This window comes from Candoia aspera, chromosome 2 (genome assembly GCF_035149785.1).
Source record: "Candoia aspera isolate rCanAsp1 chromosome 2, rCanAsp1.hap2, whole genome shotgun sequence".
Classification (NCBI taxonomy): Eukaryota; Metazoa; Chordata; class Lepidosauria; order Squamata; family Boidae; genus Candoia; species Candoia aspera.
The window spans coordinates 7,069,903-7,127,922 of NC_086154.1; the positions used below are offsets into that span (position 1 = coordinate 7,069,903).

General features: G+C 47.3%; 1 protein-coding gene across 1 annotated transcript; it reads left to right on the forward strand.

Annotated features, from left to right (window-relative positions):
* Positions 1-15,413: 15,413 nt before the first annotated feature.
* LOC134489779 (vomeronasal type-2 receptor 26-like) lies at positions 15,414-47,996 on the forward strand. The gene is made up of 6 exons (XM_063292643.1): positions 15,414-15,698; positions 17,823-18,020; positions 18,438-18,641; positions 20,397-20,624; positions 45,722-45,848; positions 47,101-47,996. Exons 1-6 carry the CDS (start codon positions 15,414-15,416, stop codon positions 47,994-47,996), a joined length of 1,938 nt encoding a protein of 645 aa, XP_063148713.1.
* The last annotated feature ends 10,024 nt before the right edge of the window (positions 47,997-58,020 follow it).

A 58,020-nucleotide genomic window follows, 5' to 3' on the forward strand; every position in this document is an offset into this window, starting at 1 on the left:
CATGTTTGTACCAGATAAAGAGCAATGCCCAGTCCTCATTAATCCAGAATCTTTCAAAATCCTACCCCAGTTTAAGCTCCAAGGTTATTCCTTAGATATTACTAGGAAATAGATTATACAAATTATAATGATATGAATATTTAAAAAGTCAAGTTGAGAAATGCCTGTCATTCATAGCAAATGCTGTGGTATAGAGTCTTCCCCAAAGTCTGTCCCTTTCCTCTGGTGTCACCCACCTTCCTGGGTGGAGATGGTTCCTTCTGGACAAGGAAGACAGTCGTAGCAGCAGATGGGCCTCCCCTCCTGAGCCACCTTCCTGAATCCGGGAGGACAGCTTTCCACACACCGGGAAGGAGGGAGGGTCTAAGGAGAGAGAGGAAAATATCCAGCAAACGAATCATGAATTTATGTCCAGGAACAGTTCAAAAGGGGAAGGGTTTTGGGATCACTTGTCTTGAGCACTGATGGGAGCAGGAGGGGGACCCTATACAGGGGGAAAAATGCATGCATAGTTTAGAGGCTTTGAACTTTCCTTTGAAGAAACTCAGAGCAGACCCGCCTTGATTTTGGGGTTTGTCTGTGAGGGTTTCCCACGGCCTTTCAGTTTGGCACGATTTTCTGTCTAGTAGAGTAGGACAATAAACACTAGAGACTCAAGCTGCCATCTCAGCGTGGTTCTTCATTCTAAGATAGGACATCACTAGTTCAAGGCCCATCTTTGCTAAATAATAATAATAAAAAAAACTGGAGCTCATCAAATGATATGGCTGAACGTTACTTCCCTCTTAGCTCCTAATTTTCTATAGCCCACAATATTTAGTTTAGGATCTAAATTTTCATACTAAATTACACAAGAGAAGGTTGGATGGATTTTTTGCTTTAGTGAAATGAATCACTTTGCCCCATGGCTTAAATCTACATCCCTTGATAGTGGACTAATATATACTTTATTTCCTTTTGAGATATTGAGACTTTGCTTGTGGGAAGCCAGCAGGGAAGGTCGTAAATCAGGATCATGTGAGTGCGATGGAGAGAAACTCGAGGACCAGTCATAATTAGCACACAATCAACACTGTTGCAAATTTGAATGTCACTGAACTAGTGGTTGTTAAATGAGGATCACCTGTAATGGTATGCGGGAATGACCTTGGAAGATGGGAGGAAGAGCTACAGATGGGAAAACCAGCATGTAAAAGATGTCTCAGCCTGCAGAAAAGGGAATGGCCTGGGAAACATTTTAGAAGGGGCCCTCCCTAGTTTTCCAGACAGTAAAAGGAAAGGAGGGGAAAAATACTTTCAGTCTTGCAAGACTCAGTTAATGTGACCTTACAATAAAGATAGAGCTAGTACTCCTGTGTGTGCTTTCTGCCTGGACAACCTCGCAGGGCTAACCATCTCACAGCAACAGGAAAAACAATTAAAACCAATATCTGGGCAGGGGGGAGGGAAGAACCACACTGTTTAATTGAATAATTAAGGATATGCTCCATTTTAGATACCTGGAGATCTAACCAAAGAAAATCTTCCCTCTCTTAGTGAACCTTGGTGACCTACTCACTCCATGGCCAAGGACTGCAACCCTGTTGGCAAAAGGTTCAGGAAGAGTGAAATAAAGACTTTTCCCCACCTGGTTCAGCTTCACCATTTCTGCAGTAGCATTCTGGTGGATCATAAATTTGAAATCCAGGGATCGTTCTCTTTTTAGACTCCCAAATTTCACTCTACTAATAGACTTATCGGTAGAATACACCCAGTGTACAATGTCCAGGTCCGCTACCAGCTCTCCATGCTCATCCAAATACACCCCTTTGGCGGAATTATTGTAAAACTGAGGATTTTGAAAGAAGGAATGAAGCTGGAATGGAAGAGAATATAGGGATGCTTAGACAGGACTCGCAAAGTTCTATGGCTAAACTGCTTCAGATGTCCTCAGAGTGAACTGAAGATTTTTCCCTGAATACCCATACTGAGGGTTTCAGGAGAATTTCCAAGTTCTTCTGCAGAGAATCTATAAACACTTGAATTGTGACATCTATTGACTTACAATTTTATTATCCATAACAACAACAACTAACACCCTGAAATGGGGCAGAGAGTAGCTTAGACAGGCTTTCAGGATCCTGTTCTTATACCCCTTTTCAACAAAGGAGCAGTCCTGGAACCCCTGCAGGGTCCAGGTCTTGCCTCTCCTCCCTCGAGGGGCTGACACCAAGCGCTCCACGTTTCTCTCTCCCAACTCATGCTGAAAGGAAGTTCAAGCAGGGATATTTTGACAGTGAAGAGATGAAAATATTTTATTTGAATAGCAAGTTGAAAGGAGAGTAAGTCATCAAAGTAGGAAAAGCAGTGAAGGGAATGCAAAACAGAGAGAGAGGGAAAGATGGAATAAAATGTATATTTTTGTGCTAAGAATAAATTAATGTGTTGGAATAGCTGTTCAGCTCTTAGAACTGAAAAATTTATGCCCAACGGCTGGAGAGATACCTGCCAGGCCTTCAAGTGTGGGGTTCCAGTGTTCTTGCCACCTTTGTTCCTTGTCCTCTTGGATCTGGATAAAGAGGCTGCATGTAAGGCTCGTGACACAGCCCAGATGGTGCTGTAAATGAAATAGTTGTCATGAGCCAGGATCTGATCCATCTCCTCCTGGGGAAGAGCCGCCCGTTCTTCCCTCTCTCTGCACCGTCTCCAGCTTTTCACACAAAAAGCGTCCTTGGTGTAAGAGCAGATAAAAGATTTCTGTGCAAAACTTTGCATGGCAGAATAAAAATACTGAGAGAAATCACATTTTGCTGTTTGGTCTGTTTTCATGAGAAAGGAAAAAATGTTATGGATGCTCATCAGAGGAAATAATGTTTTCAGATATAAGCATAAGTCCCACAGGACTGTTGTTATAAGGACTTTTCCTGTACCAGGTTCCTCAATGTATAAAAGTGCTTCATCTATAATCGTTATCCCTGTAAAAAATGAACTAGCCTCTGCAGCAATAAGATAGACATTCACTTGTCTCCAGTTTTGGTATGGTTCAGTATCTATCACCAGTGTCTCGATAATGGTGGAAAAAGTTTCTGATATAACTGGACAAATGCCATTCCTTATCAGCAGGGGAGTCAGCATCCTGATGAACCTCTGCCCCTGGTGAGTCTCTGGAGCTATCAGACCAACCAAGGTCCACCTGAAATGGAGCAGCAGCTTGACCATCCCTGAGTACTGGGCTCCTTCAGCAGGGAACATTGGGTAAAAGAAGGGAAACTCAGTTTTATCACTCAGAATCTGGGAAACAAAACCGTAATTGATCTGAAAAGAAAGAAAGGAAAATGGCACTTTACTTGATACCGCTACCATTGCAATTTTAAGACAAGAATTCTGGCTCTAAGGAAAGGATAGGGCCACTCCTTGCAATGAAGTCTTCTCTACTCACTCAGTGTTTCTCACATTGCTTCTCTCCCCATTTGCTTCTTGAGGAGGAAATATTCCTCCACCCAGTAAGGAGCAGGTCCCTGAATCTGGACTGAGGCCATGGTGGAGGGATTCCCTCCCAAGGGATAATCCGAATGATCATTCTAAAGGCCTATCATCTCCATGCTGCTTTTTATTTACAAGTGAAGAGCTTCAGTTGAAAGGTGCATGACTAAGAGCTGTCTTTGAGGCAAAGACACACCTGTGGGGTTTTGTGGGTGCCCAACATGGTTGAAATCTGGATGGAGATGCCAGTCTCAGCCCCTTCGAGAACGGCCACTGTGTTTCTCTGCCTTCCACAGCTGTAGTTGGGAACATGGGCCTCCCCATCTGAAAGCAGGTCCAGCAGAGCATCCGAAGTCATTTGTGCACTGAAATAGTTTTCATAGATATTGTAACCCAGGGTAATGTTGGGTAAGAGGTGGGTGTCCTGGTTGATGTCCTGGATGGCAAAAAGGAAGGAGAGCATTTTCCAGTATTCTGTCGTTGCTGTCCTGGATGTATAAAGATGTTAGAGCATTTTATTTATTTATGTATTTTACAATAATACTTCTTATTTATTGTAGCCCAAGAGTTCCTCTGAATGGATTACAGTATTCCTTAAAAATATTAACATGTCCACACACACATACATAGACATACATACAATTAGCAGCTGTGATTGTTAAAAAGCCAGTATGTTATCAATTTCTGGACCTGTTTTGATTTTGAAGTCCTTTCAGTGGAGACTTACCTTACATTGAAATCCATTTACGTTTTGGGTACCTGGCATGAATTCAAAATGGGGCTCATAGACTTTTAGAAATTCAGAGACTGAATACATTCTGCTCTGTGATTCCTGAATATTATCCGTGAATTTTGGTCCAGAAAAAAGAACATGGAGGTTATTTCATTTCCATTCCTGCATTTTTCTGTCCATCTTGACCACTTAATGGGACATGGGAGGAGTAGAAAGGGGCAACCACCCTCAATTCTTTGTCCACAATCTAGTCCTGCTCAGAGGATTTCAAGGAAATTGAGATGTGAATGAAAGATAGCAAAAGTAGGAGATCAAGAGGGCGATGACTCACAAGATAGGAGGATAGCTCTAAGGCAGTGCAGGAAGACTGACGTACCTGGATAATTGACTTGAGGGAATTGTGTGGAAACTTAATGGTTGAAAGCTAGCCCTGGTTGCAGAGATTATGCCACCAATGGAAAGCTCTCCTGGCCTGTAATGATTCTGTACGTCCACATCATCCCTTTTCAGAGCCAGGAGGCATTTGGCTTTGAGCCTCCCCCAGACTGCCTGGGGCCAGACAAGCAGCAGAAGCAGCAACATGACTCATGTTCTTGACTGAGCCTCCAGCCCTATGTCAGCTTTCAACAAAGATCACAAGGAAGAGGTCGAAGAAAGCAGAGCCCTCTTCTGAGACATCAACTTCAGGGACTTTGCTTAGCCAGACAATAAAGTCTTGCTGAGACCTCACATCTCAAGGAGAGGGGACTAAACGCAGCCCCTGACTGCCCTAAAAGACCCCCCAGGCCCTCTCTGTCTCCAGACCCATTTATGCACCCGTGTCTTTCCAATGCCATGACCTCACCCAACAAAGCCTTAGTGTGGTATTGAGGTCAAAACATGATATCAACATCTTGTTGTCAAATCTGTTGAAAGTGTACAGAAAAATCTCTGGAGATTTAGTACCAAGAGACCAAATAAATTACTATGTTTTGGATTATGACAAGAAGGAGAGACACCCCCTGTCTGAACTCTGAATGAGTCAACATGCAACTGCATGGACTTTGAGTGAGTGCAAGAGGAGAACTTGGCCCCTTCTGCCCAAGGCTGGAGTTCAGTAGAATTATCCAACAGAAGACCTTGTCAAGCTCTCCAGATGTGTGAAATCTTTGAACAGAGTAAGCAGAGTTTGCTGGCAGAATTTGCTGTGAGCAATGGATACTATGACTGGTTTGCTCTGAGACTGGAAAGAGTTTAATAACCATAAAATCACGTCGAGAACATATTGGTATCATCTATTGATCACAACTGGGTTTAATAACCAGGAAAGATTTAACCAAAGAGCAACTGTAATTCTCAAATAGAGAATTCACCCTATTGTTTTGTACAGTCCAAAGGGGAGTATTTTAGGGTGGCACTCTGATCCCTTGGAAGATTAAGATCCCAGGTTCAGCCTTTCAGCATTTCCTTGACCTTCTCTGAACTTAAAGAAGTCATAAACTCCAGTCCTGGAGTCAAATGAACCACTCTATCCAAATGATCTAATAGATTTGAACACTGGGCCCTATCCAACAACATGCAGTTCAGTAGAGAGAACTGTAAAGTTCTACACTCAGGTTGGAAAGCCAGATGCCCAAGCACAAGAGAGGTGGTACCTGGTTTGATGGTAATACTTGTAAAGAGGATCTGGACACCCTGGTAGCCCACAGATGAAGCAAGAGCCAGCAGGGTTCTGAAGAACCCATGCCATCTTGGGTTGCATCAACAGAAGTATAAAGTTGAGATCTGTCAGAGGTTTGGTCTCAGAAGTCATAAAACCCCCTTCTGACCCCTCTCCTCTGTCATGAGTTGTCAAGGAGGGAGGGGGAAAACGTGATTGAGAATGAGTGTCATAAGAGACATCACCGAGCCAGCAATTTGGCACCAGAATACTGTGGCTACAGTGTTATCCGCAAATGGACAGTGAAGAATGTTGTTGTTGTAAAACTAGCAGCAGTTGTAAATATTCAATTTCAAAGGAAGGCAGGAACTTGGGGCTGGTAAAAGGAGGGAACTGGAGAGATGTCAGTTACGTGAGTCTTTAGTTGTAGATGGCGAAGTTTCTGTATCTTTCAATAAACGAAATACTTCACTGAGACCTCACTGGTTCCAGAGAGATTTCTTACTATTGGGATATCTGAACCTACAACCCTCACAAGATGACAGAAAGAGATAGTATGGCTCCATGCTGCACTGGTCACACTGCGCCTGGACTACTGTGTCCAGGTTTGATCACCGCAATATGAGAAGGACACTGAGGAACTGGAAAGGTTCAGAGAAAAAATAACATGGAGGGTCTTGCTTGGAACCTAAATCTTATGAAGAATGGTTAAATGAAATGGGTGTGTTTAACCTAAGGAAGAGAAGGGTAAAGGAACACTTGATAGCAACCCTCTCAAACTTAAAGGGCAAGTCACAGGGAAGAGGTTATGGGATTGTTCTCCACCCAGAGGTAGGACAAAAATCAACACGGGAAAACTTACAAAGAGAGATCCAACCTTGAAATAAGGAGGAACGTCTATAATTTCTATAAGGAGCTAATAAGCAGTGGAACAGCCTGCCTCCTGGAGTCATAAGGACTCCATCACTGGAGATTTTCAAGCAAAGATTAGAGAGTGTCATGACCTCGTTGCAAGGCACAAAGAGCCTCACAACGTAGATCATGATCATCAAGGAATAGAGGAAGAAGATAATTAAAACAGGGATTAAAACAAGCACCCAAAGCACCCACACTCATGGACCCATATGCAGCTGAAAAGAAGGACATTGGATGAGCAGAGATAAGCCGCACCTGGTGCCCTGGAGGACACACCAGAATCGAGAGGACAAGAGAAGACACCAGGAAGACGCCCAGGCAGCAATCAAGGATCCCATCAAGAGGGATTGGGACAATAGAGGGTGGAGGAGCCTGGGGCCATACAAGAGGGTATAAAATGGGCACCTCCACACCACACCCCCCGTTCCCATTTTTCGCTCTGTCAGCTATCATTCCAATAAACCAGAAATCCTTAATACCCATTAAGTGAGTCTGTGTCTTATTGCAAAATGAGACTGACCCTGACATAAAAACGGGAACCCCCCAAAAATTTTTTACCTAGCACCTATCCAACAAGCGTGTGAGGGACCCAGCTAGGTATGGAAACTCACGGAGCGAGGCAGCGCAACCCCTCGGCACCTGGCGATGAAGCCCCGCTCCCCTCAGGCGGGATGTGGCTGAGGTCCGGGAAGTGTAATGCCCCGGTAAGTATGGGATCCAGCTCGGGGGAAGCGGAGGGGGAGGGAACCACCCCGGCGCCCCAGAGCCCGGGGGCCACTGGGGGCGAGATGAGGGGGCCCTCTCCAGGCTTGCAGGCGACCCCGGAGGAAGCGCACGACGAACCGCCACCCAGGGCACACGGAGCCGAGGAAGCGCCTGGCACCCCAGAGGGACCAAGGGAAGGTCTGTCCTCCACAATGGCCAATGGCAAGGGCAAGCAGAATGGCGAGCGCACCAGCGGGAGTCTGCAGACGGCGGCGAGACTCAACACGCTGGAGGAGGGGGTGCAGGCAATACGGCTGATGCTACAACAACTGACGGCAGCGCAGGGACCCCGCGGTGGCAACAGTGCAGAGGCACACCCGAATGAGAGACGGTGGGGCGAGCGCGGCGGCGGCGACGGGGGAGCCCGGCCCAAGGAGCCCACCCGACGACCGGAGGCGCACCTGGACGAGAGACGGAGCGGATACCCAGCGGACAGTGGTGACTACGGCGGAGCCCGACCCCAGGAGCCCACCCGATGGAGAACATCCTGCCCCCCCACCCGGGCAACAGGTCGACTAACTTGCGAGGAGACCCAGAGAGAGATACGGATACCGCAAGAGGACTGGAGACAATCCAACCCGCATCAGCCCCTGTGGAGCACACTGCACGGCCCAGCGGGGACCGGAAACCAAACCAGAATGGCTGCCAAGGACTTTGGCATAAAGTTTGATGGGGACCCCTCCAAACTCTCATTTTTCCTGACGAACACGAGGTATTACCTCAAGGAATGGGGTCCCTGCTTCAGAACTGAAAGGGGCAAAGTGAATGCCCTAGCCATAAAGCTAAAAGGTCGGGCCGCCGATTGGTACATCCAGCTGTGCCAATCAGGCGCCCGGGAGCTGCAGGACAGCACAGAATTCCTGCAGGCGCTGGAGCTGCACTTCAGGGACCCCCTGGAGCAAGAAAGAGCTAAAAGGGCACTGAAAACACTCAGACAAAGCCAGTGCTCCATGGCAGAGTATGCCATGGAGTTCCAAGCCCTAGCCGGAAAAGTGGACACCTCGTCTCAATCAACTCTGATTGAGAAATTCAAACAAGGACTTAACTTAAACGTTCTCCGGTGGGCACTCTGCCGCAACAATCCCAACTCCCTGACCGAATGGATCCGGCTGGCGGGGAAAGCAGAGGACGCCCACGATACGTTCCTCCACGCCAAGAAGGAAGTGCAGCAGACGGAGGCAGCGAGACCCCCACACACAGCTGCAAGGCAGGGGAAGCCGAGACCCCAACCATGGAAGGAGGAACGGGACCGGCGCTTCGCCAAAGGGCAGTGCTTCACATGCGGCAAGGAAGACCATAAGGCAGCAGCATGCCCCAAAGCGACACCCAGAGAGAGCACGAGGAGGGCACCAACTGCACCAACCCCAGTGCCAAGAAAGCGACCAGCAGCGAAGGGGGAGTACCGAGCCAGAGACTTCCCCTACAGCTCAGAGGAGGAGGGAAGCAATCCCGACGAGCCGACGGGAAACGACAACCACCTGGCCTAAGGGGCGCTGAAGGACAGGTGGAGAACAGTGACAGGTGCAACGACAAAGGGGTGAGTGAGGAATGCCCCACCTTCTATGTCTGTGCCACCCTCACCCATGGGGATAAGACTGAAAAGGTCTGGGCACTAATTGACTCTGGCTGCTCCAAAAGCCTAATGCACCCAGACCTGGCAGCCGCGCTTAACCTCCGCTGCTATCCACTTCAGCACCATTTGGTGTTCACGCAGCTCGACAGATCTGCAGCGGGAGGGGGCCCAGTCACCCAATACACCGGAGAAACCGCGCTAAGGCTCAGCAGCCATGAGGAAAAATTGGCTTTCATCGTGGCACCGGTGGGGCAACCCCTACTCATACTAGGGATCCCATGGCTCGTGCAGCAAAACCCAGTCATCAACTGGAAAACCAGAGAGATTAAGTTTGCTGACGGGTGTTATCAAGCACCTTTAGGGAACAGGGTCCCCTGAGCGGCCATGGGGGGGGCGACGACGACTGCAGAGCACAGAGAGACGGCACTACCAGAGGGACTGCCAACCAAATATGCGGACTTCGCCGACGTCTTCGGCGAGAAAGAGGCGGACAAACTCCCCCCCCCACAGGAAAACGGACTGTACCATTGAACTGGTCCCAGGGGTACCCCTACCCAAACCCAAAATATATGCCATGACCCAGCGGGAGCTGGCAGCATTAAGGGACTTTGTGGACAAAAACTTGGCAAGAGGTTTTATCAAGCCTGCAAACTCTCCAGTGGGAGCGCCAGTCCTCTTTCACGAGAAAAAGTATGGGTCATTGCGGCTCTGTACAGATTACCGCGGATTAAACGCAGCAAGCATTTCAAATAAATACCCCTTACCCTTAATAAAGGACATCTTGTCCCACCTGGTAAAGGGTAAGGTATTCTCTAAACTGGACATAAGGGAAGCCTATTACCGTATAAGGATACGGGAGGGGGATGAGTGGGAAACTGCTTTCAACTGCCCATTGGGGGCGTTTCAATATAAGGTGCTCCCATTCGGACTGGCAGGAGCACCAGGGGTATTCATGCAGTTAATTAACGAGGTCCTGCGTGACCACCTTTTTAAAGGGGTTTTGGTTTACCTCGACAATGTATTAATCTACACGGAAATGGAACGTGAGCACGAACGCTTGGTAAAAGAAGTGCTCAGGAAACTCCGCAAGGCAGAGCTGTTTGCCAAGCTCTCCAAGTGTGAGTTTCACAAGAAACAAATTGACTATCTAGGGTATAGGATTTCAGCTAAAGGAATAGAAATGGACCCAAGCAAGGTCCAAGCCATACTGGCGTGGGAGCGCCCACGCACAAGGAGACAACTCCAAAGCCTCCTCGGATTCACCAATTTTTACAGGGGGTTCACCCCAAAGCTGGCAGAGATTATTTTTCCACTAACTAAGCTACTTAAGACTAAGGGCTTGGGGGACACGCGCAAATCAAGAAACCCGGGGGCGCTACTAAACTGGACAGCTGATTGTCAAACGGCATTTGAGAGACTAAAAAACCTCTTTACAGATGAGCAGTGCTACAACACCCCGACCCCACCAAGCCTTTTGTGGTGCAGGCAGATGCCTTCTACTTTTCCATCAGAGCCATCCTGCTTCAAAAGGACTCCGACAACCACCTAAAACCCTGCGCCTACCTTTCCCGCAAATTCTCCGAAACAGAGCGGAGATGGCATGTATGGGAAAAGGAGGCGTTCGCAGTAAAGACAGCTCTGGAAACGTGGAGGCACCTGCTGGAAGGGGCCACCTGCCCCTTCGAGGTCTGGACGGACCACAAGAACCTGGAGGCACTCAGCACGCCAAAACGGCTCAGCCCGAAGCAGGTGCGTTGGGCTCAGTTCTTCAGCCGGTTCAATTTCACCCTGAAATTCATACCGGGCAAGAAGAACTTCCTGGCGGATGCCCTCTCCCGACGGCCACAGGACGACACACAAGCCTCCGACATCGTGGGGACAGTATGGACTGAGAAATAGCTGGGCTGCCCAGCGGTCACACGCAGCCAGACAAGGAACCAGTGCATGGCAGCACGAACGACAGGGAACGATCGGAGCCGGCATTCAATTTCACTGAACTGGCAACAAAGATTCACACAAGCACTACAAACAGATACATGGTTGCAAAACAACCGACACCATGTATCTGCCAAGAACAGCATTGCCTGGAAAGAGAAAGCCCTGTACGTGCCAGAATCACTGCGGGGGGAAATCTTACACAGATCACACGATGACAAGACTGCGGGACATTTTGAGTTCGTAAAAACCCTTCACCTAACGAGGAGGCAATTTTGGTGGCCAAACCTGAGAAAAGACGTGAAAGACTACGTGGCCAACTGCCCCACATGTGCCACCCCCAAACCGAAAGGGGGGAAACCCCAAGGGCTGTTACAGCCAGTAGCCAGCCCCTCCCGCCCATGGGAAGAAATTTCCATGGATTTTATTGTGGACCTCCCACCCAGCCAAAGGAAAACAGTGATATGGGTGGTAAAAGACTATTTCTCAAAGCAGGCACACTTCATCCCGTGTGCAACCATCCCCTCCACACAACAATTGGCACGCTTGTTCCTAACACATATATACAGGATCCACGGCGCCCCCTGCAGGTTGGTGACCGACAGAGGCACACAGTTCATGTCAAAGTTTTGGTGGGAATTTTTAAAACTAATCGGGACTAAGCAAGCACTGTCCACTGCGTGGCATCCACACACAGACGGATCTACAGAGATCCTAAACTCAACACTTGAACAGTTCCTGAGGGCATTCATAAACTACCAACAGGACAACTGGGTAGACCTACTACCTTTTGCAGAGGTAGCCTATAATAACGCGGTACACCAGAGCACTGGCCACACCCCATTTAAGGTGGTCTACGGAAGGGACTTTGTACCGATACCAGAACTGCCGCAGCCAGAGACCCCGCCCTGCTCACCAGATGACTGGGCAGCACAGCTGGCAACAACCTGGCCAATCATCCAAACGGCCCTAGCAGACGCACAAACCACGTACAAAAAATATGCGGACAACCACAGGGCAGAGGCACCGAACTACAAAGTGGGAGATAGGGTCTACCTCTCCACTAAGTTCATAAAAACCTCACAACCCTTGAAGAAACTGGCACCGAAATTCATCGGACCCTTCAAAATCACACAGGTAATCAACCCAGTTACTTTCAAACTGGAACTGCCCCACAACTTGAGACGGGTCCACCCAGTATTCCACTGTGCACTACTGAAACCAACAAGCACATCCAAATGGCATACGGAAGAACCTCCGCCCCCACCCGTAATGATAGACAACCAACAACATTTTGAAGTACAAGAGATACTGGACTCAAGAAAGCAAAGAGGTAAGCTGCAATACCTCGTTAAATGGAAACATTTCCCACACCCAGAGTGGGTCCAGGCACAACATGTCATGGCAAGACAAATAGCTAGACAGTTCCACGAGGCATACCCAGAGAAACCAGCACCATAAAGACATCTTTGGGGGGCAGCATGTCATGACCTCGTTGCAAGGCACAAAGAGCCTCACAATGTAGATCATGATCATCAAGGAATAGAGGAAGAAGATAATTAAAACAGGGATTAAAACAAGCACCCAAAGCATCCACACCCATGGACCCATATGCAGCTGAAAAGAAGGACATCGGATGAGCAGAGATAAGCCGCACCTGGTGCCCTGGAGGACACACCAGAATCGAGAGGACAAGAGAAGACACCGGGAAAACGCCCATGCAGCAATCAAGGGTCCCATCAAGAGGGATTGGGACAATAGAGGGTGGAGGAGCCCGGGGCCATACGAGAGGGTATAAAATGGGCACCTCCACACCACACACCCCGTTCCTGTTTTTCGCTCTGTCAGCTATCATTCCAATAAACCAGAAATCCTTAATACCCATTAAGTGAGTCTGTGTCTTATTGCAAAATGAGACTGACCCTGACAGAGAGTCATTTGTCCGATATGGTTGAAAATAGGTTAGACTCAAAGGCCTGCAAGGTCCCATCCTATCCTAGGGGTCTATAATTCAGTCCAACTTGCCCCTGGACAGTTGGATGAGACCTCACTTGGAACTCCAGAACTCTGAATAGGTTGGTCTTTTTGTTTTCAGCCTCCCAACAGTGGATAGCGGCAAAATGTTCTTCACATTACATCTCCTTTGCCTGAACAAGACTGGTTTTAATTTTGTCTTGGCAAACACTGACTCCCTGGATCCTAGTTTGGGGGAACCTGTTTCATGGACAAAGGTCCTGACCTTTCCCTCTTGGTCATCCATGCATCAGGCTTGCATCAGTGAGCTCTTGCAAACATGTTTTTCTCCAGCTCTACCTGTGATCATGGAGTGACAGAGAGAGTTTAAGATGTCACCAAGGAGAAGCTTCTCCTGGTAATTATCCAAGCCGTAGTAATCGTTCTTTCTCCTGCTCCTCACCAACCCTCCAGAGCTTTCTCAGAAGAAGAGCTTGGCATCCACCAGCTGAAATCAGACTCAAGAGCAATGCACGAGACAATTTGCATCAGCCTGGAAAGCAAGGGAATAAATGCCTCCCATCCCACTTGAGAGCTGGAACAAGTTTCTCAGAGTTGACTTCCTCACAATCCTTTAGATATGAGGAAACCATGGCTGGCTCCATCTGGGCTGAGAGGGCCCCTGAACCGCCTTGGTCTTGCAAGGGGCTCTGGTTGCCTCCAACTCTCCTTCTGACTGATTGAGAAAGAATGGTCCTGCTGTGTCTGTTTCTGATGTTAATTCTGCCCCACACGGCCTGTGGGGTGCAGAGGGTCAAATGCCCTTTGGCTCTGGAGCGGGATGGAGTAACCCCATTGAATCACTATAGACCAGGAGATTATCTCATTGGGGGCATCCTTTCTCTAAGGAGATCTCAGTTCCGGCTGGTCAGTTTCGATGTCCCTCCCTCAAGGAGGTATCTTGTGTAAGTGTCCTCTGGTTCCTACTGGCTTCAAATAGCTCTGGTCCTGCCTTATCATCAGGAATTGTCCCCACGATCCTGTGCCTGCCTTAGGTAGCAGAGTCCCCTGCTAACTTTAGGGAAATACATTGGGGACACAGTACTACTGAGCCACGAACACAGCATGGAGAAAGATTAAATGAACCCTGAGGGACAGTGAGATCTTTCTGCTCTTAATCTGGTTAGCATCCTCAGTCCTGGAACCCATCAGTGTTGCCAGTGTTAGACTGAAAAAAAAAAAGAAAACAGGCTTTGCAGAACGGTTGAAAGAGCAATGGTTAGTGTAGAAGTGAGAAGGACCTGCTCTGGCTCCAATGGTCATCTAAGGGAAGGAGCTGATTTTTGCTGTGTTGCTCCAAAAGGCAGAACTGGATCCAACAGGGAGAAATATAAAGAAGCAGATTTATATCTGTTCTGCAAAACATTCGGAGTTCCTCCATCATGGTAAGAGCTCAGATAAACCTAGCCGATGCTTAAGATATCATTGCCCACCATTTCCTCCCACGGGTGAATCTGACTTGGGCTAATGCCAGCTGACATGTATAGTGACCATCAGTGGCTTTCCACTAAGAGAGAGCATCGGGGCACTGGAACAGACCCTCAGGAGGAGGAGGAGGGGGTGGTGATGGTGGGCCTCCCCCTCAGTGGTTCTAGGAAGACTGGCCTGATGGTTTTATTGCAAGAATTAGGGGTAAAGTACAGAGTCTGGAAACTGGGGTGGGAACCTTCAGCTTTCTTTTATTACTGAGTTCATTAAGGCAGTCTCTTACTGAATATTGTGAATCTTGTCTTCTCAGGCCTTTGGCAGCCTGAATTGAGATGCCATTTAGGAAAGAAGCTTCGGACAACCTCCTTCTTATTGCTTGGTTGTTGATGACTAACATCCCTCCTGTTATTTTCTCAGCCTCCCCATAAGCTCTCAGATGGATTATTCTGCCACCCTGAGCTTCTGGGGTAAACGTGGAGTAGTGGTTAAGGTGTTAGACTGGCAAGAGGGATGGAAGACCCAGTTTTTTGTCCCCCTTCCTCCATGGACTTGATGACTTGGGCCAGTTCTTCCTAGTCCAAAGTACCTTGCCGGATTTGTTGTGGTGGGGATAAATTGGAGGAGGGAGCTATAAGTAAGCTACCTTGAGACAAATCTATCAAATGAATTAAAAAAGATGTCACATAGGTTCTTCTAATTTTGGATCATATCATCCTAGAAATTTATTCCAGAGCTTTCCTTGCATGGACTGAGTCACAGCAAAATAAAATAAAGTGCTAGAAGGTTTTGTTTATTAGCATCAAACCCAAATCTTTGCCTCAGTGTAGGAATCCATATGAAATTCTTCCAGGCAGATGTTTTCCAAGGTATGAAACAAGCAAGAATGTAATGTGTTATTTTCAATGTACTGGAGGACCATGAGGTGGACATTATTTTGCAGGACACAAGCCATGCTCCATGGGAACTTCCTATCCCTCTTGTTTGCCCTGAGAGATGTCAACCAGGATCCCCAAATCTTGCCCAACATCACCCTGGGCTATAACCTTCATGAGAATTATTTTGATACAAGAATAACCACGGATGCTTTGTTCAGCCTTCTCTCAGCTGGACCCGCAAACATCCCAAATTACAAATGTGAAAGAAGTCAGAGTCATCTTCTGGCTGTCCTTGAAGGAACTGACTCTGATATCTCCATCCAGGCTTCCACTGTGCTGAGCATCTACAAAATCCCACAGGTACTGGAGGGGGGCATTTGCAAACCAGTTCCAAAGAACATCAGTGAGAGATCTCACTACCATCTATTGAGGGGGGATCTGGATCTATACAAAGGTTGGGGATTCAAAGGTTCTTGGCCCCCATGTCAGACTGCCAATCTGGTGGCTGAGCATGCTGTCTTTGAAAGAAAATCCTTACGTTCGAAAGCAAATTGTGGGTAGTTTAGACTTCAATTATATGTTTGGAAAACAAAAAGGAACACTGAAGGGGGGTGAAGATAAACTTCTTTGGCTGCATATTTAAATGGAATCTGCTGAAATTCTGCACTGCTTTTTCTAAGCCCTATTGAATTAGTTTTGTTCATTTGTGGTCAAAGCCTCCCTAAACAAAGAACTAAACACAGTATAGCCATGGTAGAATGAACAGCGATTCATCAAAAAAAGACATGCTGAAATAAAATAATGTAAAAGAGATCCAAAGTCAGCTTCAAACCCATTGCTTCCTGAAAATGATTACAACAAAACTGCCTTGAGGTACTTTCATGGAGACACTAGCAGAGTCAACTCCTCAGAGGAAATCCGCTACCTCCTCTTCAGCCCTCCCTCTATACCGAGTGAACAGGGGACTTATTGCCGGAGGGTGTCAGCTCTCATAAAAAGGACAGCGCAGCAATACACACACGTACAGCTCATAGAACCAGGGAAGTGTAGAGTGGAGGGAACAGAAGGACCGTCTATTTCAATCCTCTGCAATGGGCAGAAAAAGCAACTTAACCATTCATGAGCGGTAACTGTCCAGCCTCTTATTCAAAACCTCAGAGGTGGAGAAATCACAACCTCTATAGGTAACATCTAAACTACAGTAGCTATATCTAATACCTGTTATTTCTGTCTTAGTTTGTGTGCCATGATTAGCAGTTCTTGATCATCTTGCTTTGCTTTCTGTACTAGGACACGGCTATCATGTTTCGCCTCTGTCCGTCTTTCTCCAGACTGAACATCCCAAGTTCCTTCAGCTGGTCCTCATTGGGCATCTTCTTGTGCCCCTGAGTCACCAAGGGTTGAAGGCCTCTTCTGAATCCCTCCCAGCCTGTCAATGTCCAACCTGAAGTGTCATGCCCAGAGTCTTACACACTACTCCAGGTGTTTCAATGGCTTCATTGAGGCACGGCTATACATGCTCCAAGAGTGGGGCACCACCATATCATCCATCCAGCACCCTAGAGATAGGACCTTAAACCATATTAGGATAAAGACTAATAGTCTTTACTAATACTGATTTACTAACAGTCGCACTGAGAGGGTTGGGAAAGAAGGATGAGATTGTGAACATTTATTCACTTCAGAGACAAACAAGATTCTATAGCTTGCACATCTTTTTTACAAAGTGCTCCAACAGTTGAAATCTTGAAAACTTTGTTATCAAGCGAAAGCACTTAATTGTTATGAAGTATAAGCCAGTTGTCTTTTGCAAATAGGTGAAGAGTCATAGAATCACATGGTTGGAAGAGGCTTCCACATGATACCCTTTCAAATATTGTCAGACTGTATCATGTCTCCCCTTAGCTTTCTCTTCTTAAGGCTGAACATATCCAGTTCTTCTAACCATTTTCATAGGATCTAGCCTCCAAGCCACCCACCATCTTCCGCATTCTTCTCTGGACTTTTTGTAGTTCCTCAGCATCCTTCTTGTATTATGGTGACCAGACCTGGACACTGTATTCCAGATGTGATCTGACTGGTGCAGCCATCACATCCTAGGATCACAACACTAAACCTCTGCAGATGCAGCCCCACCTTCCATTGGTTCTTTTGGCAGCTGCGACACACTGTCGGTTCATGCTTAATCTGTGATCTATTTGGTCACACCCAGAAGTATGAATGAGATATGGAAGAAGCTTTTTGATTTTGCATGTGTGCCAGTTGGAAGGGGATGCCGAGTGTCATCAGGATGAGAAGGGAAGGAGCATTCTAAACAAAGGGAAGAAGCATTCCCTACAAAAGGAAAAAAATGTTTCCCTTCAAAGATCTTCCTAGCAATGGAAGAAGCTTTCCTCCTTCGTAAAGGTCATGGTCTTTCTACCTTACAGGTTAATGTAACCCAAAGGCCAAATAATTCAAATAATCTTTCCCTTTCTTTGCCAGGTGACTTACGCTTTTGTTTCTCGAGTTTTGAGTGATAAAAACCAGTTCCCGTACTTCTACCGGACAGTTCCTGAAGAAGGAACCCAATATTTGGGGATTGTCAAATTGCTCCAGCATTTCAGGTGGACGTTAACTGGACTGGTTGCCGGTGACACGGACAATGGAGAGCAGTTTATAAAGTCCTTCTCGGCTCTACTTGTCAGGTCTGGGGTTTGCGTTATTTTCTCAGAAAGGTTCTCAAGACTGACTAAGAAGGTTGTGGTCCAGAACCATCCCATCCTGTTTCACAAGTGGAGGCAAGTCAATGTATTGATTCATTACACTGAGACTTATGACTTCTTTGATGGACTGATGATGATCCAACAGCTGAGTGCTGGCTTGATAGAACCCGTAGTAGGTAAAGTGTGGATCACAACAGCTTTTTGGGATCTGAGCTTGGACTTGACTCTTGCTGGTTCTCTGTCTTTACAACACATCCATGGTATTTTTTCGTTCTTCATCCAGGCAAAGCAAAGGACAAAATACAATGATTTTTTATCCTTCTATTACTCTTTCAATGAGTTTGCAAATTATGCATTCCACTGCTCATCTACAAAGCACCCTCTGTCTGTGAAGTCTTATGAAAAGTGCACAGAGAAAGAACTGGAGACCCTCCCTCGAGTAGATATTGAAAAGATCCACTCCTTAGATAGCAGCCGCATTTACAATGCCGTCTGGACTGTGGCCCGGGCCTTCGATGCAGCCCATTCCTCCCTCTCCAAGAAGGTGGTCAAGGAGTGTGGAGACAGGCAGAAAGTGCAAAGGATGCAGCCATGGCAGGTATTCCCCTTCTGAGGCGCAGAGGCCTCTGTTGAACATAGAATAGAATACATGGATGACTTTACAACTGTGGTCTCAAGAACTTAATCAACTGTAGTCTTCAGGTCCAGCCCAGTCACTTCCTTCCCAGCCCTCCTCAGACTGGACTGAAAGAAAGAAGAAAGCCTTTAAAGAGAGGAGAATGGAAGGTATTACCTTTAGGGAGAAAAAAGTATTCAGGACATGCAGACAAGAGGGGGATTCATGGCCTGGGAATGCTACATCTGAGAAAAGCCTGGGTGTGGTCATTGAAAACAAGCCCAAACACGAGTCAGCAGTATATGAGTGTTGCCAGAAGAGCTACCGCATTTCTCGGATTCTGTGCTTCTGACTCCCCTGAACGGTTTTAAGGAAACTGTAAAGAGAGATTTTCAAGTGTAAGAGAAACTTAAAAACAAGCAAGGTGTGAGGTGGAAAGTTCTCTTGCGTACGAGATTGTGGGGAGGCATCTGTCCCTTCTTATACTTCACCCACCCAGATGTGCCAGTCCATTCAGTTCAGACTGGTTGGTGGGCATCCCTTGAATGAGTCTTTGTAGAGTCTTGCCAGGTCCAGTCCCTGGAATGTAGCAGTTCAGGGAATAACACCAGAAGGATCTGATGGTTAATTGGATATATAATTTATTTTCCTGATGCAAAACCTCATTTACTTCCTCCAGTTTGCATATATGCATAAGTCTCTATGGAGTTGGTGGCACAAGTATGAAATAAATCCATACCTGTTTTGCTTACCATCCAGCAGAATTGAATTAGTAGCTTGCATTTAATTTGACCAGATTCAGTGTTACTTCTGGGCTGGAAGAGCTGCAAGACCACAAGGGCGGGAAGTGGGAAATGGTTATGTCTCCACCTTCTGCTTGTGAGCCCCTCAGAGGGATTAGATTGGCCAGTGGGAGAAACAAAATGCCGGATTTTGATCCAGCAGAACTGTTCTGTAGGTTCTCCTTAGAAGGAGACTTAACAGTCCGATAACTCCCTTCTTCACACAGCACATAATAAATCAAGCTGTGGAATGGATTCCCCCAAGATGTGGTGATGGCCACTATCTTGGACGCTTTCAAATGGGTTGGGTAAATTCATTGGAAAGACATCTATCAAGGGCTATCGATGGCAGGAGAGGCACGTCTCCATCTTCTGTCTGCATGCTTGCTTGTTGATTTTTGTGTCTGTCCAATTCACACCTCCGCTGGCCAGTTTTAACTGAAAGTCTGGCCACGTTGAGGCAGAACAGATTCCCTTCATGTCATGCAACTCAAACCAGAGATTTCATCACAGCTTAATTATAGAATGCAGTTCTAAAGGGGGAGAAATGATAACAGTTTCTTTGTAACTGCTCTAAAGAAGATTTGTAGCTGCTTCTTCAACTTTTCTGTTTCTTTTCTCTCTCTCTTCCTCTGTTTCTAGCACTTTTTCTTTCTGATCTTTTTCTATTTTTATTTTTTTCATGTGTTCTTGTTTATCTTTTTATTATGTAAAACCTTTGAATAAAATTATATAAAACAGAGAGAAATTTCATCACAGCTTCACTGAGTAGAAAAGCAGACCCCCAGGAGCAAAAGTAGATTTTTCACTTGTGAAAAAACAAACAAACAAACGGAGCTCCTTGATTTTGGCAGGAGCCCTGAGCCACCCGAGATTCCAAAGTGACATTTGCAGACACAAAATGTCAAGTTGGCTTAGCTGTTCCTTCCAACTTTCTGTTTCTCTGCCTTTCCAGCTTCACCCTTTCCTGCAAAACTTGCAATTTTACAACGTTTCCACAGGTGGAGTGCATTTGGACAAGAACGGAGAGTTGGTGGCTGATTTTGACCTTGTGAACTGGGTGAGGTTTCCCAATAGGTCTATCATCTGGGTGAAATTTGGGAGCCTACAAAGACAGGAATCCCCAGGACTCAAGTTCACCATCAGTGAGGATGACATTGTGTGGCCAAACTGGCTTAACCAGGTGAGGAGAAGTTGTTTCAGGTCATTTCCATGCATTGATCATACCTGAAGGGCACAGAATTGTAATCAACATTCTGTGGAGCAGTTTTAGCTCTGCTCGTTTGCTGTGGAGGACCTTAAAGACTTGCATTGCTCTTGAAAGAACCAGTGCTGAGCAACGATCAGACCAGAGACAATGGGTGAATTACAGGGAGTAGATGTCCCCTTATCTCAGGACTGGGGGAAAAACAGGCAACAGACTGTTGAGCAGAAAAGGTGGGAGAAAAGCCTTAAGACTTAAATTCTAGGGCTGAAAGAGATAAGATAGATGATGATAAATGGATGGATGGATGGATGATAGATAGCAGACAGAGATGAGAGAAAGAGAGAGATTTGCAATAAACCACTTGTTTATTTAATCAATGGATAAGCCACCCTCAATCATCATAGCAACTGTTGGTGACGTGTAATAATGTAATGAATACAAATATAAACAGGAGCAAATAGAGAAGAATAACACCAATAAAAATATCAAAAACCAACATCTGGGAAACTACACACCAGTTGCCCAACCTGGACACATGGGTCAATCACAGTCACGTCAATACTCAAAGGGGGATCACAAATCCCCCTGCCCCAGGACCTTCTGAAAAAGCGGGGTCTTCAGGGCTTTCCTCAAGGGCCGTATGTTGAGGCTGTGGGGATGTGGGGATCCACTTCATCTCATGCCTGAGGCTGTATGTTGACTGCAAACCACAAACGCAAATTATATATAGTCTATAAAGTTTATAAGGGGTTTCCAGTCAGCCATAGATGTAGATGTTGTCTTTTCTTTCATCAAGGAAGTAACTATCTCTGCCAATTCCATCATCTTCACCATTCCTCTGTTGTGGGTAGAGTTGAGCCTTTCCACTTCTAAGCATATAATAATCTCGCTGCAGTTGTTGTGTATAAAAACAAAGTTCCATGTCTTTTTTCTAGCTGTCCGTCCATTAGTCCCAAAAGAAAAGCCCCTGGTTTCAGTTGTATATTAGTCTTTCAGATCTTCTGAATTAGTGTATTCTGTATCCATTGTTGTTGGGGGGTTTTTGGCTCTTTTACACCTCCACCAAAGATGAGAAAAAGTTCCCCCTTGTTGTTCATATTTCCAACATGAATCTAAAATACCTTCATACATTTTAGACAGTTTTTCTGGTAGCTAATACCAAGGTCACATCATTTTATTAAAATTCTCTTTGAGATTATAACGGAATGTGAATTCACATATTTCATCCACATATTTTCCCACTGTCACTTTTTTAAAAAATAAGCATTTGCTCTTTTAGAGCCTGCCTCCTTCCCGGTGCGTGGACAGCTGCCGTGCAGGGTTTGTCAAGGTGATTCGGGAAGGCGAACCCATTTGCTGCTACGACTGTGTTTCTTGTATGGAAGGGACCATCTCGACCCAGGAAGGTGGGTGGCTCTCGAGGGAAAGGCAATCCCTGGAGAAGTTGGTAAAAAATCACCACAAATCACCACAAAAGGTTAGGTTTTCCTGAACTTGAGTCCTGCCTTGTTTGGCCTCTTTTTAACAGCCCAGTAAAACTTCTGTCAGCCAGTGAAATTAGCTGCCCCATGAAGTGATGAGCTTCATGAGGTTGTCAAATAGAGGCTGGAAGGTCATCTGTCTGAGATGCTCTAGTGGACCCCGTAATAAGCATAGGGTTGGACTAGGCGACTTCTAAGCTCTCTTCCAACTCTGTGTTTTGTAGGAGGCATGGAGTTGACCTTGGAGAAGGCATCTGAAAGCCACTAGGACAACAACAGGTGCAGAAGGAGCATGTGTTGTCCAGAGAGGCAGAAGAGTATTAGAAAAAGAGTCAGGCTGGCTCCCCCAAACTTTCTGGGCATTAGAGGGAGGGAAGTGAAAACACAGGCAGACTTGCAAGATCCTGTTACTATAAGCCATCTCAATTACGTATCGTTCTAGCCTTCTTCTGGACTCAGTTTCCTGGCCTGATCTACCTCACAGGGCTGACAGAACTATGATTCTAACCATCAAGAAAGGGCCTTGGAGGATGAATGGGGTAGGAAGTTTAGGGGACAGTGGATGGAGCACAATTCACCATCACCTGAACACATTTTAAATAGCACTCCCCCCCCCACATATTTAAGATTCCTCCAAATCCGGGGGGGGGGGGGGCGGGGATGGATGAAACATCCTACAGGCACAGTACATAATTAGTATTAGAGACTATTTAGAAGGAGGCTTACTGGAGCTTTGAAATGTGTGATATAATGCATTATGGAAGTACTATAGATGTAACGGCATTCTCTGGAAATAAGGCATTTGCAAAACATTGCAGAACAAGAATTGTGAGAATTTGCTTTCCTTTCTCTAAATGGGTTAGTTAGCACCCCTTAAATCAAGAGAGTTTATTTATGTATTTATGTATTTATTTAATTTGTCCCTGCCCATTTCCTCCCATTGGGGGACTCTGGGTGGTTTACAATAAAATAATTGATTAAAACAACAAACATACAATATAAATACAATATATAAGAAGATCAAAGGCATCAAGGAGAATCCATCTTAATGTACTTGCTGATAAAAGGGGGGATAAAATAGACACATAAGAGCCACGTGGGGGTAGTGATTAAAGTCACTGGGCTAGAGACCATGAGTTCGTCAAGCCAACACAAGAGAAGAGTCCTTGGCAGCCAGAGTGGTCTGGATAAGGCACTTAAATTCAACTCCATTATATATAAATGTTTGTCATCAATTTATGCCACTGCTAATTTCTGACTTTTTCAGCAGTCCATTCTTGGCTGTTCTGGCTCCTTCATTTCAAAAAGTATCCTTGAGACAATGTGAAAAGATTGGGAATGGGAGGGAAATAAGAGAATGGTTGCCTTGATTCTTTGCAGATGGTGAGCGTTGCACCAGATGTCCGGACGATCAGTATCCAAACCAGGATCAAGATGAGTGCATTCCAAAGATTATAATCTTCCTCTCCTATAATGAACCTTTGGGGATCCTCTTGGCTTCCTTGGCCCTTTTCTTCTCCTTCACCACACTCTCCGTCTTAGGAATCTTCACCAAATTCTTAGAAACCCCCATAGTCAGGGCCAACAACCGGGACCTCTCCTACATCCTCCTCATTTCCCTCCTGGGTTCCTTCTTGTCCTCCTTCCTCTTCATTGGCCGTCCAAGGAATGCCACCTGCCTTCTCCGACAGACAACCTTCAGCCTCATCTTCTCAGTGGCTCTTTCATCTCTCTTGGCCAAAACAGTCACGGTGGTCTTGGCTTTCTTGGCCACGAAACCAGGGAATGGAGTGAGGAGATGGTTGGGGAAGACGTTAACCAACTCCATTCTCTTTGCTTGTTCTGGTGTGCAAGTGATCATCTGTACTCTTTGGTTGGGAATCTCTCCCCCCTTCCCTGATTCTGACATGCAGTCCCAGCCAAGAGAGATCATTCTACAATGCAATGATGGAAAGATCATTGTATTTTACACTGCCCTTGGCTACCTGGGCTTCCTGGCTGCCATCTGCTTCACAGTGGCTTTCCTGGCCAGGACCCTGCCTGGGGCCTTCAACGAAGCCAAGCTGATCACCTTCAGCATGCTGGTCTTCTGCAGCGTCTGGGTCTCCTTTGTGCCTGCCTACCTGAGCACCAAAGGGAAGTACATGGTGGCTGTGCAGATCTTCTCCATCTTGGCCTCCAGTGCTGGCCTGCTGGGCTGCATCTTCATCCCCAAGTGTTACATTATTGTCCTGAGGCCTGATCTCAATATGAAGGAGAAGCTAACAATGAAAAATAAAAGAGAAACTTGATCGGCACAACATTGTTTCCAGTGAGCTCAATTTTCACCCAAGATTTTAGACCATAAGGGGAAAGTCCTATCTTCCTTCCCAGTTTCCTGCAATACTCTTGATCTGTTCATAGAAAACATGCACTTGTCCTTCATTGATCTCTTCCATGGTACATTTTTTTTTCCATTGGCAGCCTCACAGAATACCATGTTCTCCTGACAGATAAAAGCAAGTCACTGTTTGGGGGGAGGAAATGTTTAAATCTGCTGAAATGCTAAAATGTCTAAATCTGCTTTTGTAAAAACACCTTTTGTAAATATGCTTGCCCTGAAATCTCCATTAGGGCTAAGTGAGAGAGAGAGATGTACACACTTAAGAAAGAGGGAGTGAATATCTATATATGGCAAAAGAACTTGATAAAAACATTTCAAAGGGCTGTAAAAAAGTAGGTTGTAAGTGCACATCTGCAGTAGGATGTAAAAGTGCAGAAAAGGTCACCAAGCCCTTTGACTGCAGCACATTTCTGCTTGGAAGTAGCGCCTGCTCAGCTGACCACAATAAACGCTTCTGCTTGGAAACTGATCTGGACTCAGAGTTCATTCCTCAGGGAGGGCTGGACTGAATTTCCCTCCAACAACATGGTCTGTGCCTATTTGCATTGTAAGTGGGGCTGCTCTTTGATGTCAAAATAAAACAGAGCTGTGATTGTGATCTCGCTGTGTGGACCAGGAAAAGCGCCCAACCAGAATCCACAACCCAAAGCAAGCCCAAGTCACCCGGCAGACATTGCTCCACCAAGCAGCTCCCGAAAGAGAGGACTGGGGCTGCTGTGGGGGAAGAGAGGAAAGCCCGTTGGCAAGTCTGTAGAAGAGAGAAAAGGGTTTTCATCTGCAAATGGACTGAAAATGGTTACAAGAGCTGAGATGCTGGGGGGAAAGGAAAGACTTAAAGAGCCCAGAAATAGTTAGGATAGGGAAACATAGTGCTAACAACATAGAGACAGAAAGGTATAGATTAAATAAGATAGAAATAATTGTAAATCTAGAGTAATAGGACAACTCTAGAAGGTAGGAAAATAGAAAGCAGTATAGAAATAGCGTTACTTTTAGAAGGAATAGGAGTGTAATTTTGTACAATAAAACAGGTTTTGTGGGAAAAATAAATGCAGTCTTTGTGTCTGTCATCTGTACCAGCTTAAGAGAAACCTTGACAGTCCCTCTTGCTTTCCAGATAGAGACCCAGATTAATTGTGAATCTGGTTGGGGGTGGCTAATGATTCCACACAACCTCAGTCCCAGTCCTTAGTCAGGATTGATTTATGGCTACTTCTAACCAAACTTTCAGTGGAACATCTAACCTCTTTCAACCAACTTACAAGATGGGTGGTTGTTCTGACTCACTTTTCTGCAGCCTTCAGGAGGACCACCCCATTCCAAGATCGCCAAAGGTGAATTCACCGAGTGCCGGGTGGGCTCTTCGGCCAGTCCAAGTCACCAAACTGTTGGAGAAAAATCGGTAAGGAGGATTTTCTTGGTCCATCACATTTGTGACCTACAAGCTTCCTCTCCCTTCTCAAGCTGAGGTTCATTTTGTCTACTCAAGCAGGAGACCAGAGGACTTCAGTCTCCAAAGACTTTCTGATAGGCTTGCAGAGCCAGGCTAAGCACACCCGGACACGTTCAGCAACACTCCACGGGCAAGATGCTGAAAGAAAGGCCTGCCATAAGCTGCACTGTTAACGGAGGAAGGAAAAGGCACAGATGTGTGGGAATGGGATTGGTTGCAAAGAGCTAAGTGGGTCTGACTCTGCTTTGCAGCAGCAAAACTGTCTACTAGCTCTAAAAATGGAGCCCACTTCCGCTCACATCTTGCTCTAACTCTGCCTACTTCCTCTTGTTAGCTGAATATTTGCTACTAGAGATACTCCTCCGGCAATGCTCAGGGGCTCCTGTTAAAACACTGGTTAATATCCAAAGGTCAGATTGGCCCAGCCCTGGTGGCCTTTCAGATGGCTTGGAAGACCTGCTGAGGCCACTGGGTTGGAAGGCACGATAGAGTCTGTGTGATGGTTGTGTTGAGGTCTGGGCGGGCTTTATCTTGGCTGCTTGAGTTGTGTTCATTGTGATGGTGTTGTTACCTCATCTTTCTAGCTGCTGTTTGCCACCCAACAACACAGGCTAGAGTTGGGCGACCAGATAAATATAAATATATAAATACATTTATAGAGGCTGACTTCAGATGTCATCTTACAGAAAGAGGGAAGGGCTGTGTTTTCGGGGGCCCAGACAGTGGAAGGCCATCTCGCAACCTCAGCCAAGGCAGCTTGAAAGCCCCAACAGCTAAACCTTCATCAGAAAGACTCAGGTGAGCATTTTAAGAGCTGACTGGTTTGGGGCACTGAGAGTCCCACTCGCGCCGAAGCCCATTAGTAGAGGGGAGAGAGGAGCAGCTGCCCGTTAATGCATCTAAACCCTTTCGGCCTCGCCAAATGTCTAAATCTCAGTTATGTTGGACATGCATTTCTTGGTAAACACCAATGTTGCCAATTTCCTTTTTTTAATAAATCTATTAAAAATATAGACAAAAAGACAAAAAAGATTGAAAAAAGAGACTAAAAGAAAAAAGAACTAAAGATTTGTCATTGCTCTTCTCCGAAGGATTAAACGTCTTGTGATTTCCTGACTGTAGTCAGCATCTGCAGTCATCTTCGCACTTAGAAATAGAAAGTCTGTCTAGGTTTTCTCCCTCTTTTTGCCAGTTATCAATTGAGCTGGTTGCCCTAATCTTGGTTTTTTTGAGGTTTAGCTGCAAGCCAGCTTTTGTACTTCTTCTTTCACCTTCATCATAAGGCTACTCAGTTCCTCTTCTCTTTCAGCCATCAAAGTGGTATCATCTGCATATCTGAGATTGTTAATGTTTCTTCCAGCGATTTTAAATCCAGTCATGGATTCCTCAAGCCCAGCATGTCGCATGATGTGTTCTGCATACAAGTTGAATAGGTAGGGTGAGAGTATACAGCCCTGCTGTACTCCTTTCCCAATCTTAAACCAGTCCGTTGTTCCATGGTCTGTTCTTAGTGTTGCTACTTTGTTCTTATACAGATTCCTCAGGAGGCAGACAAGATGACTTGGTATCCCCATACCGCTAAGAACTTGCCACAATTTGTTATGGTCCACACAGTCAAAGCCTTCAGAATAGTCAATAAAACAGAAGTAGATGTTTTTCTGAAACTCCCTGGCTTTTTCCATTATCCAGCGGATATTGGCAATTTGGTCCCTAGTTCCTCTGCCTTTTCTAAACCCAGCTTGTACATCTGGCAATTCTCACTCCATGAATTGCTGAAGTCTACCTTGCAGGATCTTGAGCATTACCTTACTGGCATGTGAAATGAGTGCCACTGTTCGATAGTTTGAACATTCTGTAGTTTTTCCCTTTTTTGGTATGGGGAAATAAGTTGATTTTTTCCAATCTGATGGCCATTCTTGTGTTTTCCAAATTTGCTGGCATATAGCATGCATTACCTTGACAGCATCATCTTGCAAGATTTTGAACAGCTCAGCTGGGATGCCGTCGTCTCCTGCTGCCTTGTGATTAGCAATGCTTCTTAAGGCCCACTCAACCTCACTCTTCAGGATGTCTGGCTCTAGCTCACTGACCACACCGTCAAAGCTATCCCCAATATTGTTACCCTTCCTTTACAGGTCTTCTGTATATTCTTGCCACATTTTCTTGATCTCTTCTTCTTCTGTTAGGTCCTTGCCCTCTTTTTTTCTTGATCATGCCCTTTTTTGCCTGGAATTTACCTCCAATGTTTCTAATTTTCTGGAAGAGGAGTTTTGTCCTTCCTTGTCATGCGCTGCCTACCTCCGAATAATTCTCAGACGCTGATTCTGTGGAACAGGCTCTGATTTATTCACGGTGTAGGTACAGTATAGGAAAAAAGCTGAGAGTGACAGGAGCACGCCGGTGCGGGGTTTAAATACCCCGCGCCGGTCAGCGCCCCCTCACTCGCGGTCACGTCACCCCCCTTTGTCCAATACGTTGCCCTGCCGGTGGGTGAGGGGTTGCGAGGCCCCGCTGGCGTTCCAGGATCGCCCATCATCGGGTTTTCTATTCATCTGGTGATTGCTGTCAGCTGGGCGATCTCCGTTGTATTAGCGCTGATGGCTTGGGTGTGCTCCGTGATCCGTTTAGCTATTGTTTATTGGCCGTTAGTCGTTGTGAGTTGATGGCTACTTATCTTGAGCCCCTTCTCCTGTTTCCTTGCTATTGTCATGTGTGCCATTGCGCTGATGACTTCAGCTCAACGGCACTCATGATATACTGCCCTCTGTCCGAATAGTGCTCCCCCCCGGCTTTCTGGTTTTTTCCTTTTTCTCGGTGGAGCTGTCAAACGGCACTTTTTTTTTTTTTTTTTTTGAAATTCCCGCCGGAGTAGTTGTCGCCCCTCCCTTTGCTCCTCCCTCTACCACGTGCCTTCCCAGGGTGTGTCCTTAGTGCGCATGCCCGGGTCACGCCCTGGCGTGCGCATGCTCCAGCCACACCCTGTTTGTTTGGCTCAGTTCGGCGAGGAGAGAGGCATGGCTGGTCGGGTGCTTATCAGCTCCAGGTAGGGCCCATCTTTTTTATTTAAAGTGCGTCGCCTTTGTTATTTGTGCTCCTGGGCGTTGCCCCCAGGTTGCACTGTTGACTTGCTTGCCACTCCCCCGTGGCCGGGGGCGGGTGGAGGGTGCTGGCGAACGCTTGTCACTGCCTCGTGGGCCCGGGGCGGGGGGAGTGAGTCCCGGGGGGGGAGGTCCACCCAAGTCGCGGGCTTGGGGGGGCCCTTTCCCTTGGGGCACGGTAGGCGGGGGGGGCCCGCGGGGGGGGGTTTGCAGGGGACGGCTTGCTAACCTTGGTTGTGGCTTGTCGGGGTATGCCCGGTGAAATGCCCGGGTCAGGTCAGGCGCGTTAACGTTGTGCGCCGCCACCCATTCCAGGTGGGGGAAGTGTTTCCACCTGACCAAATAGTGTAGAGTTTCTCGTTGCTTGCGGGAGTCGAGTATGTCCCTTATCTCAAAGTGATGTTGCCCGTCGATCATCACCGGTGAGGGCTGTGGCGTGCTTGGGTGCCATCGAGAGGTGGTTGCCGGTTTCAGGAGGCTGGTGTGGAACACCGGGTGGAGTCTCCGTAGGTTGTGTGGCAGGTCCAAGCGTATTGCTACCGGGTTCACTATTTGCGTGACTCGGAACGGCCCGATGTACTTAGGCCCCAGTTTTTTTGAGGGTTGGGGTGACTTTAGGAATTTGGTGGATAGGTAGACCATATCCCCCGCTTGGAACGTCGGTTGTTGGCGCTGGTGCTTGTCGGCCTGCTCTTTGTAGGCTGCCTGTGCATCCTTCAGCGCCGCCGTGATTATTGGCCATGATTCCGCGATCTTCCGTCCCCAGTCGCTAGCGTCCACCTGGGGTTCCGGGGGTTGAGGTAGCTCCGGTATGGGGATGAAGTCGCGCCCCGAGACTACCTCGAACGGAGTTTTCCCCATGCTCGTGTGGACGGCGTTGTTGTATGCGACTTCGGCGAACGGGAGCAGTTCAGCCCAGTCGTCTTGGTGATAGTTAGTATATGAGCGTATGAATTGCTCTAAGGTGGCATTGAGGACCTCTGTGGCTCCGTCCATCTGGGGGTGCCAGGCAGTGGATAGGGCCTGTTGGGTCCCCGTCAGCTTTAGCAAGGCCCGCCAGAATTTGGAGGTGAACTGTGTGCCCCTGTCGGTCACCACATGTGCGGGACATCCGTGTAGCCTGTACACGTGGATGAGGAAGAGTTTGGCTAGTTGTTGTGCGGATGGGACCGACGTGCAGGGGATGAAGTGGGCCTGCTTTGAGAAGTAATCCTTCACCACCCAAATGGCCGTTTTCTTCTGGCTGGGTGGGAGGTCCACTATAAAATCCATAGAGATTTCCTCCCAGGGGCGGGAGGGTTCTGCCACCCGTTGTAATAGCCCCGCGGGTTTGCCTGGTGCCCGTTTGGCCCTAGCGCACGTTGGGCAGGACGCTACATATGCTTTTACGTCTCGCCTGAGCGCGGGCCACCAGAATTGACGCCGTGTTAGGTGTAGGGTCTTGAGGAACCCAAAGTGTCCCGCTTGTTTGGCGTCGTGTGACCTATGCAAGATCGCTTGGCGTTGCGAGTCCGGGACATAGATTCTGCCTTCCCCCCATGCCAGGTCCTGTGCCATCGTTACCTTGTCGGGGTTTGCCAGGAACCAGGGGTCGGTTTTGAGGGCGGCGGCGAGGTCCATGCGCATTCCCCCTGGTAGTTGCGGTTGGCTTCGTCTGGTCACAGGTTGTCCCGCCGTCGGCTGCGCCGTAGAGTCGAGCTGCCTCCGAGCGCCGCTTCGGGTGGTCACGGCCATCCCCAGTTGCGAGGTGGATAGGACCGTCCCAATGGTGTCTGGGGCAGGCTCTTCGTCTTGGGGCAGTCGGGAGAGGGCGTCGGCCAGGAAGTTCTTTTTTCCCGGCATGAACTTCAGCTGGAAATTAAAGCGGCTGAAGAATTGGGCCCATCGGACCTGTTTTGGGCTAAGGCATCTGGGCGTTCGTAGGGCCTCGAGGTTCCGGTGGTCGGTCCAGACCTCGAATGGTTGGGTGGCTCCCTCGAGTAGGTGTCGCCATGTTTCTAGCGCCGATTTTACCACGAAGGCTTCTTTCTCCCAGACATGCCATCGCCTTTCTGTCTCGGAGAACTTCCTTGACAGGTAGGCGCATGGTTTCAGGAGTCCCGTGGGGTCCTTTTGGAGTAGGATGGCCCCCAGGGAGAAGTCTGAGGCATCGGCTTGGACCACGAACGGCCGTTCTGGGTCCGGGTGCGCGAGGATTGGCTCCGTGGTGAACAGCGCTTTCAGCTTGTTGAATGCGGTCTGGCACGCGGGAGTCCAATTCAACACTGTGCCCGGGTTCTTGGCGCGTCGGGTGTCCCCCACCCCTTTGGTTTTGAGGAGGTCCGTTAGGGGGAGGGCTATCTCTGCGAACCCCCGGGCGAATGACCTGTAAAAATTCGCGAAGCCAAGGAAGCTCTGGAGTTGGCGTCTGTTGCGGGGGCGCTCCCAGTTTAGCACCGCCTCGACTTTTGCGGGGTCCATTTCTATGCCGTCCCCAGAGATTCGGTACCCCAGGTAGTCTAGGCGCGCTTTGTGAAACTCGCACTTTGTAGGCTTGGCATAGAGCTGCGCCCTTCTGAGCTTGTCGAGGACTTGCCTGACTAGGTTCACATGTTCCTCGTGCGTTTTTGTGTAAATAAGGACGTCGTCGATGTAGACCAGGACCCCTTTGAACAGATGTTCATGCAGTACCTCATTGATGAGCTGCATGAACACCCCAGGGGCCCCCGCGAGTCCGAAGGGCAGCACTTTGTACTGGAAGGCGCCTAGGGGGCAGTTGAACGCAGTCTTCCATTCGTCCCCCTCCCTGATTCGGATGCGATAGTACGCCTCGCGAAGGTCCAATTTGGAAAAGACTTTGCCCGTGGACAGGTGGGCGAGCATGTCCTTCACCAGGGGTAAGGGGTATTTGTTGGAGAGGGAAGCCGCGTTTAGGCCCCGGTAGTCGGTGCAGAGCCGTAGGGTGCCGTCTTTCTTCTCCCGGAATAAGACGGGGGCTCCGACCGGTGAGCATGCTGGCTCTATGAATCCCCTGTCTAGGTTTTTATCGATGAACTCCCGGAGGGTTGCCATCTCCTTCGGAGTCATCGAGTAGATCTTTGGTCTAGGTAAGGGGACGTCGGGCAGCAGGTCGATCCGGCAATCCGTCTTGCGGTGGGGGGGTAGTTGGTCAGCTTCCGCCTCTCCGAAGACCTCGGAGAAGTCGGCGTATTGTTCCGGTAGGTCTGCTATGGTAGCGGCGTTGTCCTGTGTAGTCGCCTCCGCTCGTCCTACAGTGGGGTTGGTTCTGCCCGCTGGAACTGGTGCCCGATACTCGCCATCGCCGAATGTGAAGGTGCGGGTTGATGCGCGGGTTGTTTGCCGCGAGCCATGGCATCCCCAGGACTGCAATGGGCCGTCCGATGTGAGTGACGACGAACGATGTGCGTTCGGTGTGAGTGCCCATTTGCAGGGTGACCGGCTCGGTTTGCAGCGTGGCTGGTTTCCCTCCCGCTGTAGAGCCGTCCAGCTGGTGGAATGCCAACGGCTTGGGGAGGGGGAAGCAGCGGAGGTCGAGTTTGGCGACTAGGTCGGGGTGGATGAGGTTTTTTGAGCACCCCGAGTCCACTAGTGCCGCGGCCGTGGTGGCTCCGTTGCCAGCAGAGAGTTTGATTGCCGCCATTATTACGGGGCTTTTGTCATTCCGTCGAGGTGGTCCACGCTGCTGTCCCACCGCCTGCCTCGCAACGCGTTTCAGGGCAGGCGGGGAGCTTTTCCCGCTGGCTGGTCGGGGTCTACGTTATCCTCTTCCCCCCAGTAGGCGTCCCAGCCTTCCTCTGGTGTTGCTGTGGCCATGGTCATTCGGCGGTGAGGGGGCAGCCCCAGGTTGGGTGGTTTGGGGCTAATTTTCGGGGTGGGTTTAGGCGCACTGGTCGGCGGTCGGTTGGCGAAGCAATCCACCATCTTGTGCCCTAGTTTGCCACACTTCCCGCAGGGCTCCCGATTGAATTTCTTTTTTGGGTATATGGGGCCGGCCATCCCCACATGTGGTGCGGGTACCTTTTTGCAGGCATAGTTTGTGTCTTCCGTGGTTGTCATGAGGAAGGTGCGGTGCGCGTGTTCGGCTTTCCCCGCGAGGTGGATCCACCCGTGTAGCGTTTCTGGGTCGTCGCGGTAGAGGGCCCATTGGAGAACGTCGCGATTGAGCCCCCTTTTGAACATTTCCAGCAGGGTGGTCTTGGACCAGTCGCTGACCTTCCCCTGGCCCGTGGGGGTTCGGTGCTTCGCTCGGGGTGTGGGCCTGTGTGGGGACGTCGTTGGGTGGCGCGGGGGGCATAAGCGACTGGAGCATGGTCCGGAGTTCCGTCAGTTGGGCCCGCATGGCCGCGAGTTCAGCTCGTGCCTCCTCGTCCACGGTCCGCGCCGCCGCTGGGGCCGGTTCCATCAGTGTGTCGGGGGGGGGGTTGCCGGCGGGGTTCATCCTCCCTCTGCCGTTGGTCCGCTTCCTCCGCCGTCTGCTGGGTGTCTCCATCGTCCTCCTCCGTGCTGACCGCCGTTGGGCTGTCGCTCCACGCCCGTTGCTGGGGTGCGATGTGGGGCGCGGGGTCCTCCGCTGGTTTCGGAAGGTATGTTGCTCCCTCCCGCGGTCGGGTTGCCTCCGTCGCCATCTCCCCTTGGGGTTGGAGCTGCGGCTCGGGTCGGGTGGGGTGGGCGTCCATGGCTCCGGGAGTCCGCGGTGCCTCTGGCCTCGGTCGGTCCTCCTCTGTTTCTTGCCGTGCGGCTCGCCCTCCTTGCCCGCGTCGCTCTGGCTTCATCTTGCTGGTCTTCTCGCCGTCTATTCCTCCCGCGGCTCGTTGTCGTCCGGTGGGGCTCGGCGAGGCTGAGCTTATGACTCTCAGCTTTATGTCATGCGCTGCCTACCTCTGAATAATGCTCAGACACTGGTTCGGTGGATCAGGCTCTGGTTTATTCACAGCACAGGTACAGCGTCGGGAAAAAAGCTGAGAGTGACAGGAGCGCGCCAGTGCGGGGTTTAAATACCCCGCGCCGGTCAGCGCCCCCTCACTCGCGGTCACGTCACCCCCCTTTGTCCAATACGTTGCCCTGCCGGTGGGTGAGGGGTTGCGAGGCCCCGCTGGCGTTCCGGGATCGCCCATCATCGGGTTTTCTATTCATCCGGTGATTGCTGTCAGCTGGGCGATCTCCGTTGTATTAGCGCTGATGGCTTGGGTGTGCTCCGTGATCCGTTTAGCTATTGTTTATTGGCCGTTAGTCGTTGTGAGTTGATGGCTACTTATCTTGAGCCCCTTCTCCTGTTTCCTTGCTATTGTCATGTGTGCCATTGCGCTGATGACTTCAGCTCAACGGCACTCATGACAGATAATCCTGTTGATCTTCAATTTCTAATAATATCTTGTAAATTACACTTGATTCACCTTTTATAACTATATTTTCTTTCTATCTTCTCTCTCCAAAATCAGCTTCTCAAATCTTGTGTAACCTCTACATTCTTTATTTTCATTTATCCACTTATTAATCCATTTCTCTAATTGTATACAATTAAGCCAAGATATCTTTCTTCCCATTAGTACCTCTATTATTCGATCTATACTATTCATTTCTTTCACCCAATCCTCTATTCAAAATATTTTCTTCTTCCTTAATACCTTTTCCAATTTCTTCTTTAAATTTATGGGGAATTTTTCCATCATCACCACTGGGGTCAATGGAGAAACGACTGGCATTATTTTTTCTTGAAATTTTGTCCAAATCCTTAAAATAGTTTTTAAAAGGGAATTCTCAACCCTTTCCAAACTTTTCTTAGTTGGTTTATTAAAAAATACATTTTCCGATTTCCATTCCACTTCCTGCTCTACCCTCTCCAACCAGTTCAACTCCCCTTGTCCAACCATACCATCAATAATATATCTTCTTTGATTAGCCATATAATATAATATTAAATTCGGGAGCCCCAATGGAAGGTACATGGCGATTATCAAATAGAGGATTGGTATAGAGAAGTGTGGGATATTGCAATCAATGACAAGTTAACGTGCAATATTAAAGTTAGAAGGGGGTTGCGGAACCGAAATGATTTTGCAGAGATATGGAACATACTTTATTTGTAGAATCTGTCTTATTAAAAGGGAAAGGATGTGCACCTTCAGAAGAACTATTACATTTTTGGAAAGTGGAATGATTAAGCAAAATATTGGTCCTGGAGGTGGGCTGCACGTTTAAGGTTTTATTTATAATTATAATTATTAAATTTATATGTAAAAGTAATAGAATATTTTTTTATAAAATAATAATAAAAATACCACCTCCATCGTTGTTCCCAGAACAACCCTGAAGACAGGGTTAGATTAGGCTGACTGATTAAACTGACTCAGAGTGAGCCACTGGTCTGACCTCCCCAAGGGAGCTGCCAGGGCTGAGGGGGGCTCTTAATCCTTGGTCTCCCCAGTCCATTAACCCCAGTCCATTACACAACCTTGGTGAAGGTTGAAGGTTGAAAAGGAACCTGCTAGCACATTCAGCAGTTGGATTTCTTCTATTAAGGGTAGATTTGAATTGTTTCTTTATGAACTCCATACAATGTGTTTTTTCTACCTGTATGGGGTGTCTGTCTGAATATGTGTTCCTGCTTAAAATTTATCAGCTGGGATAGATTCAATTGCCATGATCATTCAATTCCCCCTTCCTCTTCAGCTCTCAGCAGTTGAAGCTTATTTTGCATGTTAAGCGACTTGCATCTTTTTCTAAAAGGATAGTTTCATTCTGAGAAAGGATAGTTTCATTCCTATCACACCTTCTTCTGCAGTGGAGGTGAAGAATAGATTTAAGGGACTGGATTTAGTAGATAGGGTCCCAGAAGAACTATGGACAGAAGTTCGCCACATTCTTCAGGAGGCGGCAACAAAATACATCCCAAAGAAAGAGAAAACCAAGGAGGCAAAATGGCTGTCTGCTGAGACACTAGAAGTAGCCCAAGAAAGAAGGAAAGAAGGAAAGCAAAAGGCAACAGGGATGGGGGTTGATATGCCCAATTAAATGCAAAATTCCAGACGTTAGCCAGAAGAGATAAGGAATTATTTTTAGACAAGCAATGCTCAGAAGTGGAAGATTGATATTCTAGAGCTGATGGACTTGACCTTGGGGGAGCTGGGAATGGTGATGACTGACAGGAAGCTCTGGCTTGGGCTGGTCCCTGAAGTCACAAAGAGTCAGAAGCGTCTGAATGAATAAACGAAAAGGAAGAATGGAACTCATGTGTAAGGCTGTAATAACATGTAAGATTAGAGACAGAAGATTTAATATTAAAGGCATGGCCAAGAATTTGAGATCCCTAAAATTGCAATTCCTATGTCTGCAGCAAAGGTGTGCATAGCAAATACCTTAAACCTTAAGCCAAAAGATTTCCCATTATTGATCGCCCAGGGTCAGCATCTTAAAAGAAAATCCACTCACCATTAAAAAAAGAAAAAGTATGTTCCTTTTTTTCCCCTCAACAAATCAAATCTTCAAACAGTTCAAACAAACAATTTGGGCTGACTCAGAGTGAGCCATCGGGCTGACCTGTCTAGGTAGCTTCCACGGCTGATTTGGACTCTTAGTCCTTGGTCTCCCCAGTCCATTAACCATTATCCAATCTTGGTGAAGGTTGAAAAGGAACCTGTTAGCACCTTCAGCAGTTGGATTTCTTCTATTGAGGCTTGATTTGAATCATTTATGAACACCTTACCATGTTTTTTCTTCCTGTATGGGGTGTGTGCCTCAATCTGTATTCCTGCTTGAAAGTTAATCAGCTGGGATAGGTTCTGCAAATGCCATGATCATTCCTTTCCCCCTTTCCCCACTATCTTCAACTCTCAGCAGTTGAAACTGATTTTGCACATTAAGTGACTTGCATCTTTTTCTGAGAAGACACTTCCATTCTGAGAGAAGATATAGCTTACCACACCTTCTTCTAGCTACAGAAAAGGCAAGAAAAGCTGAGGGTTAGAAATTTTTGCACTCCCTCCCAAGTGAAAGAGGAGATTTCTCTTCAAAGGAGAGGCAGATCCTCAGGATCAAACAGGCGCTGCACAGGTTCAACAAGGGAAACTGTGGGGACTGCGGACAGACCCCCCCATAAGAAAGCCAGAGGGGCCACTCTGCCACATCCATCTCCATGTGTGTGTGCAAATGTGCACTTCCTGACAGAAGTATATAGAGGAACATCATCATGGTCATGTAGAAAAAAAAAATAGATGCAACATTTCTACAAGAGCTTCTTGCCTTGTTCAACAATGGAGCTCACTTGAAAAGTTTTTGAGAAGTGTTTTCATGAGGTTTCTTAAGAACTGGAGCCTCCAAGAACAAGATTCTATTTGGAAATTTATTCTCTACGTTATTCCATGTTCTTGTGCTTTGAAGAGGACCAGACCAAAATAATAAACAACCAATCACTACTATTTATTCATTCATATTTGCAGGTAGTGATATAGAAGGCAATCAGAGAATAACACAACTGGAAGTTTTGGGAAGTTTATCACAAAGAATATTTCAGACACACCAGTCTCCATGCAGTCAGGTAGAGATCAGTTAATCCTTGACGAGAACTTACCCTCTGATTCATTTCATGGAGTGAAAGGCAAGGAATTCAGAGGACATGGGGGAGTTTTCAAGACTGATCGTTTGACAGCCTGTTGGAGAAGGCAGAAAGAGGAAAATAGGGACTCTTGGCACAAGACAGCCCACCAGAGTTTTGGAGGCTTCCTGTCCATGTAATAAAGACCATAAATCTACAAGATGTAGCATTCACGCTGCTCTTTCCCTGGGTCTCCTCAGTGTGTCTCTTAAGTTTCTCAAACCTCAGTTCTGAGACAGCTGAGGACTCACACCAGTTGAGAGGGCGGATCTTCATACCCTGGTCCTTTGTTTGACTGACCAAAGAATTGCCCCAGGAAGAGTCCGTGGCTTGGAGAACAGCCTTGATGCAGATATCCTTTGCCATTAGTTTACTGGTTTACCAAATGTAGCAAATAGATAAATGGGAAGAGGTGAAGGAGATAGCCGCACTATTTTTGTTCGGATAGGTCATCCTTGGTGTAATGATTGCCCTAGCCCCAAATACTCAGACTCACAAGAGGCTGCTAAATGAAATCTGATTTATTAGAGTACTAAAGACAAATACAGAGAAAGCTGAGAATGAGCAAAAGCGCGCCAAATACAAACTTAAACCCTTGGTGCAAACGTATCCCGCCTCCCTCGTAACAGCCCCGCCCGGCACAGGTGCTAGCAAACGTCAGAGTTGCTAGCCTGGGAAAGTAACCTTGAGCGCAGTAGATAATACAAATACATTCCAAAGCAAAGCCAAAAGATAACCGTTCCCATCCTCCCCAGAAAGATGAAACACGCATCCAATTAATGACATGCGAAACGTTACGATGCATCAAAGACATTGAAACGGCGAACATGACATACCGCCTCCCTAGAAATACACTTAGGGACCCGGTTTTGTGGGATAAGCAGAGTGGAAGCGGGCCACCAAAACAGGGGAAGCTACATCTGGTGCAGCGACCCACTCTGGATGAGGGAAATGTTTCCAACGAACTAAATATTGCAAAGTATTGCGAAGGCGTCTAGAGTCCAGAATTTCTTTAACTTCGAAGTGTTGCTGACCATCAATCATGATGGGGGTGGGAGGTGGAGGTTGACGATGCCAGCGGTCAGAAGGAATAGTCAGTTTGAGTAAGCTGCAATGAAAAACAGGGTGTAAGCGTTTAAGGTTATGAGGCAAGTCAAGTTTAAAAGTCACAGGGTTAATCTGAGCGATAATCGGGAAAGGACCCACAAACTTAGGCGCAAGTTTCTTAGAAGGTTGTGATGACTTGATAAACTTGGTAGAAAGGTACACCGAGTCCCCAACTTGGAATGCAGGTTGGGGGGCCCGCTTCCGATCAGCATACAATTTATAATCCGCTTGAGCATCAGCCAATGCCTTTTGAATCATTGGCCAGGAGTCAGCCAGTTGTGTTGTCCAATCATCTGGAGTGACTGCAGCTGTTGGAGGTTGCGGTAGATCAGAGATAGGTACAAAGTCTTTACCCTGAGCTACCCGAAATGGGGTTTGGCCAGTGCTTTGATGCATTGCATTGTTGTAAGCCACTTCAGCAAACGGTAGGAGGTCTACCCAATTGTCCTGCTGATAATTCACAAAAGCTCGAAGGTACTGCTCTAAGGTAGAGTTAACCGCCTCAGTGGCCCCGTCCGTCTGAGGATGCCAAGCCGTGGACAGGGCTTGCTTCGTGCCTAACAGCTTGAGAAACGCCCGCCAAAATTGCGAGGTAAATTGTGTACCTCTGTCCGAAATCAAGCGGGAGGGACATCCGTGTAACCTGTACACGTGTACAAGGAATAGGCGAGCCAATTGACGTGCCGACGGAATGGACACGCAAGGGATGAAGTGAGCCTGTTTGGAGAAATAGTCTTTGACCACCCAAATGACCGTTTTGCGTTGGCTGGGCGGTAGCTCGACAATAAAGTCCATGGAGATTTCCTCCCAAGGGGAAGAAGGGGCTGCCACTGGTTGCAGCAGTCCTTGGGGCTTGCCCGCCTTGCGCTTGGACATTGCACAAACAGTGCAGGAGGCAATGTAGTCTTTAACATCTTTACGTAATGTGGGCCACCAGAATTGCCTCCGAACGAGGTGCAAGGTTTTTACAAACCCGAAATGACCTGCGAGTTTGTCATCGTGTGAACGTAGTAACACATCTTTTCTGAGGCTTTCAGGAACGTAGAGGCGGTCGGATTTCCAAGCGAAGCCTCTGTTAAAAGTAACATTGTCTTTATTCGCAAGCAACCAAGTATCCGTTTTTAGTTCTTTGAGAAACTTTTGTTGCAACTGGGAGGGAATTGACAAAGCACTTGGCTGAACAGCGCTTGTGGTGGGCGGCTGCTGCGCGCGCGTTTGGCTTCGCGTCACAGCCTGCATGCCCAATTGGGGCGCCGTCCATAGGGTGCTTACCACATCTGGCGCTGCCCCAGAGTCCTGAGGTTGCCTCGACAAGGCATCAGCCAAGAAATTCTTTTTCCCTGGAATAAATTTGAACTGAAAATTGAATCGATTGAAAAATTGAGCCCAACGAACCTGTTTGGGGCTCAGTTTTCAAGGGGTACTAAGAGCTTCCAAGTTTTTATGGTCAGTCCATACTTCAAAGGGATGATTTGCCCCTTCCAACAGATGCCGCCAAGCTTCCAATGCAGCTTTTACGGCAAATGCCTCCTTCTCCCAAACATGCCAACGCCTCTCAGTCTCGGAAAATTTGCGGGATAAGTAGGCACAGGGCTTGAGGCATCCTGCCTCGTCCTTTTGCATCAACAATGCCCCAATAGAATAATCGGAGGCATCTGCCTGTACAACAAATGGCTTTGAGGGATCAGGATGCTGTAAAATGGGCTCCTTGACGAAAGCTGCTTTCAGCTGCTCAAACGCCGTCTGACACGCAGGCGTCCACCTCAACAGCGCTCCAGGATTCTTGACTCTCCTAGTATCTCCCACCCCTTTGGTTCGCAGCAGCTCAGTTAGGGGCAAGGCAATCTCAGCGAACCCCCTTATGAACAATCTGTAGTAGTTGCTGAACCCCAGGAAACTTTGAAGTTGCCTGCGGGTGCGGGGACTCTCCCAGTCCATGATAGCCTGCACCTTGGCAGGGTCCATTTCTATGCCTTTAGCTGAAATCCTATACCCCAAGTAGTCAATTTGGGTTTGATGAAAGGCACATTTCGACAGCTTGGCATACAATTCAGCAGATCTGAGTTTACACAATACTTGCTTTACCAGAGCTACATGCTCTTTCATGGTTTCAGTATAAATCAACACATCATCCAAATACACTAGTACACCTTTGAACAGATGTTCATGCAAAACTTCATTGATTAATTGCATAAATACCCCAGGGGCCCCAGCCAACCCAAACGGCAACACCTTATACTGGAAAGCGCCCAACGGGCAATTGAATGCAGTTTTCCACTCATCCCCCTCCTTGATTCGTACATGATAGTAGGCTTCTCTTAAATCAAGCTTAGAGAAGATCTTTCCCTTGGCCAGATGTGACAACATGTCCTTTATCAATGGCAAGGGATATTTGTTGGAAATTGAGACGGCATTTAATCCGCGGAAATCCGTACAAAGTCTCAATGTCCCGTCCTTTTTTGGGCGAAAAAGAACCGGCGCCCCCACGGGTGAATTCGCCGGCTCAATAAATCCGCGCGCCAGATTTTTGTCCACAAATTCCCTCAACAGAGTCAGTTCCTTCTGCGTCATGGAATAAATTTTTGGTTTAGGCAATTGGGTGTTGGGCAACAGTTCTATGGCACAGTCCGTCTTTCGATGGGGGGGCAACTGATCAGCTTCCTTTTCACCGAATACATCAGCAAACATCCAGTATTCGGCCGGCAAGCCTTCCAGAGGAGAGGCCGGGTAAGGCGGAGTCGCAGCTGCCGCAACCCCCACCATCTCCTCTGGGGCACCCTTCCCCTCTGCCGCTTGATAAAACCCATCCCTAAACGTGATAGTTCGGTAGACCCAGTTTATTTGGGGGTTTTGCTGCACCAACCAGGGTACCCCCAACACCACCAATGGTCCCCCAACAGGAGCCACGACAAAAGACAACCCTTCCTGGTGACTGCCCAGTTGCAAGGCTACACGCCCTGTAAAATGGGTGACCGGTTTGCCCCCTGCCACGGACCCATCCAATTGAGTAAAAGCGATGGGTCGCTGTAAAGGGAACGTGGGGAGCTCCAAAGCCGCCACCACGTCGGGGTGCATAAGACACCGGGAACACCCCGAATCAATCATGGCCCATACTTCCACAGTCTTTGATTGGGAGCCCAATTTCAATTTCACCATGAGTATGCGGTAAGTGCCACTCACCGATGGAGGCTCGCGCCCGTCCTCTACCACCTGCCCAGCGGCGCCCTTTAGAGCAGGTGGCTGGCGTTTCCCGCCGGCTGCGGGATTTCGGTCTCCCCCTCAATTTCGTAGAACATCACATCGTCTCCCTCGGTTTCAGCCACCGCAGCTTTCTGTTTCCTCGGCAATGCAGGGGACTTTGCTGGCGGTTTTCCGGGCCGTTCCTCTACCTTCGCCTTCGGGCATGCTGCCACTCGATGCCCCTCCTTACCACATCTCAGACACAAGCCTTTTGCGTACCGCTTCTCCCGCTCCTCGTCCCAGGGTCGTTGTCCCGGTTTCCCCCCGGTGGTCGATGGGCGGCTGGGCTTCACCTCCCGCCCCGACTTGGCGGTCTTCCGCTGGGCAAAGATCTCCTGGGCATGTTCAGCCCTCCCCGCCAGCAGGATCCACTCATACAGCGTGTATGGGTCGTCCCTCCCCAGGGACCAGCGTAGCACTTCTGTATTCAAGCCATCCTTGAAGAGCTCGATAATAGTTGCTTGGGACCAGTCATCCACCTTCCCAGCTAGCGCTTTAAACTCCAGAGCATAATCGGCCACTGATCTGAACCCCTGCTTGAGTTCCTTCAGGGCTCGCTTTGCTCTCTCCTTTGCTAAGGGGTCCTCGAAGTGTTGCTTCAACGCCCCGAGGAACTCCTCGAGACTTTCCAGTTCAGGCGCCTCCGACTGGCACATCTGGACATACCAGTCTGCCGCCCTCCCCTTCAGTTTGGTGGCAATGGTGATGATCCTTGCCTTTTCCGATTGGAAAAACGCCCCCCATTCTTCCATATAGGCTTTCGCGTTCGTCAGGAAGAACGAGAGTTTGGTTGGGTCCCCATCAAACTTGACAGGGAAGTCTCGCATGCCGCCTCCCGCCGCGCTGCGCCCCACCACCGGTGCTGCCGCGGCTTGTGTTTCCCTGGCTCGGGGCGGCACGGGGCCCCGGGGCGATCGCCCTGGCGATGCTGCGATTTCCATCTGGACCGACTGGTCCCCTTCGCGCCTCCGCACCACCCGTCGCCGTTCCGGGGACAGCCCCTGGGAAGAGGGGGTTGAATGCCTCTGGCTTGATTCTTCCCGGACCTCTCGCAGCGAGGTCACATCCAAGCTCAGCTGTTTCAATATAGCCTCCAACGAATCCATTTTGGACTCCAACACTCGGATCTGATCCGGAGTGGGTGAGCCCTCCGTTGGCTGCACCTGCACCACGTTGGGGGATAATGGGTATCTCTGCCTCCAGGAGGGACCCCCCGCTGCCGTGGCATCTCCTTGGGTCTCATCCCAGGTGAGCAGCTCGCCCGGAGAATTTACGGTGGTCTCTGGGGCCGTTTTCAGCCCCCCGGCTTCACTCTCCGACTCGGAGCTCGCCTCCTCTCGGATGGCTGACAGCTCCCCACCTTGGGACGGTCGGCCGGACTGCCTCACGGTCGAGTCCGGTTCCCCTTCCTCCATCATCATGATGTCGGGTTCAGTCATCGCGGGCTCTCTCCCTCACAGGGTTAGACGCTTGTCTTTCCTGGACAGGGGCCAGCGGAGTTAGGAACTTAGATTCTCAGCTTTATGTAATGATTGCCCTAGCCCCAAATACTCAGACTCACAAGAGGCTGCTAAATGAAATCTGATTTATTAGAGTACTAAAGACAAATACAGAGAAAGCTGAGAATGAGCAAAAGCGCGCCAAATACAAACTTAAACCCTTGGTGCAAACGTATCCCGCCTCCCTCGTAACAGCCCCGCCCGGCACAGGTGCTAGCAAACGTCAGAGTTGCTAGCCTGGGAAAGTAACCTTGAGCGCAGTAGATAATACAAATACATTCCAAAGCAAAGCCAAAAGATAACCGTTCCCATCCTCCCCAGAAAGATGAAACACGCATCCAATTAATGACATGCGAAACGTTACGATGCATCAAAGACATTGAAACGGCGAACATGACACTTGGGCCTTTGAACCTGATTTTTACTTCTTGTTGCCACTTGATTAGGTACATTGTAAAGGAATTGAGAGCTGCTAAGGGATGAAGGTAAGGAATGATCCATTAAGGAGGAACTGGAAAGGTGATTAAATTAGTCCAGAAACAGAAGGAGATTTAGGAAAGAATCTCAAAATAATCCTTGCCAGATTTTGTTTGATGTAAATTGGGAGAGAGAAAAACTTGGACAGGCTTTCAAGATTGATGACAGCCCTTCCAGGTTGGACAGGTCAAGAAACAGACACTGCAGGGATTCCAGGAATATTACTTTATTGTTATTGTGTATAATAACAGAATCTTGAAATCCTGTCCAAGTTTCTCTCTTTCCTATCTTGGTGTTTGTCCAGTTCATATATAATTAAAGTGTAAGGTTTTACAGTTCAATCATTTATAGATTGTCTCTGAAGAACTTGGAAAATGGATCTGATACCTTCATTTGGTATATAGAGAAATCTTCAGTTCAACCTCAGCAGAAGCAAAGGGGCCTTATCATTGGATACCCTGTCTAAAAATACGCATTTTCTCTCCCATTTCAGCTTCATCCCTTCCTTCAAAATTCTCAGTTTTACAATAATTCCATAGAAGGGGTGTATTTGGATGAGAAGGGAGACCTGGCATCAGACCTGGACCTTGTGAACTGGGTGATTTTAACCAATCTGTCTGTTAGAAAAGTGAAGTTTGGGAGTCTAGAAGGACAAGGATCCCAGCATTTCACGTTGATGATCAGCCCAAATGGGACTGCAGAGATGGAAGGGCTGAACACGGTGGGAAAAGTTTATTTCACTCTCACTGAAGCTTTTACTAAGAGGGTTGCATTCTCTGGGCAGGAAGAGGTTTTGAATGTCATCAAAGTTCTTCAAGAGAATCTCCGGTTTAGATGTTGAGGTTTCTATGAGAAATATACCCCTAAGTATTTAAGTAAACTATTTATTAATCCTGTGCAAATGTAGGTAGATTTGATCCAAGGGGCTGTTGGAGGTTTTGGCAAATCCTGAATGCCTCATGTAAATTAAGGTGTCCCACAAGGCAATTCTGAGGAAGATGTTTGTTTGCCACTCCCACTTCCTCCCTCTCTCTCTTCCTCTTGTCCAGCCAGGGGGAGGCAGCGAGGATGCTGGTCTCTTCATCAGGGCCATCCTTGAGGAAGGATTCTGCCCCTTTCTCTCACACACCTCTCGGCAGCTGCAGGGCTGAGAGTTTAGGGCAAAGTATGTAATTAGAAAGAAAAGAAGAACAAAGGAACTTCATCTTTTCCACCAAGATGGATGTAGCAGAACCAACGAAGAATAAAGTCAGTAAGCTTCTTTTTACTTCTTAACCTAATGTGTCTAAGTGTGTGATTCTTTATCCTTGGGAGGGCTGAGTGTGTGAGAGCAATAACCTGTGTTTCTCTGGCATGCTCATTGAAGCTATCTAAGATAATTCCTTTTTCTGTGCCAGCTTCTAAGCTGTGTTAAGCTCTGCTCCATTTCAGTGGTTCTAGCAGGCCACTGAATTGGCTTCATTGGCAACAGGATTAATGTTGCAAAAGCAAAATATCCATCTAATAATTCCTTGAGTAATTCATTATATAAATTTAAATTCTTCATCTAAATATTATAGTGTGGGAAAAATAAGAACAGAGGATAACAAGGGAACAACATGCAGCTGAATCTGTTTGATGAGCTGCATTGTTTTCACAGGCTTCAGAATGAGGAAAGCTCACTTTGAATTTCAGATCACTAAGCCCTTCCTCCTTTGCCTCCTTTCATGAAATAAGTTCTGAATGTCTTTCCTGTCTCTGCTCAGCCCCTGCCTCCTTCCCGGTGTGTGGAAAGCTGTCGTTCCGGATTCAGGAAGGTGGCTCAGGAAGGGAGGCCCATCTGCTGCTATAACTGTCATCCTTGTGCTGAAGGAACCATCTCTACCACGGAAGGTGGGTGACACCAGAGGAGAGGGAGAGACTCTTTACGTAGATATTTTCTGTGCAACAGGGTTTTGAAAAGCATTCCTCAGCTGGAATTGCACTTATTTAAATGGATTTCAACCACAGCTTTTCTTTACATGGGACACTTGTGCCTGAATTGGTTGGGGGGAGTTCCCTTCTTTGACACCATAGAACTGAGCCAGTGCCTTGTGTCAGCGGGGATAATCCCAAAAGTCACCACTCGTCCCTCTGAGTGTCCTATCTCCAAGGTAGAGAACTCCAGCACACGCTGGATTTGCTCTTCAGCAATTTTAAGCCTCAGACTGTCGGAGATAGAACCAGCCGGTCCCCCAGCAAACGCTGGCTATTTTTAAGGCCAGGCAGCAATCAAAAAGGACAATGGGACAAGACCCAAAAAGGCCACACTCACACGGTTCGATGATTCAGAGAAAAGGTTTATTTCACGCATTTGCAAAGGCGGGTCCCTCCGTGCAAGAAGGAACCCCGAATAATGATAAAACAAGCCTTTTTATACCCTAATGCCCTATTGCTGCCGCCGCCCCCCTGAGGGGGCTTGGCTCACAATCTTCCTCTTATTATTTGACACATAAGCATTTTAGCATCAGCAGATGAAAGCCAGTTATGGCCAGCTTCTACCACTTCCCTATTTCCATGAGTTTGAGACACGTGTACACTTTTGAACTTTTTACCTTTCCCTTTTTGAACTTTCTAACTTCCCCTTTTTCTGCAAGCACGTTCCTTGTTTCTAACCATATCCTTACGAGAGCGAGAAGCACCCACCCCAGTTGCAAAGCTTCCCCAGCTGCAAACCCACTTGCCGGAGCATATGCGGTTTCTTGTGAGCAAGCATAACAGGGCATCAGAAGGTCAGTTGCCCACATCCGTGTCTTCAACTTTCGTTAGTCTCTTCCTGTTTACTACTCCCTTGAATTTGAAGTACAGTTATTAAATTCCCCTCTCACACTTGTTTTCCCTGGGAAGATGTCCTTGGATGACGGGCTTTCAGCTGGGTCACAGAAAACCTCCATCACTGCCCATTTCTGGAAACCAAATTAAAGGAACCTCAACACAGCAGCCCAGCCTCTATGTGAACAGTGGAGGAGAGCCCCCACCTCTTGGGGTCCTCCTTCTAACTACAGACTGATGTCCTTCACATGCAGTCATTCACACCATCCTAAATTCATGAAGTATTTGTTTAAAGTATATGTTTTATGGGAGACCTTACTCTCCCTTTTTTCAGATGCAGAAAAATGCAACAAATGTCCAGAAGATCAATATCCAAACAACCATCGAGATCACTGTATAGACAAGATTGTGACGTTCCTATCCTATGAAGAAAATCTGGGGATCATCCTGGCTTCCCTTGCCTTGTTCCTCTCATTAATCACAGCCTTTGTCCTGGGAATCTTCATTGAATTCCAAGACACTCCAATCATCAAAGCCAACAATCGGGACCTCTCTTATATCCTCCTTGTCTCCCTTCTGCTTTCCTTCTTGACCTCCTTCCTCTTCATTGGACAGCCAAGGAGAGCCACCTGCCTTCTCCGACAAACAGCCTTCAGCATCATTTTCTCACTTGCTGTCTCTTCTGTCTTGGCCAAAACAGTCACGGTGGTGTTAGTCTTCTTGGCCACAAAGCCAGGGAATAAAGTGCAGAGATGGCTGGGGAAAAGCTTGGCCAATTCCATTGTCCTCTCTTGCTCTGGTCTCCAAGTTGTCCTCTGCAGCATCTGGTTGGGGACCTCTCCCCCCTTCCCTGAGTCTGACATGAACTTGCTCTACAGAGAGATCATCCTGCAATGCAATGAAGGTTCTGTCCCCATGTTTTATGGTGCCCTTGGCTACATGGGCTTCCTGGCTGCTGTCTGCTTCTTAGTGGCCTTTCTGGCCAGGAACCTCCCTGGGGCCTTCAATGAAGCCAAGCTGATCACCTTCAGCATGCTGGTCTTCTGCAGTGTCTGGGTCTCCTTTGTGCCCACTTACCTGAGCACCAAAGGGAAGTACATGGTGGCTGTGCAGGTCTTCTCCATCTTGGCCTCCAGTGCTAGCCTGCTGGGCTGCCTCTTCATCCCCAAGTGCTACATTATCATTCTGAAGCCAGATCTGAATACAAAAGAACATTTGATATCAAAATAAAATAGTAAATTGAGTTTTGGGATTGTGACTCCCCCAAAACTGGTTATTAATTCCAACAATATTAATTTTTTTAAAAAACGCCCACAACCCCCCGCCCCCAAGTCTCTTTTTTTCCAAATCTATAATTTCTGTCCATGACAAGGGACTGATGTCAATATCCCTCCATACAGGTCATTTCACTACTGCCATGAAAAAAAAAAATCAGATCTAGTGTGTGACACACACACACACACACACACACACGAGACATTCCCCCAATAATTTCGATCATATCCATGGTAGCCATGAACTCAAAGGTTTTAAAGAGGATAACTTTCCTAAAAGAGGATAAGGCACCACTTAGGATTCTTGCAAAGCTCAAGGACTTCTCTCTGTGCCCTTTCCTATTCCCCTTTGGCATCTTCCCAAAACCTCATGTTGAACGCTGTCAACTTCCATTTGGGTTCCTGCACAGAACAGGAGGGGAAATTGTATCCTATATTTTACACTGGAATTTTATTGTATAGTTATTGTTTTATGCTGTAAATCGCCTAAAGTCCCTCCGTTCGGAGGAGATGGGCGGTGAGAAATTTGATAAATAAAATGAATGATTTAAAGAATTAATGAAGTGATGATCTTATTGGACAACTTGGAAGAGAGTGGGAAGAGAGGAAGCAAGCTTTGGTTTCTGGTTTCAAGAGCAATTTCCTTCCCTAAAGGGTTTTTTTTTCTAGCAGAGATACTTTTCAAGACCTATGAAATCATTCTGTGGTGGTACTTCAGGTTCGATTAATGAAGCTTTGTTGGCTATTATACAAAGCTTTGTTGGCTATTGTACTGTCCAGATGTTTAGGACTCAGAATCCTGAATCCCAACCGTCTTGGGCAGCAGGAATCTGCAAAGAAATGGTTAGGTACAGCCATATAACTGCACATGAAAGAGGAAGCATTTCCTTGCAGGAAGTTAACATGAGAGGCAAATTTAGGAGTCCGAAACTCTGAAACTTTAGAGATCTACTTGATCAAGAAGAAGGTAGACCTCCATCAGAGAATCACAGTGCCCTTTTAGAAAGATCAGACATGGAAGGGGGTCACTGAGGTCATGAAGTCCCACCCCCTTTTCAGTTCTGGAACCCAAATTAAAGCATCCTGACAAGAGGGTAGCAGATCCTTTCCTTGGACATGTTCAGTGAGAAGCCCACAACTTCCCTGGATCATTGGTGGGAGTGACACCCAGTGATTTTGATGCAATCTCCCCAGGGTGCTTCAGGGAGTGGAGGATTGCAACTGTCATCTATCCAGAAGCCCTTTTAAAGCAGCCCCAGCTTTACTTGGGAATGAATGGATGGATGGATGGATGGATGGATGGATGGATGGATGGATGGATGGATGGATGGATGGATGGATGGATGAATGAATGAATGAATGAATGGATAGATGGATGGATGAATGAATGAATGAATGAATGAGTGAATGGCAGTGTAAGGAAGATGTCCTTCATAGAGATGTGCAAGCTCTGACATCTGGGCAACAAGGGTAAAACTTTTTTTTAAAGTCAGATAACATTTGGAAGTGGCACAAAACAATCGGATTTGCAAGATTCTGTTGTAACCAATCTCAATAAAAGTAGTTCTAGCCTTCCTCTGGAGTTGATTTCTTGGTCTGGTCTACCTGGTGGGGCTGACCCAGCGATTCGCATTTGTGTTTGGCACTTGGCCTTCTCACTTAATCTACTGAAAACCCTCTGGCGTTTGCGCCATGAATTCTATCAGTGAATGTCCCTATTCTTAAGCTATGCTGCTTTCCTCCATACACATCCATTTCACACCATTTCTGTCATGAGTACGGATGGCGAGCAGGAGGGGGCCCCTATCCAAGGGGGACAACACATGCATAGTTTAGAGGCTTTGAACTGTCCTTCAAAGAAAATCAGAGCAGACCCACCTTGAGTTTCGGGTTGATCTGTGTGGGTTTCCCATGCTCTTTCAGTTTGGTAGGATTTTTGTCTACTAGAGCAGATCAGAAACACTCGAGACAAATTCCTTGTCTCAGTCTGGTTTTTTGCTTCAGTTAGGACAATTTCCAAGTTCAGGGTAATCAAATTATGCATTTGGTTAAAGAACAAACTTTATTAATTTTATTATTCCAAGTTTACTACTGCCCATCTACCCCAAAAGAGGGACTCTGGGCAGTTTAAAATAAAATTAAGACAATAATAATAGACAATTAAGTTCTTGTAAAACAAAATTACAAATATAAATTACAATATAAATAAGTATAAAATCCAACAGGTTAAAAATTCTAATCAGGTGGGAGGGGGTCTAAGGCAAGAGCCAACCCCATGAACAGCTGCCCCCCTTCCTGCCCCATGTGAGACGGCAGAACCAGGTTGTCAGGGCCCTCCTGAAGGATGGAAGTGATGGTGCCTGCCTCACCTCTGGGGCAGGATCTTCCAAAGGGTGGGGGCAACTGCAGAGAAGCCTGCTTCCTGGACCCCGCCAGATGGAATTCTCTTATCGACGGGGTCCATAACATGCCCTCTCTGCCTGACCGGGTGGGGCTGGTCGATGTTGTGGGGTTGAGATGGTCCCTCAGGTAGCCTGGCCCTATGCCATGTAGGGCTTTAAAGGTGATGACCAACACCTTGAATTGGACCCAGAAGTAAACTGCTATCCAATGCAGCTCACGTAGCAAAGTTGTTATGTGCACCCTGCTAGGGGCACCAAAAATAACCTGCGCGGTCTCATTCTGGACAAGCTGAAGCTTCTGGATACTCTTCAAGGGTAGCCCCATGTAGAGAACATTGCAGTAATCAATATGGGAGATGATGAGGGCATGAGTGACTGTTCGGAGGGCCTCTCGCTCCAGGAACGGGCATAACTGGCGCACAACCCGATGGTGAGCAAAGGCCCTCCTGGCCACGACTGCCACCTCCTCTACAAGCAGGAGTCGTGAGTCCAGAAGAACCCCCAGATTATGCCCCTGGACTGTCTGGGACAGTGCCACTCCATCCAGAACTAAAGATGACCACAAAACAACAATAGTGGCACCATCCCAGGGGCAAAGGGAAGAGAGATGTGTAATGGCGGCTGACGATGTCCTGTTCTGCTATGAAGGTTTTCCTTTTCGAACTCTCAGGCCTTTTAGCCAGGAGTTCAACTGAGAAAGTGTAACTGGAAGGGAGGCAGGACTCCCAGGCTGCTCATTTCGATTCCAACATCAACCCACAGTGACTGTCTTTGCCACACATAAACACACAAGCTTACGTCCAAAATATTGCTCTGCACTCTGTTTTGCTGGATTTTCAAACACTTTACAATCACTGGATGGATGGTCTTCAGAGTGCAGGAGCATCTGACGGATGGCTGGGAGGAAAGAGAGGGCAAGGAATGGAGCTGGTGCAGCTGTGGGTGGCATTGCAGTGCGAAGCCTCTCTTGGGAGGATGCCAAGCCCCCCAGCAGGGCAAGAGGTTTCAGGGAGAGAAAGGAGTGGGGTCTGCAGCTGTGGGAAAGGTAGAGAGTTCGGAAGGGCTGGTGGGGGTGGGAATCAGCCTCCTGGCCTCGGACACGGAGCACCTCCAGAGACAAACTGGCTTCATGTTTTCCCCACAGCTGTACCGCCAGCTCATTTCAAGATTTTTCAAGAACTCTCTGCCAAAAATTACAAGGCCCACAAGAAGGTGCTGAAGGACAGACTCATCTCAGCTTCCATTGATATTTAAATAAATAACTTTATTTATGAAACAGATTTCAGTTTCTTTATGAAACAGATTTATAAGGCTGCCCAACTCACACACGAAAACAGATATGTGAAATCTGGAGCCCTGTCTGTGGCTGGTCCATCTCTGCACCTGATCTGGAGATTGGCAACCATGTTGATGCTGCAGATGTGATAGCTCTTCTTCTCATTGTCCAAATAATTCTGGGTGTGGTGTTGCCCCTAAACTAAAACTCCAGGGATTTTATTTACCTGCTTATCTTTATGTTTCTTTCTTTCTGGCCAAAGATTTTGCTTGACGTAAATCTCAGACTTCAAAGCAACAGGAGGCTCTTTCTGACATCTGAATAGCCAAATGAATGAAGGAGGAAGTTCCTTGGGTGCCGCAGAGGGCCAGAGAGAAAGTCTCCTGCAGGGAGAGCCACGCTGGTGACCTTCCAGTACAAGGGATTCAAAGGAGTTTTAGTCATCTGCTCACATTGGCAGTTGATGTGTCTGTCTTGGGAAGAGAACTAACTCTTCAAATGAAGTTGTAGAACATTAAGAGGCTGTTTAGGCCATCAAGACAACTCAATTATCCGGGCAAATTGCAGGATACCCTTTTATCTGGCCTAAGCTGGAATTGATGCAAATAGGCAAACATTTATTTATTCATGCACAAAATGATGGTCATTTTTGTATTCTGGAGTCCTTGGGGTTCTCTGAGCTTGGCTGTTTCTTGCAGACATTTTGTTACCAAACTAAGTTTCGAGAAACTAGATTTTTTGGGTAGTGAAACCTCTGCAAGAAAGCAACCAAGCTCAGAGGACCCCAGGGACTCCACAGTTCAACCCTGAGCTACAGAGATTGGTATCATTTTTGTATATTTACTGAATTTATTAAATATTGAGGTATTCTTATCATATAATTTAATTGGAGATGAACACAAAGATGTTGATCGATGGGATGCTTTAAGTCTCACCCACCCAGATAATTCCCAGGATACTTTACATCTTGCATGCAATTCCTAATTACTTCCCCAATAAATATTTGCCCCACTCCTTGCCATGTTCCTTAAGCATCTTTGAGTTTCTTCAACTATAAAGGTATCTTTGAAAAGGATGCCTTTGTCCATTAAAGGAAGCTTCTGAAAACTTGAATGATACCATTATGAGTATCTTTTCACTCATATCAAATTTTGGACACCTTCATTTAGTAAAATATCTAATGGAGTTTGGATGCACCGACTGTTCATTGTTCTTGCGCTAGGCCTGGCACTTTCATATACTACGAGATCACATGACTTCATTAGGACAGGCAATGAAGTGGCCAGAATAAAATCCTTCATCTGGCTCTGGGTGTGTTTCTGCATCAGCTTCTATCCTGGCCCACCTTCAAAACTCCCAATCTGGCAACAGGGCAACCCAGCAGTTGGAGAAGCCCAATGTTTCTTTAGCTACATGTATTGGGAAGAAAGGGATGGAATGGCACAAAAATAAACAAGGCAGGTGGCAGGGGCCTGGATCAGGGCAATAGTAGATCCTTCTTGGAGTGAAGGGGTGATGGGGCTGGCCTTGAAGAAGGTCGTGGTCCACTCCTTCCTCAAGAAACCATTGCTTGACTTGGCCGATTTTGAGAATTTCCTCCAGCCTCCAACCTTCCCTTTCTGAAAATATACTGGACCTGCAATTACAGGAGGAAACTGATTTTTTTTTTGTTTCAATCTGTTAAGGTAATGCTTAAGGTATGCTGCTACCTGTGATGGTCAAGGCGCTCTAAGTACTTGGTCTGCTGTGTTGACTCTGGCTTGTGATTGGCCAGTTCCTGTGCTTTTCCAGGAATCCTCTCATCTCCCTCCTGAAAATGCCTTTAGGTCTACCTTCTGGAGACCCAAGGCCTCCTCCCAGTCTCTCTTTGTCCAGTCCTATTTTTTTTGGCTTCTCTGCTGGGTCTGATAAACACTTGCTTGTGACATTGATTCCTATATTAGCAGTTGTGTTTCACCTGAAGTCCTAAATCTGGATACATGCAAGTCACTCCTGCTAAGCTAAAGGAATCATTTGGTTTGCTGCTTGGATTCTCATTGGATACATGGAAGGCCACATAGATTTTCTTAATGAATAAACAATTAAAATAACACCAATACCTTCCTGTCTACATTAAGGCAGAGCTTTTCCAATTTTCTTTCTAACAGGTTGTCCTCTGGTGAGGAAGCGAGTTTTTTCACTAGGAATGGGAATCCTGAAACTTTTGCTCAGCTTCTGGCTCAATTTCTATTGCAGGACCAGAAGAAGTGGATCAGACCTACAAAGAAGGAGGTTCAGGCCAGACATCAGGAGGAACAAGCTGTCAGATCGTACAGCAACTCTGCCCTGGGGAGTGTGATCTCCTTCAAAGTTAACAATGGAGAATCGCGAGAGATGGGTGCCCTAAACCCCACAGCTCCTAGGTGTTGCCTGGGTACAGCCATAGCGTGTTCTTCCCCATCCAGACCCTTCCAGCCTTCAGGCACTGGAAAAGCACCTCAACAGCATCACATGGACAGCCCAGGGCAGAGATGTACAACCGAGGACCATCAGCAGAGTGATAACACTTGACCCTGTGCCAGGGGATAACCTCACCCAGTTGTTTCATGCAGCTGGAGAATATTGAGCCCTGTGGCACCCCATCCCCCTCAAAGCAGAAGCCTAGGACTGGACCTCTCCCCCCATCAACTGTTGCTGGAAAGAGTTTGGCCCGAAACATCAGAAAAAACACACACACGGCATTTCTATAAAAATAAATGTATTTACAGAAAGCATAAAAACATAAACAGTTTCATATCCAGATATCCTGGATAGGCACAAAAGCTTCCTACAAGCTCATACACGCACACATGCTCTGGGTAGGACTGGAAGGAAGGCAGTGTAAAAGGAAACTAAACAATCCAGGCAAGTTCCTTTCACAGGCAAATCAGCAGTTTTATCTTATATGGTCATCGTTTCACACCCAACCTGAGGATACTTAAGTTTGACTTGTTCACCCTGCCAAAATGATTTGTTACCATACTAACTTAGTGGCTTGGTCCTTGAAAAACAAGCAAATAACAACATCAACACCAACTGGAACAGCCTTTGAGGAAGGAGGGGGACCATTTAGGAACAGTGCCTCTCACTCCTAATCCCTTCAGCTGGCCCAGAAAGATACCCTGACACCAATGAAAGAAGTTTAGGATGAACACACTGCAAAGTCTCTAAATTCTCCTGGTTTAGGGTATCATGTGAACACTGCCAAAGGAAGGAGACAAAAAAAAATCCTGTCCAGATTTAGATTACACTCTTGATAATGGCTGGGAATTGATTGATTGATTGATTGACATGATCCTTTATAGACCACCCACTTCCATGGACTCATGGAGGTTTTTCATGAAAAGTAGCAACCAAACTGATACAATCGAGACCCCATCACATATAATCTAATTCAAATAAGGCAGCCATTGAGTCATCAGCATCTGTAAGCCCTGCAGGAAAGCTGGGTTTTCAATGCCTTCTTGAAATCCTGGAAGACGGGAGTGTTCTTTATCTCAGGAATGAAGGTGTTCCCAAGTGTGGGAGCAGCCATTGAGATGGTTCAATGCCAGAGGTACTTTGTGACCTCTGAGGGAGTGGGGACCCTCTGCATACCCTCCCTCACAGCCTGCACTGGAGGGAGGGTAAATCTGCCAGGAAAAGACAGTTCTGAAATTCCTGGGCTCCAGGCTCTATATCATATTAAGGGGTGGTTTTTTAAACCATGTTTGTTGGCTAAGCCACAGTGGACCAGGTTGAGATATCCCATTGAGCTATAAGCCATGGCTGAGTTCAAATAATGCTTTCAAGAAATCCAAATCAAGAAACCCACATTACAAACAATGGTTAGTAAACTTTGATTTCTAACTTATTGTGTTCTGCAAACCCAGTTAATTGTTTTTTATTCAATAAATCATGATAAAATATTCCTGTTTTAATATGATGTGTGAAGCAAGTCACAGAAGTGGGGCTGGCTCCTATGCTTGGGCATCTGCTAGAGAGTCTCTCAGTGGGTCATTTGAAGTGACATCAAGTTTGAGATGAATACACTGGCCCTGTTCCAGATCTTCCAGGATCACAAACATCTCCTCTGGGTCAAACTGACCCACCCATGTAGCATTCTTGGCCAGAGGGAAAAATCTAGGAGATTCTTCTCTGCATTTCAGCCTAGGCTAAAGTTCTGACATTTTCTGATTGTCTGCCATCCTGTCAAAAGAGCCTGACTCTGCTTAGTTTCAGGGCTCAAAACAAGGCAGTCATCCCCATAGGAAGAAATGTGCAAAACTAATGAGAGAGATCTGGTGGATTCCAAAGGGAGATAATTTCTCCCTCAGATCTGTAATCTGACCTTTCCTGCTACAGATGAGGTTTAGCTGTGGCTCTCAATCCCAAGGGAATCCCAGGAAACAGCAGGCAGGCTGTGTCCCTCCTAATTCCCCTGACTGCCAGCTGCCCTAAAGCTCAGTCTTCCTTCCCAGGGGCACAGAAAGGACCTCCCATTTCATGCAGCTGTTGAATTCAGTGCTTATGTTTTTTTCAGAGACTTCATCCAAAGGATGAGTCAAGCGTCAGCAGCAGCAGGAATCAGGTGCTGTGACTGGGATAATGGCAGGGCAAAAGAGCAGCTCCTGTTTCAGTTGTTTTCAAGTGCAGCTACATCCCTGGGGGGCAATCAAGGATAATAACCCTTTTGAGTCCATGCCTGGCAGCTGCTCCTTCTTCTGCTGACAAGCAATTCTTGCAGAAAGACCAAGAAATGGGCCAGGAATAAGAAACACATATGAGACTTTCCTTGCCTCTTCTAATCTAGGGCCCTCCCAGAATTCCTCAGCCAATATGGTTTGTCTCTGAGGCATCACAGAAGATGTGGCAATTCTTTCTTGGATATCACAAGCACAGAAAACTCCCTGGGTTAGTTCTGTGGGGTCAGCAAACACATCCCCTTAGTGCCCATTTTGTATGCTCTGAAGAATCAGCAGGGACTCCCCAAAATCTCAGCTGAGAAGGATCCTTCTGGGCCTTAGCCTAACTTCCTCATTTCCTTCCATATGCAGGCTTGGAGGCTGATTTTTCCAGCCAGGCCTAAAGAGACTCCCGCCAACTTTTCTGCTGGGAAATCTGTAAACAACCTGAAATTTCCTGTTTCCCTTAAAAGATACAGATTGGATGCATTGCTTCCTTAAGCTAGAGTTCCTCTACAGAATAAGCCAGTTGTGGATTCCCACTATACATTAAGCCAGGATTTGTACACATAGAATACACATGCTTTCAGGAATCCTCTCATTAGCTTGATTCCTGAAGTGGGAGAGCTCAAGGGAAAGCCTGGGAAAAGTCGGGTGGCCTTAATGAACAGCAGAGAGGTGCTCTGCTCACCTGTAGTCCAAAGCATTTCTTCCTAACTATTCTCTAAGCATGCAGGTTCTTCCTTTTATAGACCATCTTGGCCTCCAATATTGAATGGTTTTGAGACAACTGCATTACCTGGTCCTGTTGCTGCACATCCCCAAGTGCATCTGCGAGACCAATGTGAACGATATACAGGGGTATCTTAGATATGAAGCTACTGAGTGCCCTCTGGGTAGAAAGGAGGATACAAATCAAACTCATAAGCATATGTTGAATGCCTCCTTTCTTAAGAAAAAGTCATTGAAAGCAGTTGTCCCAGATACAAGAAGCAAAAACTTAAGATGGACTCCCATCTCATTCTCTTCTATCTGTAGCTTAGTTGGTTGTAGAGTGGAAGAATAAATACAAGGATTAAAGTCTGCTGCAAAGTGGCCAGCGAAGAGCCTTGAGAAGTCAGGAAATTAACTTGTGAGCTAAGGATCTGGTTCCTAAGTTTGTAACTAGAAAAAGTCAGAAGCAAGGGAGATAGGAAAAATCAGAGAAAGGTTAATACAGGGAAAGATTAAGGAAAGTGATGGTGGCTGCTGTTCCACAGTTAGACACAGAACTGGGGACCTGAAGAAGACAGGGGGTCTGACTGCAAGAGTAGAGAGACAGGAAAAGAAACTTTGAAGAGTTAACAAAAGTATGAAAATCTCTGGGTCCAAGATGGACCAGAGACACAGAACACAGCCATGCCTGGGGTGGGGTGGGATGGGGTGGGATGGGGTGGGGGAGGAGGGATTCATCCTGGAGCAATGGCTAGGAGAAATAGGAAGTTGAAGGAGAACTAGAACAGGGCAGCCGAAGAGATGAAAGGAACGAGAAGCCATGATAGAAAATCTACTCCTGAGTAAGGAAGAGGTAGAAACCACCAGGCTTTTCTCCCTACTCCCCTGTGGCCAGCTGGGATTCCA

Coding starts and splice junctions, on each gene's coding strand:
- LOC134489779 (XM_063292643.1), top strand. CDS start 15,414: ATGCTCCATGGGAACTTCCTATCCCTCTTGTTTGCCCTGAGAGATGTC. Junction 15,699..17,822: donor GCATCTACAAAATCCCACAG/GTACTGGAGGGG, acceptor TTTCTTTGCCAG/GTGACTTACGCTTTTGTTTC. Junction 18,021..18,437: donor AGTCCTTCTCGGCTCTACTT/GTCAGGTCTGGG, acceptor CTGTCTGTGAAG/TCTTATGAAAAGTGCACAGA.